The sequence below is a fragment of the Haliotis rubra genome, unplaced genomic scaffold, assembly GCF_003918875.1.
Source record: "Haliotis rubra isolate DU_JTF1 unplaced genomic scaffold, ASM391887v1 Scf209, whole genome shotgun sequence".
Taxonomy (NCBI): Eukaryota; Metazoa; Mollusca; class Gastropoda; order Lepetellida; family Haliotidae; genus Haliotis; species Haliotis rubra.
This window is the reverse complement of record NW_025766103.1, coordinates 1266871-1328764: the sequence shown is the minus strand read 5'-3', so window position 1 is coordinate 1328764 and position 61894 is coordinate 1266871. Positions and strand designations below refer to the sequence as shown.

Below are 61894 nucleotides of genomic sequence, written 5' to 3'. Positions count from 1 at the left end.
GAACAATGGACATAACTTTCCCTAGTGACTTAAGAGTACTTACACATCTTAATATTCAGTCTGAAGCTATTCTGAATGTTTCAACCAAATCAGTAAATTCTCTTTTGTGTCCTTGTATTTTTCTGGCCAATTCATCTTTTGATTATTGGGTTTGTTAACAAATGCTGTTTTGTTTGTCATAGGACATGGAGTGAATACGGTTTTACGCCGTAATGGGCAATTTTCCAGTAATATTACGGTGGTGGACATCAGTAATGGGCCTCACATATTATACCCATGTTGGGAATCGAACCCGGGTCTTCGGCGTGACGAGCTAACGCTTTAACCACAAGGCCACCCAGCCGCCCCCATAGGGCATGGAGTGAGCACGATATTATGCCGAAATGAGCAATATTCCAGTAATATTACGGTGGTTGACATCAGGAATGGGCTTGACACATTGTACCAGCGTGGAGAATCGAACCCGGGGCTTTGCCGTGGCGTGGGAAGGGTTTAACCAACTGAGCTACATCACTGCCCATATAGGGAATTGAGGGTACTTACAAGATGAAATAACTTTAACTGTTTGCTTGTTTTCTCCTCAAAAGGTCAAGCCTGTCCCGCGGGTACTGATGGTAAGGATTATTCTGGATTTTTCACAGAAGTGATTTATGAAACAATGCACCAGGCCCGTGGCATCACATTCACATATAGTGACTGAGCTTAGGTTTAGATGTTAGTCGTAGACACATACGAGTGAGTGAGTGAGTAACGGTTTACGCCGCTTTTAGCAATATTTCAGCAATATCACGGCAGGATACACCAGAAATGGGCGTCGCACAATTTACCCATTTGAGGAATCGAACCCGGGTCTTCAGCGTGACGAGCCGACGCTTTAACCATTAGGCTACCCCACCGGCTCCAGATTAGAAATCAGTGTCATCAGATCCGAGCAAGGAACAGAAACGCAACTCTTGGCGTCAAGCATATGCCTCTGAAATCATGCCTGCCTTTAATGTGACAATACTCAATATATGAGGATCGACATTTGTCATTTATTCCACTCCAGGGGCACTTTCTTTGAGGTTTTGTTACACACTCACTTTACCAGCCACTGAGTATAAGGTCCACTGTATTTGTTGCCATGTTGTAGCTTTAACGGTATCCTTTTGTTGTTACTGTGAGGGCACTTATACAACATGACAAGTCTGTCAAGCTGTTGCCATCGAATCCATAACCTATTGTTTAGATATGCATTAGCTCACAAAATATGCAACCTGTCATTGCCGATGTAAACATATTTTCTCCTTTTTTAAAGATATATATCATATCTACGGTTATAGCTATGTAACCCATAACAATTGATATTAAACAATATACCTAGCATAACACTACTTATGCATTTTATTAGCAAGGTATTGCGGCAAATATGTTAGCATAATGTACTATGTGAAAGGATTGCGATACAAACCGCCACTGCGAAAAGTAAGAGGTCATAATCTGATCTGTCACAATGATGACGACAATATATTCGAAATCAACAGAAACTGAGTTTAACAGTTCCTCTAAATTCATGCACAATAGTAATATCGATATGAGATAATATTTATAACAAATATTTCGTTTCAGTGGTGCATGTTTGTCAAGCTGGATCCAAACAAGGCCCATCAATACATGTGGATGGGTCCACGGCCAGGAACTTCCATGGACAATGCGTGTGTGAGGTGCATGCCGTTGGTGGGCCGGTTGTTGTCAAGTTGTCAGCTCCGGTGGTCCCATCTGCCGAGTGCGGCTCTCTGATATATTCTACAGAGATTGGCTTTACTGCTCATTGTGGTAATGCGGTTCAAACTGTGTCTGGCAGTATTGGGACTGAACAAAACGCTTACCTCACTATTGCAACGGAAACGGATAGCGCAAATCCTGATTATTGTGTGAAAGTGGAGAAAGAATCTAGAGGTAAGTTGCAAATGTTATTTGGTGATATATCATTAATATAACTGTTTACAGTACTGTGCTGATTGGTTGGCACTATTTTACTACATTCTGGTTCTAATTTACAGAGGGACAAGTTAAAGTCGCCTGCACGGAGATCCAGCATGCGGACCGGGCAAACAAAGCAACTAAACCTCCCACTACTACTAGTTCAGGAAGTGACACCACTTCTAGCACCGGAGTGGACACCACTTCCAGCTCCGGAGTGGACACTACTTCCAGTTCAGGAGTAGCCACTACTTCCAGTTCAGGAGCAGCCACCACTTCTAGTTCAAGAGAAGCAACCACTTCTAGTTCAGGAGAAGCCACCACTTCCAGTTCAGGAGCAGCCACCACTTCTAGTTCAAGAGAAGCAACCACTTCTAGTTCAGGAGTAGCCACCACTTCTAGTTCAGGAGAAGCCACCACTTCTAGTTCAGGAGAAGCCACCACTTCGAGTTCAGGAGCAGCCACCACTTTCAGCTCCGGAGTAGCCACTATTTCTAGTTCAGGAGCAGCCACCACTTCTAGTTCAGGAGCAGCCACCACATCCAGCTCCGGAGCAGCCACCACTTCTAGTTCAGGAGTAGCCACCACTTCTAGTTCAGGAGTAGCCACCACTTCTAGTTCAGGAGTAGCCACTACTCCCAGGTCAGGAGCAGCCACCACTGCTAGTTCAGGAGCAGCCACCACTTCTAGTTCAGGGGCAGCCACCACTTCCAGTTCAGGAGAAGCCACCACTTCCAGTTCAGGAGCAGCCACCACTTCTAGTTCAGGTGTAGCCACCACTTCTAGTTCAGGAGCAGCCACCACTTCCAGTTCAGGAGTAGCCACCACTTCTAGTTCAGGAGCAGCTACCACTTCCAGCTCCGGAGAAGCCACTACTTCCAGCTCAGGAGCAGCCACCACTTCCAGTTCAGGAGTAGCCACCACTTCTAGTTCAGGAGTAGCCACCACTTCTAGTTCAGGAGCAGCCACCACTACTAGTTCAGGAGCAGCCACCACTTCTAGTTCAGGGGCAGCCACCACTTCCAGTTCAGGAGAAGCCACCACTTCTAGTTCAGGAGTAGCCACCACTTCTAGCTCAGGAGCAGCCACCACTTCTAGTTCAGGAGCAGCCACCACTTCTAGTTCAGGAGTAGCAACCACTTCTAGTTCAGGAGCAGCAACCACTTCCAGTTCAGGGGCAGCCACCACTTCCAGTTCAGGAGTAGACACCACGTCTAGTTCAGGAGCAGCCACTACTTCCAGTTCAGGGGCAGCCACCACTTCCAGTTCAGGAGCAGCCACCACTTCTAGTTCAGGAGTAGCCACCACTTCTAGTTCAGGAGCCGCCACCACTTCCAGTTCAGGAGTAGCCACCACTTCTAGTTCAGGAGTAGCCACCACTTCTAGTTCAGGAGCAGCCACTACTTCCAGTTCAGGAGAAGCCACCACTTCCAGTTCAGGGGCAGCCACTACTTCTAGTTCAGGATCAGCTACTACTTCCAGTTCAGGAGCAGCCACCACTTCCAGTTCAGGAGTAACCACCACTTCTAGCTCAGGAGTAGCCACTACTCCCAGGTCAGGAGCAGCCACCACTTCCAGTTCAGGGGCAGCCACCACTTCCAGTTCAGGAGCAGCCACCACTTCTAGTTCAGGGGTAGCCACCACTTCTAGTTCAGGAGCCGCCACCACTTCCAGTTCAGGGGCAGCCACCACTTCTAGTTCAGGAGTAGCCACCACTTCTAGTTCAGGAGCAGCCACCACTTCTAGTTCAGGAGTAGCCACTACTCCCAGGTCAGGAGCAGCCACCACTTCTAGTTCAGGAGTAGCCACCACTTCTAGTTCAGGAGTAGCCACTACTCCCAGGTCAGGAGCAGCCACCACTTCTAGTTCAGGAGCAGCCACCACTTCTAGTTCAGGAGAAGCCACCACTTCTAGTTCAGGAGTAGCCACCACTTCTAGTTCAGGAGCAGCCACCACTGCTAGTTCAGGAGCAGCCACCACTTCTAGTTCAGGAGCAGCCACTACTTCCAGTTCAGGAGTAGCCACCACTTCTAGTTCAGGAGTAGCCACCACTTCTAGTTCAGGAGCAGCCACTACTTCCAGTTCAGGAGAAGCCACAACTTCCAGTTCAGGGGCAGCCACCACTTCTAGTTCAGGAGCAGCTACTACTTCCAGTTCAGGGGCAGCCACCACTTCTAGTTCAGGAGGGGAGACAACATCGAGTTCAGGAGCAGCCACCACTTCCAGTTCAGGAGTAGCCACCACTTCTAGTTCAGGAGCAGCCACTACTTCTAGTTCAGGGACAGTCACCACTTCTAGTTCAGGAGGGGAGACAACATCGAGTTCAGGAGGCGACAAGACTTCCAGCTCAGGAGCGGACACTACTTCCAGCTCCGGAGTGAACACTACTTCTAGTTTCACTGCTACACTGGTCTCGATCTTTGTTGCGATAAAAGCGTTTTAATATAATTTGTTCGTGTGTGTATGAGTGTGTGTGTGTGTGAGAGAGAGAGATAGATAGATAGAGAGAGAGAGAGAGTGTGTGTGTGTGTGTGTGTGTGTGTGTGTGTGTGTGTTCAGTTTTAAGTGATATCTATCTTATCATGCTCACGTGATATTAATAAAGTGGACCTAGTAGTTTTATCTGGCAGTCTCACATTCTGAATTATTGTTTTATTCACCTGTAAGCCCTTAAGGGGATGTACGTATACCTTATAAAAGTGTGTGAATTAAAGGGGTTTCGTTATATGTCGTTGAGCGAATGGAACGCGTTATTTTCAGGTTTGTTCATATCAATTAGATCCGTATTTTCAATACTGAAAGTGTTGGCCGGACTGATTAGTACCAGTAAGTGGACGCCCGGGTAACGCAATGTAATAACTGTAACTGGCATGGTATCTTGCCCGCAGGGCCTGTAATTCTCTTGAGGCGTTACTTCCGGTACGAAGCTGGTTCCCGGCTCCCTTTGCACGCGCAAACTTGCGATATGCGAGACAGGGCTCAGCTTACAACCGACACCAGATTTCCGGTGACAAGTGTATATTCAAGAACCAGTTCTGGTTCCAAATTGCGCGACCGCCAAATATGACTGTACTTGACCGGGCCAAGTGTACAACCATTCTTGGCTGTCACAATAGTCGTAATAATTGGCTAATTTGGGGATGGATAGATCGGAAACTTGTTATTCCTGCAAAGACTATCGGTTTCCTACTGTCAACTGACAACGATGAGACCATTCTAAACGGTATGAAACGTTGTTTATCATCGGAAGTACAGTGACACCTGCCAACACGGCACAACCCGGCACACTGTCAAAACCGGCATAAAATTTTGGTCCCGCCATTTTGCAACGACATTATGATCATTAAAACATTGTATAATCCGGCACCTGTGTATTCCGTACTGCGGCAATTTTAACTGTAAATAACACTGTCTAAACCGGCATGGGTATGAGCAGTCCAATCAAGGATCCATAATCCAACACATTAAATAATCCTCTTGGCACAGTAGATAATCAGGAAGTGGTGATTACGCAGTGAATCAACGCTCGTACGATTACCATGGTTATGCTTTATAAACACTAATTTACCTATCTCTGGTCTCATTCTGCAAGAAAACGCTCTTCAATTATAGAGATAAAGAGATTGAGGAGTGTAGAAGGCAGCCATGTTGGAAAATGATCGTCACTGTCGGTCCCGTGGGGTGCCGGTTTAGACAGGTTTCATTGTATTAAGGTCTAGCGAAGTGCCCTATTGGCAAATGTGTGTATTTGTCTCACACATGGTACGGGTTCAGTCTACACAAATGCTACATGGAGGTTTCATTTTACGACCAACTTGAAATTCACATCCATTTTCATCTTAACTTTTCCAGACACCCCAGACCAGGTTCCAATACGGTTATGTATGAGTTTGTGAATTTTGTTTAACACCGCCTTGAGCAGTATTTTACTTCTCCCACGACCAGGCACGTTGATATAGAGTAAAACCCAATAAAACCTTGTAGGTCCTTGGTTTGTTAATTCGTAAACATAAACGACGGAAATCCATTAAAAAATCTTTAATCAAACTCACTTTCCGAACGAGTGAGTAATACGTGTGCTTGAAACACCGCTTTGAATATCATTGCTGCTGTGTCATGTCGTGTAAGAGTGAGTTTAGTTTTACGCCGCTTTTAGCAATATTCCAGCAATACCACGGTGGGGGACACCGTGAATGGGATTCACACATTGTACCCATGTGGGCATTCGAACCATGGTTATCAGCGTGACGAGTGAACGCGTTATCCATTAGGCTACCCCACTGCCTCAAGAGCACCCGTATATTGCTAACTAAACTCAAACAAAATCAAGGTGAATAAAGATGGGAACAACGATCAAAGCTTACTGTAATACTTAAGGGGCGTTACCTTGAACGTCCAAACACCTTTGGTATCTAAGCGTCTTTGAAAATAGCTGTGTTTTGGAAGACAGTCGGAGTAATCTATTTTCCTATTTTTTCCGTTCTATTCCTTTTTTCTCTTTGTTGTTAAAAACCTGTAACATTTAGAGGACCGTGCTCAGGTTACAAAAACACACACAGACATCCACTAATGCATGACTAAATAGTGTTTGTAGTTCTCAATTATTATTATGTTAGAAAAAAACATTCTGCTGACTGATCCTTTGCAAGAAAATTACTAATTAAATACATTAATAATTTAAGGAATTCATAAACACTTGGCTGCTTCGTTCCCTGACGGCTTGTGCTAAGGTATCCCTTTTTTATCAAACTTGGGTTGATTACTATTTTTAAATGTTATTTTTCTCTCGAGTATATATCTATATGAAGCTTCTTTTTTTTAAAAAATAGTAGACTGTGATTTTACATTAGGAATTTGCACATATAAAGAAAAAACTTTGCAATGAGCAATAGAAAGACTAATATCGTTTCAGTAACCACATTTTCCTAAAGCGTAATTTCTTAATAGCTGGTTCCTCATTCAACATTCCACGAAAGAAAGGGGTTTCCCGTTGGACGCGAAGGTTTGTGTCTTTCTTGACATTGTCCCCCTTCCTATTGAGGTTCTCGTGGTGTAGTGGTTAGAGGTCGTAGGTTCGATCCCCGGCCTCGTCATACCAAAATACGTTAAAATATGGTACTTGTTGGTCCCTGGCTAGAGCTCGGCATTTATTGGTACAACAAGGACTGGTCGGTTCGGAGTTAGTATAATGGGTCTGAGTGGGGTATTCATGCTTAACTGCGGCATGTTATCTCAGTGAGCAAGCACTATAAAAGCAGCTAAAGTCTGGGGTAGTACAAGCAGACATGCATACATACGCTGGTACGTCGTCATATGAGCGAAGTATTCTTAAGCACGACGTTAAACCCAATTTCACCTCACCTCACCTCCTACAAGGTTCCAAAATATCCCATGAATGTGATATTTGGTTTGATAGCATCACTGTGGAGCCGGAGAAGCGGCGTTGCAGTCTCTTCCACTCACTCACTGACTGAAAGGTTCTACAAAGCGATATCGATCCATGTATTGATCATTTAGTAGCAATTGTCAGTTAGATTCGTTGCAAATACCACAACCATTCAAGCGAGGTCACATGGTAATGAATGGTATCTATGACCTGATATATGCCATTAGTACCAAAGGCCTTTGGACCACTGTATATGAAAATCTAATTATGGAGTATGTGTAGAAATTATGAAGAATATGTTCAAATTATATTGGCTAGCAACCTGTCTGATGCTGAAACGAACGATAATAGCAAAATTTATTTTAAAAAATACAGTTGGGTAGTTAACCATTTCAAATTTAATACCATTTGCAATGGTGTAACTAAATACATAGAGAGCTACAGATCAAGCACGAAAAGTATATAAATGAATTATTATCAATAACACAGCATCGATTAAAGGGTGGTGTGCAACATTGAAACATTCATATGTTTATTGCCAAGCATGTATTAACTGCTAGTCAATAATGTTTATTGCTTAGAAATGTTTACGAATTTCAAGTACGTGTGATCTCAGCCCATACAATAACAGGTACACTGTCAGCATATGCAAACTTACAGAAGCGGGCCTACGTCAGAGCGTGCTATACCTGAGTTGGTCCAATATATCCACCAGTTGTAGGTAATCTAGAGGATATACATACCAAGATTTGCCATAAATATAACGACTCGTTTGGTCAGGTGTAAAGGTGGTGGATGGACTAACAATTTCATGACAGACAACACAAGAGGGCCGTACTTCATTCTTGTTTTCGGATCAGTAATTCTGGACGGCTGAAGGCAGTTTGATATTTGCGATGGTCCGACATTTATTGTTCATTGGATGGCTTCTGCTGATGTCTCCACGCGTGGTCCATGGTAAGTTAACGTACTCAGTACTTATCGTAGCGTTCAATCTGATCATGTGATTTCTATCTCCATGTAATGATATTACCCGGTGTTGTCTGCTAAATCTTTTACTCAACATGGGACGCATTGCACAAGCCTTAAGTCGCATGGTCCAAATGTTGGTTGGTTGGTTGTTAATCTAGCTATATGGTGGCGGTCTGTAAATAATCGAGTCTGGACAAGAAAATCGAGTGGTCAACAGCATGAGCATCGATCTACGCATTGGGGATACGCTGACATGTGTTAACCAAGTCAGCGAGCCTGACCATCCGATCCTGTCAGTCGTCTCTTACGACAAGCATGGGTTACTGAAGACTAATTTTCTAAGCCGGATCTTCACGTGTATATGTTCCGAAGGATATCGATATATTCAACATGAAAACAAAGTTATTTCATTCTCAATAAAAACAATGAAGAAATATAGCTCAGTAATTAAACTAAGTCTAAATAATAAAAAAAAAAAAAATAATTTTTACCAACCATGGCTGTGATGGTCGGTAAACTTGAATAGCTGTTTTCAACAATTATCACGCACATATTTGCTCTATTTGAATTGCTTTGAACAAAGATAGCAGACATGTTTGCCACATTTTATTCGCTTTGAACAGCCATGACATTACTCCGTATTGTGAACACAAAGAAACAATGACAAAAAATCGCCGTATATTTGAATGAGTGAGTGAGTTTAGTTTTACGCCACACTCAGCAATATTCCATCTATATGGCGGCGGTCTGTAAATAATCTGGACAAGACAATCCGGTGATCAACGGCAAGGTCATCGATCTACGCAATTGGGATTTGATGACGTGTCAACCAAGTCATCGAGCCTGACCACCCGATCCCGTTAGTCTCCTCTTAGGACAAGCATGGGCAACTGAAGATCAATATTCTAACCCGGATCTTCACGGGTACCGTATATTTGAACAAGCATGACAAACATCTTCAGTATATTTGAACAACCATGACACCAATCCTCAGTATATTTGAACAATCCTGAGAATAATCTTCCGATCACTTGAACAACCATGACACCAATCCTTCATATTTGAACACTCGTGACAATAATCTTCCGTACAGTAAATCAACCATGACACAAATCCTCATTATATTTGAACAACATTGACAATAATCTTCCGTACATTTGAACAACCATGACACCAATCCTTCGTATATTTGAACACTCGTGACAATAATCTTCCGTACAGTAAATCAACCATGACACAAATCCTCATTATATGTTAACAGCATTGACATTAATCTTGTGTACATTGAATAATACTAATATGTGTATTTATACCGCGCTGGATTCCATACAAAAATGTATGCTCAAAGCGCTACATATAAAGGTGATTGGCATAAAACATTTGTACATAAAATAGTTGAATCTTTTGAGGATATGTTTGTTAGTCAGTGTAGTATTTTCTAAAGAGAAGTGTTTTTAAGGCACATTTGAAGGAATCAAGGGATGTTTGTCTGAGTTCGAGTGGCAGCTGGTTCCATAGTGTTGGAGCTCCATAACTAAAAGAGCTGAAACCAAAGGCTTTTTTAGTTTACGTCTTGGGATGACCAATATATGTTGATAAGCTGATCGTAAGGCTCTCGATGGAACATGTTTGGTCACCAACTCAATGAGGTAGTCGGGAGCAGTTTCATGATAGCACTGGTGGGCTAGACTCAGGATTTTATACTCCACTCTGGCACTTATGGGCAGCCAGCGTAAGGCTCGTAAAACTGGGGAGATTTGACATTTGAACAACCATGACACCAAGTCACCAATCCTCAGTATATTTGACAATAATCCTCCTCAGTACATTTGAACAACCATGAAACCAATCGTATATTTAAAAACTCGCGACAAATATCTTCTGTATATGTCAACAACTAAGACAAAAGTCCTGCGTACATTTGAACACTCATGGCAAGAATCTTCAGTATATTTTAACCATCATTACATTAATGTGGTTACACTTTTGTAAAGAAACATGTTTTATCTGACATTGTGTTGCCTTCATTATAATGTATTATCACGTCTAATAGTTAATCTGCTGATCGATATATAATGTATTATTTACAAATAATATCTGTTTACCATTCCCAATGAACCATACAGACACGGAAATTACTTTTTGTGATATCGTACGCTCTTTCGACCCCACATGACATGCACTATGTCTATATACAATGGATGTATACCGATTGTTTAGATCGATGCTAATGCTGTTGATAACTGGATTGTCTGGTCCAGACTAGAGTATTTACAGACCGTGGCAATATTGCTGAGTGTGGGATTACATAATAAACAAACAAAACATACAATGATCACATATTTCTCATCGTTTGCTTGTTTTCTCCTCAACAGGACAAGCCTGTCCGGCGGGTACCGAAGGTATGTATTGTTCTGGATTTCCCCAGAAGTGATTGATGGAGGCATTAGTTCCTCGCTATCATAATCTTCTCACAGTGCATCGAGTCGGGTTTAATGCAGCTTTGAATGGCATAACATCTCGCGGTGTATCTTGATCGACTCAAAAGAAAGGGTTAGCGTAAACATGTGCAACATAAACGATATCAGCATCACATTTCAAGTTAAGCTGCATCCAACATATATTATATGCATAATTTTCACAGTGAGATGGCTGCAATATAATCGGTGTCTGGAAGTAATAGCTCATACTCTTTTTCGGCCAGAACGTTGGCGATGACGTTAGCATCACATTTCAGGTTAAGCTGAATACAGTATACATTATATGCATAAATGTCACAGTGAAATGGCTGCAATATTATCGGTGTCTGGGAGTAATACCTCATACTCTTTTCGGTCAGAACATTGGCGATGATGTAACATGATCATATTTTGTTTCAGTGCTACACGTTTGCCAAGCTGGATCCAAACAAGGCCCATCAATACATGTGGATGGGTCCACGGCCAGGGACTTCCATGGACAATGCGTGTGTGAGGTGCATGCCGTTGGTGGGCCGGTTGTTGTCAAGATGTCAGCTCCGGTGGTCCCATCTGCCGAGTGCGGCTCTCTGATATATTCTACAGAGATTGGCTTTACTGCTCATTGTGGTAATACGGTGCAAACTGTGTCTGGCAGTATTGGGACTGAACAAAACGCTTACCTCACTATTGCAACGGAAACGGATAGCGCAAATCCTGATTATTGTGTGAAAGTGGAGAAAGAATCTGGAGGTAAGTTGCAAAAGTTATTTGGTGATATATCATTAATATAACTGTTTACAGTACTGTGCTGATTGGTTGTCGCTATTTGACTACATTCTGGTTCTAATTTACAGAGGGACAAGTTAAAGTCGTCTGTACGGAGATCCAGCAAGCGGACCGGGCAAACAAAGCAACTACACCTCCCACTACTACTAGTTCAGGAAGTGACACCACTTCTAGCACCGGAGTGGACACTACTTCCAGCTCCGGAGTGGACACTACTTCCAGCTCCGGAGTGGACACTACTTCCAGCTCAGGAGCAGCCACCACTACTAGTTCAGGAGCAGCCACCACTACTAGTTCAGGAGCAGCCACCACTACTAGTTCAGGAGCAGCCACCACTACTAGTTCAGGAGCAGCCACCACTACTAGTTCAGAAGCAGCCATCACTACTAGTTCAGGAGCAGCCACCACTTCTAGTTCAGGAGCAGCCACCACTTCTAGTTCAGGAGAATCCACCACTTCCAGTTCAGGAGCAGCCACCACTTCTAGTTCAGGAGGGGAGACAACATCGAGTTCAGGAGACAACACGACTTCTAGTTCAGGAGGCGACACAACATCAAGTTCAGGAGGGGAGACAACATCGAGTTCAGGAGACAACACGACTTCTAATTCAGGAGGAGGCACAACCTCTAGCTCTGGAGAGACCACTTCTAGCTCAGCAGGTGCCACAAATTCTAGTTCAGGGGGAGAGACCACTTCAAGCACAGGAGGGAACACGACTTCTAGTTCAACAAACGTCACAACGTCTAGTTCAGGAGGAAACACCACTTCTGTTCCAGCTGTGAACACTACTTCTGTTCCAGCAGTGAACGGCACAACTGGTTCAGGAGGAAGTGGAAATGGAACCTCATCTAATTCAACAATGAGCGGAAACTGTTCAGATGCCAGCGGATCAAAAGCAAATTGTACGGGAAATACGAGTGAACTGACAAGTCCTGGAAGCTCAAATAGTTTGGGTAAATATTATATAAATGAATTCTTGAATTAGCAAATATATTTTACAGTTATAGAGAATCATGTCAACAAATTGCAAATTTCATAATGTTAATAATAATAGGATATACCCTGTGATCCATATTCCAGAAAGCCCAATCGTTCTTGGAACATTAGGAGGAATCATAGCTCTCCTGGTGATCCTTGGCGCCATTGTTTACTTGAGGTAAGTCGTGACAAAATAATTTCATGTTCAAACAAAATCAAAAACGTTAGTATTTGTATTCGATCGCTAATATAATATGAGAACATTCCGAGTCAAATTAGCTTTAAATACCTTCGACAGTTTGCCTTGACATAACCGAGTACTGTCCAAGGCAACCACCTTTAACATCCGTGTGTAATGAATGCAATGTTCCACTGAGTTTGAGAAGACCATATGATTATTTAGGACGATGATAATCGTAACTAACAGTTAAACGCCGTTCAAAATGCCTGTTTTTTCTGGTGTTCCATTTATGTTAAGATATGTGGTCGTGGTTTCAATGTGACATAACCGCAACGATCGTTGACCGTTCAGTAATAGAATTGTATATTCAGCTTAAAGTATGATAATTTCAATTTTAACATAGCTGACATATATAACATTTCTTTTAGAATTTGATTGTAGGTATTTAGAAAAAGGGGGCATTCCGCACTTGAATATTTAAATATTGCATGCATTAAATTTATTTTATTCATTTTGTACAGCATGTGAAACAATTATGTTTATAACTCAGACTTTTGATCTTTTCCAGGGATAGAGCTCGTGCGAGGAAAATAGCAGAGACAGCGAGGCAAAACCGTATCAGGCACAGCTACGAACGAATGTAGTCATCGGAGTTGGTTTGCTTAATCTTAAAGTGCCATTGTTTCTTAAATATGACATAATTAAAGACAGATGTGTTATTTACATTTTATATAACTCAGCGGTGCTATTGGGTTTGCTATGATATATGTTTTTTTGTAACAAGTATATCGTTATGTGTTCTGCCAAGCACATTTCTCAGATATTGTGACATATACAACTATAAATAAAACGATGTAATAATACATAACTGTAATTACCACTTTAAAGCACTTCTTGCACAAATGAATATGATACTATTATTGCCATTGGGATTTGTTCAGTTCAGCAATTCATGCATGTTTAGTATGATTAATTGTTTCCTTGGACCAGTTTACAAGACGTAGTACTTAATTATACACACAGAGACACAGGTAGCCCCGTCGACTAAGGTGACCTAATTCAATGTGAGGAAATGCGTCAGTTTTCCAGACCAGAACCATGATGGGTTCGAATCACTACTTGCTCCGGCTGTGCTTCTTGCTCTTTTTCAACGCCATATTCGTACTTACGGGCTTCAACAAAGTGCTAAACCTGCATCACTTCTTGCTTTAAACGTACATTAAGCTGACATGCTGTGATATAAATGGAATATTGTTAACTCGCATAGTGAGCCAAATGATAATTGAATTTTCATGTTTGGCACAAACTGGAAAGACCAAGTCAGGAGAAGAAGTTTTGAAATAATCACGGCATTATGCTAAATCTTGTTGTGCCAGTCCCAGCATTAATTAGTAAATGACTGGAACCTTTCAATGGTTGTGTTGCTAAATGTTGTAATCGATACGTGCAAATAAATCTGTCTTCTAATATATTTCTTATTTGTCTGTTAATGGCTGTAGGTATTCATTGGGGAATTTGTATCAATTATGTACAGATGATCACTAGTGTGTGGAACATGGGATACTATGACACTGTTGTGGCACACTGAAGTGGCGTTGATACGAGACAAATTGCGTCACGCTGTTTAGGTGGATGGGCGAGGCAGTTACGTGAATTAATTCCGGAAACGGCCGAGTTACATCATTGTTGTGGGAGATGTATAAGGCCTTCATGTGAGTTATGGTCAAGGTGTGTCAGACACTGTCGTGGCAGATGTATAAGGCCTTCATGTGAGTTATCGTCAAGGTGTGGCAGACACTGTCGTGGCAGATGTATAAGGCCCTCATGTGAGTTATGGTCAAGGGGTGGCAGACACTGTCGTGGCAGATGTATAAGGCCTTGATGTGAGTTATCGGCAAGGTGTGTCAGACACTGTCGTGGCAGATGTATAAGGCCTTCATATGAGTTATCGTCAAGGTGTGGCAGACACTGTCGTGGCAGATGTATAAGGCCTTGATGTGAGTTATGGTCAAGGGGTGGCAGACACTGTCGTGGCAGATGTATAAGGCCTTCATGTGAGTTATCGTCAAGGAGTGGCAGACACTGTCGTGGCAGATGTATAAGGCCTTCATGTGAGTTATCGTCAAGGTGTGGCAGACACTGTCGTGGCAGATGTATAAGGCCTTCATGTGAGTTATCGTCAAGGTGTGGCAGACACTGTCGTGGCAGATGTATAAGGCCTTCATGTGAGTTATCGTCAAGGTGTGGCAGACACTGTCGTGGCAGATGTATAAGGCCTTCATGTGAGTTATCGTCAAGGTGTGGCAGACACTGACGTGGCAGGTGTACAAGGCTATAATGTGAGTTATGGTTAATATGAGTCAGTGAATGAGTGAGTTAATATTTAACGTCACATCGGCAATATCGCAGCCATATCGTAATATGTGTCAGACACTGTTGTGGACGATGTACGAGGTCTTGATGCGAGTCATGGGCAAGGTGTGTCAGACACTGTCGTGGCAGATGTATAAGGCCTTCATGTGAGTTATCGTCAAGGTGTGGCAGACACTGTCGTGGCAGATGTATAAGGCCCTCATGTGAGTTATGGTCAAGGGGTGGCAGACACTGTCGTGGCAGATGTATAAGGCCTTGATGTGAGTTATCGGCAAGGTGTGTCAGACACTGTCGTGGCAGATGTATAAGGCCTTCATATGAGTTATCGTCAAGGTGTGGCAGACACTGTCGTGGCAGATGTATAAGGCCTTGATGTGAGTTATGGTCAAGGGGTGGCAGACACTGTCGTGGCAGATGTATAAGGCCTTCATGTGAGTTATCGTCAAGGAGTGGCAGACACTGTCGTGGCAGATGTATAAGGCCTTCATGTGAGTTATCGTCAAGGTGTGGCAGACACTGTCGTGGCAGATGTATAAGGCCTTCATGTGAGTTATCGTCAAGGTGTGGGACAGACACTGTCGTGGCAGATGTATAAGGCCTTCATGTGAGTTATCGTCAAGGTGTGGCAGACACTGTCGTGGCAGATGTATAAGGCCTTCATGTGAGTTATCGTCAAGGTGTGGCAGACACTGACGTGGCAGGTGTACAAGGCTATAATGTGAGTTATGGTTAATATGAGTCAGTGAATGAGTGAGTTAATATTTAACGTCACATCGGCAATATCGCAGCCATATCGTAATATGTGTCAGACACTGTTGTGGACGATGTACGAGGTCTTGATGCGAGTCATGGGCAAGGTGTGTCAAACTCTGTTGTGGGAGATCTACAAGGCCTTGGTGTGAGTTGTGGTCAAGGTGTGTCAGACACTGTCGCGGGAGATGTACGACACCTAATAGAGAGTCATGGTCGAGGGGTGTGTCTGGCACTAGTGTGGCAGATGTACGACACCCCATAGAGAGTCATGGTCAGGGTGTGTCTGACACTAGTGTGGCAGATGTACGACACTTCATAGAGAGTCATGGTCAGGGTGTGTCAGACACTTGTGACAGATGTACGACACCTTGAAGTTAGTCATTGTCAAGGTGTGTCAGACACTGTTGTGGCAGATGTACGAGGCATTGATGTGAGTCCTGGTCAAGATATGTGTCAAGATGTCGGTAGACACTTTTTTGGCAGACAGAAGAGGCAGTTGTGCGAGCCAAGCAAGAGATGTGCCAGGGAATACTGTGGGAGCTAGAGGATACACTGATATGCCCAGACCTCTTATGGGTTATGGAGAAGGCGCTCACGGGAGACTCATGGGGTTTTGTCGAAGTCGAAATGTGCCAGTTATCACTTTTTAAAGCACTATATCACACAATACTTCTCTTAAAAAATAATGCATTTCTCTCAATAATATTATCAGCCCTCGGGGAAGCTACCATACAATTTATGACCTGCTAAATACGTATTTAGATTACAATATGAAACTAAAAAGTTCGAATGAATTCATGCAACCTTGCATTGGATCGACTTTCGCGCCCTCTACCGGCCGGACATTATTTCAAGCGAACCCGACAAAGTGATGTCCCTTGGAGCCTCCAATATCCTTCGCATAACGTTTGATTGAAACAAGTTCGGCAAACACTGTCAACAGCGCGTGCGACAGTTTTCGATGTACGGAGCAATTGTTTACATTCTATACTCCCCATCAAAAGTTTAGACTCACTAGTGTAAATGAAGCCACTTACTGAAGTCAACTCTTCTAAACTAGATTTTGCAATATTCTCCATACTGTTTAAAGGTAACGTTGAAAAGATTATTGTCATCGGTTAAAAAAATGACGAAACTGAGTGAAACTTGGAGAATTTTAACAAAATGTTACACCACAACATAGCTGTTCACATTCACAATATTTGCACATGCTTTTTTAGCAATTTAATGCATGATCCTCGTGCAATTCATCTGCATAAAGTTTGCAGTTGGTTCCCCAAAGTGAGTGGAGAAATTTATCTTCGATGTAACCACACATATATGCATAACATATAGTGAGTGTTTTAAGTGAGTCTAAACTTTTGATGGGTAGTATATATATATATGGCAAGGGTTCTCTTTTTGGAAGCTGTTCTCCTCGAAGTTTCAAATACTGATTCAGGCAAAGCGTAAGAGATGAATCTTCTATTGCATCTATAGGAAGTTAAAGTGAGTGCATAAGCCCCAAAATATATAATATAGGCCAAAATATTGTCGAAAACGTGTGACATTGTGCCTTTAACATAGGTTTGAAATGTAAAGTTACATTCTCAGATTTGACTGATTGAAAGTGAGTTTATTTGTGTTATTGTTCTCGACAAAAAAGTTGATTTATGTTAAATATCAACGTTTACCCCCCAATTTCATAGATGACACACACGACGTTCCATTTCTTCAACACGTCGTCCATGGACAAATACATTGTCAGTCTTACAAAGTATACAAAATAACACCAAAAATAATACAATGAAAGATTACATAAGAAAACTATATTAAATTTCGGACTCCGATAATGAAAAAGTGAAGCAGCTTTAAAACACATTCAGCATCATGAATACGTCATTGAAGAATATTCGGGAGTGAAATAGTTTCAGTGGCATTGCTCTACTTAAGCTATTCATATTCATGAACAGATCAAAGATCATGGAATAATGTCACAGCTGCCCCAAGGATAAGTAATCGACTGGAAACAATCCACCGTATATACATGTTCAGCTGTCCGACCCGAGTGTACTCTCAGCTATAGCATGGTTGATTTACTCTGAGATGCCCTGGCATCACAGTCCTTTGTCACGGAACTGAGCGCCTGAGACCAAGCTGCCATTAAACAAAAATAAACTAATAACTGAAAACGTGGTAAAAGTGCACATTTTTATTGCTATCAACTATTTGAACCAATGGACGACAAATTCATATGAGATCAACAACCCAGTTTACCCTGACAATGATCAATAATTAATTACACCAGAGTAGTAAATATTCACGCTGATCAGGAAGCAACTGACTGTGTAGCCTTAAAAATAGGGTAACAAAACACTTATGGTCTATTCCGAAGATTTGCCTCCTGGAAAATAAAAGTGACAAAAAACGCTTATATAGCAAACTTGTGTTGTCTACTAAAGACTCGGCCTTTGACTAGACAGGGAAATTCTCAACTACCGAACAATACAAGGTATTCATACCCGCACACATTAAGAAAGGTACTGGACCAACAAAGGAACTCGACTCCCAAAAGTTGGTTGGTTGGTTTCTTGTTTAACAAGTGCGGTGTAAAACTAAACTCTCTCACTCACTCAAATTATGCATACAAAGACACTGGGCATCGACGCCCGCCTGACTGAAGCAAGATTGACAATTAAGGGAGGGGGAAATGCCACACACCGTTCTGTCGAACCCGAAGTGACCTTAATAAATGGTTCGAGCTATTCGATGTTCGTCAGACGCGAACTTGCATCGGATTGTTAACCCGTCTGGAGATGTCATGCGTCAGACGTGGAATCACGGCATGCTTGTAGAAAAGCTGATTTTTGTGAGAGAAAGTTGTTTTAAGCAACATAATGAGGATAATGTGGATCATACGCAGGAGTGAGAGTGAGTGAGTGAGTGAGTTTACCTTTACGCCGCACTCAGCAATATTCCAGCTATATGGCGGGGGTCTGTAAATAATCGAGTCTGGACAAGACAATCCAGTGTTCAACAGCATGAGCATCCATCTACGCAATTGGGATATGATGACGTGTCAACCAAGTCAGCGAGCCTGACCACCCGATCATAACAGAGTTTCACTGGTGTAGGGGTCCAACCCATGTCTCCTTCCTCCTTCTCCTTCCTTGGGTGTAAATTTCCGCACACCCTTAAATAATTTAATAGCTCTGTTCTGAAGAGTCGTCACGTACGTAGAATTTGAGCTCCCCTAAATCGTTGCTCCTTTGTCAACAGTAGACCAGACCATAGTGTCAAAGAGTTTCTTGTACGTGCTTTAGTGCATACCGCCCAAGGACTTGAATTTTTATATTAATAAACCCAGTGCTCGACCTGCTGAACTTGCTACAGCCTTGGCCATTCGTGTATAGTCCCAGGTGTTCTGTTATCAGTAACCCTAAATAACAGTAACTGTCCGCTAGTTCCATGGACGTTGTGCCACAGTGGAAAGTACCAAGTCGTTCTTGGTACATGCACGGGTCTACAATGCAGCACTTTGGATTTATCCGGGTTTACAGTCATGAGGTCATCCGTACACCAGTTATGTAAAATGTCTAAAAACACGTTTAGCTCCGCTTCATCTTCAGCTTCATCGTCATTAATTAACACTACCCAGCACATGTCTTCTCGTTGTTTCCATTGTAGAACCGGATCCTAAAACACTAACTCATTTCTTGCAAAAGATGCCCCACGTTAAATGACCAATGAATGTGTGAAGCTGAATATACTCACTAAACTACATTCCTGTGCATTATACCATAAATTGCTGAATGAACAAAACAATGTACATTATTTCTCATTTATAATTCATTTTGTCCCATAAATTCTGTCCCATATATTTGAAACAAAACATAAAGTATACAAACAATTCGTAGACCCAGGCTACAATAAAATATTAAAATCTCTCTAGATCGCTGATCTACAATGACAGTGCATACAAACATGTCTCAATCACCGAAAGAAGCCTTGTCACACTTGCCGACCAAGCAACATTTTGACGTCACACGGCATTGTTGCGCCAGTGATTTTTGTTTGTGTTTGTAGCAAATTTACACACATTGCGTCTTAGGTATTGAGACGTGTTTGCAAAGTTCGTGGCGCTGAATCCTTAAGGTTGGTAAATGCAGATTAACAGAGGTAATTCATTTTCATAAGGTGATCGGACGGTCATACTGGACATTAGTTTTCTTAGAAAGCGAAAGCTTCTGGCCTCTTAACAATACATACTACTCGCTGTGACATAGCAAATATTAAAACTGTGGTACACGTTCAAGCATTCTGTCAGCAAGTCAGTTGCATCTGAAATACATAATATGGTAAAGGGGCGATGGGGTAGCCTAATGGTTAAAGCGTCCGCTCGTCAGGCGGGATACCCGGGTTCGATTCCCAACATGGGTACAATGTGTGAAGCCCATTTCTGGTGTCCCCCGCCGTGATATTGCGGGAATATTGCTAAAAGCGGCATACAACAATACTCACTCAATATGGTATTTTAAGTCATGTCAGTTTATTGTGAAAAACCTTTCTAAAAATGCTGTCTATCATGATTCATTCATTCATTTCCTTCTGTTCGTTCCTTCATTTGTTTGGTAGCGTTGCTAATCTTTCATTGAGATCGATGTCGCACTTGCAAGCGTAAACAGACAGTGAGCAGGCAGGACGTCCCCGCTACAGACAAAGGTAGGTAACTCTAGGTCTCTTCACTGAGAGAAGTACAGAGTCTTGGGGACATGGTGCTTAACCTAACTTATACCTACACACGTTATGGTTCTCCCAAACTCCACTCAGTAGTACAAAAAACTTATATGGTATGTTTTGTGCGGTGCACTCCTGTTTATCCTCCACTAAATCATCACCATCATCATCATCATCATCATCATCATCATCATCGGATTACATAAAATTGTAACACTGTCGTGTGTGCGATATACAAAGAGGATCACGTAGTTTCAGCACACAACGTATACAAATGCCCACACGTATTACCATGGCTCGTCAGTTCACACATTATATAAATACTCAGACTATGTTCGTGGCTCGTGAGTTCATACATAAAACAAATGTTCACAAGTATTATCATGTCTCGTCAGCACAAACAATATACAATTATGCCACCCAAATTCTATAGATATTCAGGTATAACATGAATACCATCCAGGTATAACATGAATACCATCCAGGTTACAGAGATAAACTGATAATATATGGTGAAGCTGAGCAACATCACAGTTAAAATAGCTACATGATAGTGATCGGTGTTCGCTTTGAACACCCTTATCAAAACATCCCAAAGCAGTATTTAACATTTTCTATATACATTGAAATGCAATTGTACAGATGAGCAAGATCCAGGTTAAAATAGCCAAAATATAGTGATCGGGGTGAATACACTCCAAAGGAGTTTGCAACATTTTGTTATGTACATTTCAAAAGTTGTGGAAGATGATCAAGATCCATTTTAAAATAGCCACATAATAGTGATCGGGGTTCGCCTTGAACACCCTTATCACAAGCCAAAGGAGCATATCAAGGAAGGAATTGGTGAAGACGAGCATAATGAAAAGCAAATGTCAGCAGCATGATAAAGTGATCGGGCTTCGCCTTGAACACCCTTATCCCCAGTCCAGAGGAGTATTGCACATGTGATATATATACATTTTCAATGATTTGGTGAAGGCGATAATGATCCAGGCGAATCGTCAGCAAGATGATAAAGTGATCGGGATTCGCCTTGAACACCATTATCACCAGTCCAGAGGAGTATTGCACATGTGATATATTTACATTTTCAATGATTTGGTGAAGGCGATAATGATCCAAGTGAATCGTCAGCAAGATTATAAAGTGATCGGGGCTCGCCTTGAACACCCTTATCACAACAGTCCAGAGAGGTTCCACATATTAACAAACACAGTTGACATTATGAAGGGTATATATGAGGCGTAATTCTTCAGTGATCGGGGTTCGCTTTGAACACCCTTATCACAATGGACTAATTTGAAATATAACATGGCACCAGGAAAAGTGTCATTTGCTAAATATAAGTTTACATTCAATAACTACATCCAAAAATCCCAACCCCCCTTATCCCATAAATATAGCAGTAAAGTAAGGATTGTGGGCAGAACACATCCCTATATATGTATGGAGTGGTCACAGCTTTCCATTGTTGGTGTCATTTGGAGCTGTGAAGTCTTAATGAGGGGAACACTTCATTTCAGGATATCTGTAGCTCATCCTGGGGTTCTACACCGACAAGTAACTGCCGTGGGTCTCTGTAGCACTCCTCGATTTACATCCAGGTGAAGCCGCCTCAACCACTGCTGTGACAGTAGCTCACCTGAATGTAAACCATTATACAGAAGGTGCCACATGATCTTCTGTCGACCACGTGGCCCAGTTACATGCCGACTTGCCCTTCTATTACGACGTGCGCCTCTGGTTTTAAGCAAGTCAGCATTAAACTGCAATGTATTTTTATTGAATTGCGTGTTAAGCAATGTGATTCCCTCATTGATTGCATTTACCTGTTTTACCACCTCCCGATCATGATCTTCATAGCTACCTGGCACGGAACATCCCTTGTACCTATTGTACTCCATGACAGAATAGTATGGACAACCGATAAATTTAATGTGGCAGTCATGGTTGAAGGCATATCTACACATGTCCTTGAAAGTACTTATCACTTCCTCTGGAACTGAGTGCCTGGAGTACGTATGCCAATCATTTTGGTCTGTCCAATATTTTTGGTTATATCGCATGTGCCACTCCATACATATATAGTGGCATATTTGCCATGCTTGTGTATGAGCCGTGGCAGCTCCAACAAAAAATAGGTCTTTCTTTGAATTCCTTTGGGTTTGACGACATCTCTGTAGAAGATGATCTGTGATGACAGATAGGCAACTTGTTGTTTTTCAGTTTTCCCAATGAGAGCATTATCCACATCCTCTGGTGTACTACAGTGGCCTCCTTGAGTGGCGACCGACTGTGTGGCTTCCTAGCGCTTGACTGCATTGCGATGTTCTCGTTCTGTCTCAACTTGTTTCTTCTTCTGAAGTCGTTCCAACCTCTGCTTGTGAAGGTTCTGGCGACGTTGCTGCCAGATAACTTTAAAATCCTTCATTTGCAGGCGGGCTTGTTCCAGCTTGAGGTGGCGATCTTCAGGAGACAGAGATTGCAACCAAGCATATGGCTTGTTGTACGCCCAGAGGATGTTGGCTTCCAGGTGAGGAGTGCTCGCATTGGGTTTAAAACGACGGAGCTGTTTGAGAAAAGCAAACTGACTTTCTCCAATACTGTTTGATTTTGGTACAGATGATGACTCAGATCTGAGTTGAGTACTATCATCTGCATGACATCCTGATGGCAGTTGATTACCAACAAGACGAGTAAAATCAATTAGGCAATAAGTTGTGATGAGGCCAAGACATTCCAAGGTGAGATCAATGTAGGGATGGTTTGCCACAGATGCCAACAGGAAGGACTGATCTTGTTGTTTAAAAGATGGCCACATGATGAAATCCTGTTGCAGTATAAGTGACGGATTTGCTGAGAGTTGTAGAAGATAATTTTGCATTTGAACAAATATGGATTGAGATCCAGGATATGCTTTGCGGTGTTTTGATTTACAATTAAACTGTAAAATGGGTGAGAGATGTAGAGATGAAAAAGAGCAAGAACAAGAACTTCAGAGAGGAGGGTGTCATTGGATAGATATTATTTGACAGCTTTAATGAGTTTATTTTCATGTGTGATGCTGGCCAGGAACTGCTTGAGGTGATGATTGTAATGTATTGTTGCTGCAACATTTTGGAAGATGATGTTGAAACGACTTGTGTGAATTGTTTGAAATGGATATGTTGGTTGATGAATTTCATGAATGCGCTGAAATCAGCAGAGAGTCCAGCAGCAGGATGGCCTTGAGTATTAACAAGGCTGGAAACAGACCTTATGACATCCTCGGCACGGCTAAATTCAAGTTTCTTGTCACTGGTGGAAGATCTCTTGAGGGTGTTCAAATTGCCATTATGGGTTATGATATTTTCATATTGTGAAATAGCCAGAGATGTTGAATTAGCCAGACCTAATAGCACATGTAGGTGACAAAATCATTGGTTGACATTTATTGTTTGAACTTTTTCAGTTTCATTCAGCTTGCTCCAAATGTCTTCTGATTTGGACAATACACTGTGTCGTATTGTTTCCAAATATCTCGAAGATCTTATTAACAATATGTTGGTCCGTCATGATATTTTTTTTAAATTGACCAACATATTGTCATATAATTGTTGTGAATCTTCATTCTTTGAGGAAAGAAGTTTGGCAAAATCCTCCAGAACTGTACACAGCTGGTTAATTTGTGTTGTTGTGTCACCACATACAGTTTCTACCATGCACATAGACATGCTGGGCAGGGAAGTAATAGACACTTGGTGCCTATAGAACTGACGCTGGTGGTCAGTCGTGCCATCAACATGGAGACAACTGTTTGGATGCTCCAGCAACACATCAGCAACATGCATTTTTCCAACAAGGTTTGCTTCTTGAAGAATATTGCAAATTGTTGCATGACAAGGGAGTTTAGGAGCTTTTATATTGGCCAGGCCTTCAAGAATTGTTTTAATTGTATCAGCCATGTGATGTGAGTTGATAGCATTTGCTCCATGGTGCATGATAACTGCTCTTAAATTATCACTATAGATGCCTTCATTGATGAAATTCAGACTGTAGGTCTCCCTGAGGGCACTGTCCACTTCATTAATAAGCTGGGTGATTGCTTTTTGTTGTTGTTTCATTTTTATTTCAAAAATGTGGTTGGTTTCTTGTGCCGAATGGACTTGATGGCGAAGACTGGATATTGTTCCATTTTTAAAAGCACAACTGTGTTCAATTTTTTGTACGTTCTTCTTCAGATAATCAATTTCCTCCTGTTCGTTTTTTGGACAGAATTGGTACTCTCTTTCTCAGTTATTAGAGCTTTTTTAAAGATGTTTTTTTCAGAAATAACAGTTTGTAACTGCAGGAGCAGCTGATGTATTTTGTCTTCCTTCCTTTTCAGTAGTCTTTGTACGTTTTGGCGATTAAATGATTTCAGTTGGCTTTCTTTATTAGATAGCCTTGTGTTCAAAGTTTGGATTTTGTCCTGGCAAGACAGATATTTGTTGTTAATTTGGTTGAGCTTATCATTGAGACTTGTAATTGTTGAAGATTGTTTAACATTTTCTTCAGGGATTTCAGTGACCGATGATGAAATAGTATCCAAGTCAAGTTGAAGTTGAAGTAATTGTTGTTGTAATTGATGATTTTCAGTTGTCAGTCGTTCATTATTTTGTTGAAGCTGACTTTCAGATGTAGAATGAAGGGTTTTTAATTGAGAAGGCACAGCCGACGGTGCAAAGGGTGCATTTTTGAATTGATTCAATGTCCTGTTGATGAGTTCTGATTTTTTGTGTTTTGATTTTATGTACATTGTTGAGATGATACAAGCAAAGTTGTGGTGTAATTTCATTTCCCTCAGGCAGAAAAAGATGTATATATTTATGTACAGTGTCATATGTGAGGGATCTTTTGGATGCATGCTAGCGCAGTTCCATGGCCATTTCATTTGTTAATGTTATAACAATCCTATACAATAGTGCAAGTAAATTAAGTTGTAAATGTCTCCGTATGCAACTGTTAATTGTATTGTAAATTAAAAGGGGAATTCCAGAAAAAGTATTATTAGGTGACATTTTAACGGGACAACTTATTTAGCACTTTTAAGGCGTGAAAGAAAATGTTGAAAAAAGCCTTAATACGAACCAAATAATTCCAAATCATGTCAGTTCACAGCATAGAAGGCTAACTTAATTTGAAGTAATATATTTCCTACAGTGAATATAAACTTTAGGAACTGAAGTAAAAAAAATGTCCTATCCCGACAATGACATAACCGTACATTGTAAAGACATATATTATTGCTTGAAAAAAATCATTTACGTAACTACTACATGTAAAATGCACTACAATGCATTACTTACAGGGTATCTGCTGATTGTTGATTAACAGTTGAACATTCTCTTCTGTCCACATGCTGAGCGTGTATTCTTCTCGTGCTACCCGTGGTGACACGCCATTTGTATACCCAAGCAAAGTACCGGGTTCATCATTCCCGGTTGTTTTTATTGCTTATAATTCATTAAAGCCGTTATTATTTACACATTTTAAAAATTGACTGTTGCATTCAATATTCTGTATTTATTACACCGGATTTTATCATGTGCCTTTATTGTCCAGAAAGTAAGTCGCAAGTTGTTTGTTTTTTATATGTAACAGTGTCAACTTCAAGGCAATAAAATTACATAAATACGCACGTGAACCTACCGGATCATAAAGTTACAGTTTCAACAATGATATATTTTTTTCCTTTTGTTTCATCCAAAAGATTAATTTTACATGGTAAGAATATTTCCGCATGCAATCACAAGTAGAGCCGGCGTGAAAAATCGTTCAGCACAAACGGCAGCCATTCCACCCCAGTCGGGTAAGGATATGTTGCGGGAGCTGTGCATTTGGATGTTACTGACATGCATCAGGACATTTGGGTGTGCGGATTTCGTTATGTATCTGTTAAGTATTATTTTTACCGACTTCACGGATAAAACTTTTCCATCACCAACCTGCATCTTCCTTTATACCTGGTCTACCTTCTTACCCACAGTCCACATTAAATTCTAATACTTTCGCTTCCGGTGGTGAGTATATACTGATTTCGTTACAACGTCATATATATGTACTCACATGTTTTGCAGATTCTGATGGGATACGATTCTGGCGCCTCTGTGTCCTGCGCTTTACCGACTTGGGGCGGTGGGGTAGCCTAGTGGCTAAAGCGTTCGCTCGTCACGCCGATGAGCCGGGTTCGTTTTTCCACATAGGTACAATGTGTGAAGCCCATTTCCGGTGTCCCCCGCCGTGATATTGCTGGAATATTGCTGATAGCGGCGTAAAACCATACTCACTCACTCACTCAATTTACCGACTGCGCTACAGCGACTGATGACGTCTTGGAGTTGAATTGTAATACTTGTGCTTGATTGTCATGATTGGTGGGCGTGTCTATGGTTGAAAAGTTGGTGCGTGTCCTTCATGAACCGTGTTGCTGGTACATTTCATGCTTCATACATTTGTGCACGCTTTTTACGAGAATAAAGGTTTATAAATTTGAAAGAGAGTGTTTTGTTTGTCAGTACCATTAGCAATGTCTAAAAGAAGGCTGGATTTCTCTGACGATTCGGATTCCATGAAGTTAAAGTGACGGTTCCCGACCACAGTTCCTCCTCGCCTTCACCCCTGGATTACCTTTTTGATTGCCAATCGGACAGTGACTTACAGGACACCATTGAGAGTGTTAATGAAAGTGCATCATTATTCCCTCATCTCGATGCTAACGGTAATTTAGTTCATCCTGACAGTCCCACCCCCACTCCTGGACCCAGTAGCAAAAAAACTGTGGGATTGAACTTTTTCACTCTTTCCACTAAGAATTCTACTGAGCAATCAGCCCGAAAATTCTGTCAGGATAATAAACTACTACCAAATAAGAGTACCTGCAGAAATTGCAAGGGAGAAATCACTAACATACAAAGTTGGAAGTCGAAAAAACACCGCTTCACCCAGTTTAGATTCCAATGCAACAAGAAGAAGTGTAAACAATCCAATAAAAACACTATTCCCCTGCGAAAAAACACATGGTTTGAAGGAAGCAATATTTCTTTGCGAAAATCACTCCTTCTCATTTATTGCTTCGCGCAAAAATTGTCCTACGAACATACTGCCAAAGAGACCTCAATTCCCCACGAGGTAGAGGAATGTAGCGAAATACATTCAACCGAAACCATTTGTGATTATTCGTGAGGTTTGTGTGGAGGACATACAACTTGGTGGATATACACGAATAGGGGGGCCGGGGACAACTGTGGAGATAGATGAAGCCAAATTTGGTAAATGTTTATACCATCGGGTCCGTGTAGTAGACTGCACCTGGGTATTTGGAGGAATCTGCTGAGAAAGCCGCCAATTTTCCTTGTACCCGTTAAGAAACGGGACGCATCTACTCTCCTACCCATCATATAAGACAATGCTCTTCCCGGTACCACAATCATTTCCGATGAGTGAGCCGCTTACAGAGGGATACCAGATTTAGAATTCGAACATTTGACTGTAAACCATTCATCAAATTTTGTGGGTAAATATCTATGAATATTATTATAATTGCCCTTATCATTTAATTATTTGCATTTATTCAATTATTGATGTTAAAAAATATAACATAGTTTCCATATATGTTGTAACATATGTGATTGTGTATTTATTACAGATCCAAGCACTAAGGCGTGCACTAACTTAATTGAAAACAGGTGATGGTGCTTGAAGCGCCAACTCACCAGCACGCACTCTACTAGACGGAACTTCGGCCTGCACCTGTCGGAGTACATTTGGCGCACCTGTGTCGTTTAGGACAATACACCTTTCGAGCATCTCTTAAATTCGATTGCCCGACTATACCCTTTGTTGGTTAGTACCACTTATTTTACTCCGATTCATCAGAAGTTCATTTTTTAATAAGTATTATTAGTTTTCAAACTATTAGCAGTTTTAGTTATGACGTCACATCCGCCATTTTCATTTTAATGGCTGACGACATGCACTGGGTGGATAAGGCGAGTTTGTATCCAGGTACTTAAAAGAGTGTATGCACCGTGTCCTTTAAAAACAACTTTTATGGCTTCTAGACCATTGATAACATCATGGACATATATTTGTTTTGCGCATAATGAATATTTAGGGGATACGGGCGGAAGTCTTACCATTTATAAAGCAAAACACAACAAAATCACTGTGCTTGATTAAGCTTCAACTAAAACGTTTAATCATTACAAAATAAAAATGTAATAATATTTGGTACAAATGAAACAAGGTTATTTAAGAAGATTTCTGAGTGTTACGAAGTTTTTAGAATGCATGTCAAAATTATCGCTGCTGTCTGCTGGTGGAGAGACAATGATGCATAGGCCCTTCCAGAGGGGGGGTGCAGGGGTGCGCACACACCCCCACCCCCCCTTATGTGGTGAAAGTTTGTTAAATGAACATTGAAACTCGGGTGAAAATGAAGTGTGCACCCCTCCTTTTCTCAATAGTGTGTGCACACACACACACACACACACACCCACACACCCCCACACCCCCTTCTCAAAAAGCTGTATCCGTCCCAGATGATGTCGCCAGTATTCAAAGCTTCTGCACGAGAAACATGTCCCGCTGGAAGACCTCCTCCGAAAGAGCTGATTGACTCTAAGCACAGATTCAGCAGAAATGGCAGTAGCTGAAGCTGCACGACCACTTCGTGGCCTACTATAGGTACTCCCCGTGTAACGCGCATTTCTCGCCTTGAATTTCCGGACAGCTTTATTTTCAGCCCTCAAAATCCCCTTGTCGTCGTCGTCTGAGTCAGCCGCGAGATCTCGGGAAACATATTTTTTTACAGTTTCCCATCCACCGTCAGAAGTGTCCTTGTCAATGTATTACGCTGCTGGATACGTTGTACATCTGTATCGACGAGCTTGGTGGCGTAATCAAACTTCTTGTATGCAAGGGCAAACTTGATCTGCTCCAAACTATCCAAAGTCTCAGAACTGAAAGTATGTTGGACCTTATTACCTTCATTTTTGCCACACCATATCCTTAGCAGCCTTTATCTTTGTGAGTTCGTTAGACGTCTTTACAAATTTGCAACGAAACGATTCCAATCTATTCTCTACAGATTTAGCAATTTCTGCTTTAGATTGGTCTAACTTTAACTAAATCTCGTCTCACTTGTCAGAAATAGGTTTGTTCTGATCCATGTTACAAATATACAGCTTAATACTTGACTCGAGCGCACCACAACTGAGAATGTCGTTTGGCATTTCAGCAGACCTATCCCACCTCGAGATACATGGGGGAAATGTTCTTAGAATTCGCGCCTTCCCTTATATACTCATAACGACGCCCTCTAGCGGGAAGAAAATAATTACATTTAAATTTGTTCCTCAAGAAGAAAATAATTACATTTAAATTTGTTCCTCAAGCGAAACAGATTATATATTTATTCGTGTGTGCAGTGCATAATCATGCATATGCATCCATGTCCAAAAACATCATATAGTCATTTGTGTAGTTAGTGGATGTGTGAGTTAGGTTTAACACCGTTTAGGATGATATGCCTTATATCACGACGAGTTAGCAGAATACCGAGATGGCCCAAAATAATTGTTATGTATTATGACATGATATGACTACTAGTAGTTATTTATAGCTTACAAGGGACGGTGGGGTAGCCTAGTGGTTAAAGCGTTGGCTCGTCACGCCGAAGACCCGGATTCGAATCCCCACATGGGTACAATGAGTGAAGCCCATTTCTGGTGTCGCCGCCGTCATATTGCTGGAATATTGCTAAAAGCGGCGTAAAACCAAACTCAGTCAGTTAGTATAGCTTACAAGCAGGGACTATTTTCTGTAGCCGCATAACACGCAAAGGGTACCAATATTTTGTTTTCTTCCTGTACCATGTGCTGCCCAGTTGGTCGTGAAATTTAAATGTTGACTGATACCTTGAAGATGTCGTCTATCTCTCAAACTCAACATTCATAAAACATGACAACGTGTACGATGCAGACAATTCTCAGAACCCACACACTTGATCCGGAGTTCATGACACTGTTCCTGGCAAAGTACAACGACTTTGGCATTCTTGGAACGCTGTTACCTCGGACTAAAAACATGTTGCGTGTAATATTGTTGTTTATAAATAATTGTATATCATGATATTTCTCCCACACCAAGCACCCTTCCGAAATTTAACTGAAAGAGATGCATATGGAAGTAAATAGTTGAATATACTGAGTATTATAATTGCAACGTTAAATTTTATTGGTAGATCAATCTCATAGGCATGCAACAGACGCTCGCGAATACAACAATACCTTAATGTTGCATCGTGTTTCAATGGGCAAATGTTACCCTCAATCGATAGTGGATGTTAACAGTAAAGATCAGCTTGTGGATAGGACAGTATCAGTGCACGGTTAGGTTACCAACGGCCACGGGTTTACTTCGGTACCGGCAGGTATGAAACAAAGTTATACCATGGTATAAGCATCGTTTTTAAATGCGTGGATGATGCATCTAGACGAAGAATTCTCTTGGACTATCATGCTGAAGGAAAATGGTACTTATCGAGACAATATGGAACCTGGGACTATACTGGATACTGTGGATCATGATGCCACACCTCACTCAAGGTAAGGCGACGTCTTTCATAAAGTGGATCTGCACCAGGATCCGGTATAGCGTATTTATTGTTAAATATCAGGCAATTGGCAGAAATTAATCAACGTTTTTCTGTGCAAGGCAATTACCCATGTACAACAATCTGCACACAACAAGAGATCATTCTTCCATCTGAATTGATGGCTGGATTTCAAGATTTGAAACCATTCACATAATTATATTCAAAGGTATAACGTTTAGGTTCTGGGCTTGTCCTCTTCTGCATTTTGGTCCTTTATCTGAATTCGTTTGACTCGAGCTACATGTTTATAAGCACTTCATTTGTCTTGACATCCGATGCAACATGTTAGGGTTATTTCAGATGAAACAAGTTTACTGTAACCAAGGCAGCTTTGAGTGCACGTTTATTTTTCCTATAATTAGTTTCTGGATCAGAGTAACATTTATCATCTTGTATGTTAATACATTAGCAACATTATTGCAATAATAAAATTGTATTTTCACAAATGAATAACATGTTCTTTATCTTACTTTTACAAGGCGTCACCTGCCCAGTGAATGCAAATGGTATGTATTTATGCTTGCATATTTGAAAGAAATGTGTCATTTCTCAACATACAGGTCAACATTATTAACTGGCTTTTTAGACAATGTATAAATTAGGCTTCATTTGCCAACTCAGTCTTCAGTAATACAACACAACGTATTTTGAACACATAAATTGATAAATTTCATAAGTAATATGTTTCACAAAAATGTACAAATTAAAAATTCACGTGAGGTAGATTACTCAAAACTCTGTACATAATACTTTCTTTCTACGCAATACATAGGGATTAAGACATAGTACATTGGTACGCAATGTATCAGGCTGGGTACGCTAAACTTCGAGCCAAATATTCTGCACAAAGAGCCTGATACAAAATACATCACACCGTGTACACAATACACCAGGCTGAGCACATCAAACATCGGGGTAAATGCAAAATACATGATACAATACATGCGGCTGAGACGGTAGAAATCGGGCTAAATACACGGTACATTTTGTTCACTGTACAGGCTGGATACTGAGTACATCGGTTTGGGAACAGAATCTGTTTGACTGGGAAAAGATTGGTTAGGATACACAATGCAGCAGGAGGATTGGTGTGGAACAGATAATACATAGTGTTGGGAAGTGGTTACACACCAGATCTGATCTGGTACCCAGTACAGAGGGAATTTTATACAGAAAATCAGTACTTTGGATACGAAATACACTGCACTGTGTAGTAAATGTACAGGTTATCGGATAGGGTACGCAATGCAGATGGACTGGTACACACTAGATACAAAATTGGGTAGGATACATTATACAGACGGTTTTGTATTCAAGAGATACATCGAGGGATAAAACGTACATCTGACTGAAAAACCCCTGGTTCAAATTACTCATGTTATACACCATGGAAGATATGAAATATTTCTACCTTTGAATTAAAGATTCATTGAGATTGAACAACCATTTTAAGTATTACATATCGAGAAGAAAACTATCCATTCTAACTGTATCATACAAACCATAATTCGTAGGTAATGTAACGTTCAGCTCCTTTAATCATTGATATCTGTTGTCTCATTGTAGTTGTGACTATGTGCCAGTCTGACGTCAAACAGGCGCCCTCGTTGTACTTGGACGGGATGCACTCGGACGGGTTTACCGGCTCCTGTACGTGTCGGCTCCAGGCGGTAGATGGACCTATAAACTTCACAATTTCAGCCGAGGCTGTTCCTACAAACTGTCAGGCTTTGTTGTATTCTTCATCAATTGGGTTCGTCCTCAAGTGTGATGGACCATCGCCTGCACCCGCTTTTGGATCCCTGCAGCCTGGACTTGGTGCGTTTGTCACTCTTGTCAGACAGGTCAAGGACGAAGCAGTTGGATTATGTGTCCATCTACAGCAGTCTGGGGGAGGTATGTATAGGCGGCATTATGTCATAGTCAGACGATAATTTTTGTGGTGGATTTCTAGCCTAGAATGATAGAATCCCAGTCACATTAGTTTGGTGTTTTGCCTAGGTGGACCGCTGTCAAAGGGAGTTAATGTGTAATTATGAGATAACACGGTGTTTAGTCAAAGCCCACATGCTGGTTGGACACAAAAGTAGGAATGGGATACGTCAGATATGTGTATACGTTGGATATTATAACAGGAACAATAGCAGTACTGTATGCACCTCATATTGCCTACATCAGGGTATTACACTAATGTATTGTAGGTACAACAGCAGTACTGCGCGACCCCACATATTGCCTACATCTGCATATTACACTACTGTATTGTAGGTACAACAGCATCACTGCACGACCCCACATATTGCCTACATCTGCATATTACACTACTGTATTGTAGGTACAACAGTATCACTGCACGACCCCCACACATACTGTATTACACTGTAGGTACAACAGTATCACTGCACGACCCCACATATTGCCTACATCTGCTATATTATTACACTACTGTATTGTAGGTACAACAGTATCACTGCACGACCCCACATATTGCCTACATCTGCATATTACACTACTGTATTGTAGGTACAACAGCATCACTGCACGAGTCCCCACATATTGCCTACATCTGCATATTACACTACTGTATTGTAGGCACAACAGCATCACTGCACGACCCCACATATTGCCTACATCTGCATATTACACTACTGTATTGTAGGCACAACAGCATCACTGCACGACCCCACATATTGCCTACATCTGCATATTACACTACTGTATTGTAGGCACAACAGCATCACTGCACGACCCCACATATTGTCTACATCTGCATATTACACTACTGTATTGTAGGCACAACAGCATCACTGCACGACCCCACATATTGCCTACATCTGCATATTACACTACTGTGTTGTAGGCACAACAGCATCACTGCACGACCCCACATATTGTCTACATCTGCATATTACACTACTGTGTTGTAGGCACAACAGCAGTACTGACCCCACGACATCCCACATATGTGCATCACTACATCTACATCTGCATATTACACTACTGTATTGTAGGCACAACGGCATCACTGCACGACCCCACATATTGTCTACATCTGCATATTACACTACTGTATTGTATTGTAGGCATTGTCTACACAGCACTACACTGCACGACTGCCCCACATATTGTCTACATCTGCATATTACACTACTGTATTGTAGGCACAACAGCATCACTGCACGACCCCACATATTGCCTACATCTGCATATTACACTACTGTATTGTAGGCACAACAGCATCACTGCACGACCCCACACATTGCCTACATCAGTGTATGACACTACTGTACTGTAGGCACAACAGCAGTACTGTATGTAATCACATGTTGCATATATCTGGGTATGGCACTACTATAGACACAAGAGCAATACTGTATGTGCCTAGATATTGCCTACATGAAGGTGTGACACTACTAAGCTGTAAACACAACAGCAATACGGTATGTGCCTACATATTGCATACATCTATGTATGAGACTACTATGAACACAACAGCAATACGGATTGTGCCTACATATTGCATACATCTATGTGTGAGACTACTATAGACTCGACAGCAATACGATATGTGCCTACATATTGCATACTTCTATGTATGAAACTACTATAGACACAACAGCAATACGGGTTGTGCCTACATATTGCGTACAGCTATGTATGAGACTACTATAGACACAGCAGCAATACGTTATGTGCCTACATATTGCATACATCTATGTATGAGACTACTATAGACACAACAGCAATACGTTATGTGCCTACATATTGCTACATCTATGTATTAGACTACTATAGACAGAACATCTGGATGTGACACCACTAACTGTAGATACAACACCAGTACTGTATGTACCCACATAATGCCTACATCTAGATGTGACTCCACTCACTGTAGACACAACACCAGTATTGTATGTACCCACATAATGCCTACATCTGGATGTGACACCACTAACTGTAGACACAACACCAGTACTGTATGTACCCACATAATGCCTACATCTGGATGTGACACCACAAACTGTAGACACAACACCAGTACTGTATGTACCCACATAATGCCTACATCTGGATGTGAACACCACTAACTGTAGACACAACTGCAGTACTGTATGTACCCACATAATGCCTACATCTGGATGTGACACCACTAACTGTAGACACAACACCAGTACTGTATGTACCCACATAATGCCTACATCTGGATGTGACACACTGCCATCACTAACTGTAGACACAACACCAGTACTGTATGTACCCACATATTGCCTACATCTGGATGTGACACCACTAACTGTGTAGACACAACACCAGTACTGTATGTACCCACATAATGCCTACATCTGGATATGACACCACTAACTGTAGACACAACACCAGTACTGTATGTACCCACATATTGCCTACATCTGGATGTGACACCACTAACTGTAGACACAACACCAGTACTGTATGTACCCACATATTGCCTACATCTGGATGTGACACCACTAACTGTAGACACAACACCAGTACTGTATGTACCCACATAATGCCTACATCTGGATGACACCACTCACTGTAGACACAACACCAGTGTATGTACCCACATAATGCCTACATCTGATATGACACCACTAACTGTAGACACAACACCAGTACTGTATGTACCCACATAATGCCTACATCTGGATATGACACCACTTACTGTAGACACGACACCAGTATGGTATGTTCCCACATAATGCCTACATCTGGATATGACCCCACTCACTGTAGACACAACACCAGTACTGTATGTACCCACATAATGCCTACATCTGGATATGACACCACTAACTGTAGACACAACACCAGTGTGGTATGTTCCCACATAATGCCTACATCTGGATATGACACCACTTACTGTAGACACAACACCAGTGTGGTATGTACCCACATATTGCCTACATCTGGATGTGACACCACTCACTGTAGACACAACACCAGTACTGTATGTATCCACATAATGCCTACATCTGGACATGACACCACTTACTGTAGACACAACACCAGTGTGGTATGTACCCACATATTGCATACATCTGGATGTGACACCACTCACTGTAGACACAACACCAGTACTGTATGTACCCACATAATGCCTACATCTGGATATGACACCACTAACTGTAGACACAACACCAGTATTGTATGTATCCACATAATGCCTACATCTTGATGTGAACACCACTAACTGTAGACACAACACCAGTACTGTATGTACCCACATAATGCCTACATCTGGATGTGACACCACTAACTGTAGACACAACACCAGTACTGTATGTATCCACATAATGCCTACATCTTGATGTGACACCACTAACTGTAGACACAACACCAGTACTGTATGTACCCACATAATGCCTACATCTGGATGTGACACCACTAACTGTAGACACAACACCAGTACTGTATGTACCCACATAATGCCTACATCTGGATGTGACACCACTAACTGTAGACACAACACCAGTACTGTATGTACCCACATAATGCCTACATCTGGATGTGACACCACTAACTGTAGACACAACACCAGTACTGTATGTACCCACATAATCCCTACATCTGGATGTGACACCACAAACTGTAGACACAACACCAGTACTGTATGTACCCAAATAATGCCTACATCTGGATGTGACACCACTAACTGTAGACCCAACACCAGTACTGTATGTACCCACATATTGCCTACATCGGGATGTGAACACCACTAACTGTAGACACAACTGCAGTACTGTATGTACCCACAAAATGCCTACATCTGGATGTGACACCACACACTGTAGACACAACACCAGTATTGTATGTACCCACATAATGCCTACATCTGGATATGACACCTCTAACTGTAGACACAACACCAGTACTGTATGTACCCACATATTGCCTACATCGGGATGTGACACCTCTAACTGTAGACACAACACCAGTACTGTATGTACCCACATAATGCCTACATCTGGATGTGACACCACTAACTGTAGACACAACACCAGTACTGTATGTACCCACATATTGCCTACATCTGGATGTGACACCACTAACTGTAGACACAACACCAGTACTGTATGTACCCACATATTGCCTACATCTGGATGTGACACCTTTAACTGTAGACACAACACCAGTACTGTATGTACCCACATAATGCCTACATCTGGATGTGACACCACTAACTGTAGACACAACACCAGTACTGTATGTACCCACATAATGCCTACATCTTGATGTGAACACCACTAACTGTAGACACAACACCAGTACTGTATGTACCCACATAATGCCTACATCTGGATGTGACACCACTAACTGTAGACACAACACCAGTACTGTATGTACCCACATAATGCCTACATCTGGATGTGACACCACTAACTGTAGACACAACACCAGTACTGTATGTACCCACATATTGCCTACATCTGGATGTGACACCACTAACTGTAGACACAACACCAGTACTGTATGTACCCACATAATGCCTACATCTGGATGTGACACCACACTGTAGACACAACACCAGTACTGTATGTACCCACATAATGCCTACATCTGGATGTGACACCACTAACTGTAGACACAACACCAGTACTGTATGTACCCACATATTGCCTACATCTGGATGTGACACCACTAACTGTAGACACAACACCAGTACTGTATGTACCCACATATTGCCTACATCTGGATGTGACACCACTAACTGTAGACACAACACCAGTACTGTATGTACCCACATATTGCCTACATCTGGATGTGACACCACTAACTGTAGACACAACACCAGTACTGTATGTACCCAGATAATGCCTACATCTGGATGTGACACCACTAACTGTAGACACAACACCAGTACTGTATGTACCCACATAATGCCTACATCTGGATGTGACACCACTAACTGTAGACACAACACCAGTACTGTATGTACCCACATAATGCCTACATCTGGATGTGACACCACTAACTGTAGACACAACACCAGTACTGTATGTTCCCACATAATGCCTACATCTGGATATGACACCACTCACTGTAGACACAACACCAGTACTGTATGTACCCACATAATGCCTACATCTGGATATGACACCACTAACTGTAGACACAACACCAGTACTGTATGTACCCACATAATGCCTACATCTGGATGTGACACCACTAACTGTAGACACAACACCAGTACTGTATGTACCCCATATTGCCTACATCTGGATGTGACACCACTAACTGTAGACACAACACCAGTACTGTATGTACCCACATAATGCCTACATCTGGATGTGACACCACTAACTGTAGACACAACACCAGTACTGTATGTACCCACATAATGCCTACATCTGGATATGACACCACTCACTGTAGACACAACACCAGTACTGTATGTACCCACATAATGCCTACATCTGGATATGACACCACTAACTGTAGACTGTAGAACACCAGTACTGTATGTACCCACATAATGCCTACATCTGGATGTGACACCACTAACTGTAGACACAACACCAGTACTGTATGTACCCACATAATGCCTACATCTGGATGTGACACCACTCACTGTAGACACAACACCAGTACTGTATGTACCCACATAATGCCTACATCTGGATATGACACCACTAACTGTAGACACAACACCAGTACTGTATGTACCCACATATTGCCTACATCTGGATGTGACACCACTCACTGTAGACACAACACCAGTACTGTATGTACCCACATAATGCCTACATCTGGATATGACACCACTAACTGTAGACACAACACCAGTACTGTATGTACCCACATATTGCCTACATCTGGATGTGACACCACTAACTGTAGACACAACACCAGTACTGTATGTACCCACATATTGCCTACATCTGGATGTGACACCACTAACTGTAGACACAACACCAGTACTGTATGTACCCACATAATGCCTACATCTGGATGTGACACCACTAACTGTAGACACAACACCAGTACTGTATGTACCCACATAATGCCTACATCTGGATGTGACACCACTAACTGTAGACACAACACCAGTACTGTATGTACCCACATAATGCCTACATCTGGATGTGACACCACTAACTGTAGACACAACACCAGTACTGTATGTTCCCACATAATGCCTACATCTGGATGTGACACCACTAACTGTAGACACAACACCAGTACTGTATGTACCCACATATTGCCTACATCTGGATGTGACACCACTCACTGTAGACACAACACCAGTAATGTATGTACCCACATAATGCCTACATCTGGATGTGACACCACTAACTGTAGACACAACACCAGTACTGTATGTACCCACATAATGCCTACATCTGGATGTGACACCACTAACTGTAGACACAACACCAGTACTGTATGTACCCACATATTGCCTACATCTGGATGTGAACACCACTAACTGTAGACACAACACCAGTACTGTATGTACCCACATATTGCCTACATCTGGATGTGACACCACTAACTGTAGACACAACACCAGTACTGTATGTACCCACATAATGCCTACATCTGGATGTGACACCACTCACTGTAGACACAACATCAGTACTGTATGTACCCACATAATGCCTACATCTGGATGTGACACCACTAACTGTAGACACAACACCAGTACTGTATGTACCCACATATTGCCTACATCTGGATGTGACACCACTAACTGTAGACACAACACCAGTACTGTATGTACCCACATATTGCCTACATCTGGATGTGACACCACTAACTGTAGACACAACACCAGTACTGTATGTACCCACATATTGCCTACATCTGGATGTGACACCACTAACTGTAGACACAACACCAGTACTGTATGTACCCACATATTGCCTACATCTGGATGTGACACCACTAACTGTAGACACAACACCAGTACTGTATGTACCCACATAATGCCTACATCTGGATGTGACACCACTCACTGTAGACACAACACCAGTACTGGTATGTTCCCACATAATGCCTACATCTGGATGTGACACCACTCACTGTAGACACAACACCAGTACTGTATGTACCCACATATTGCCTACATCTGGATGTGACACCACTAACTGTAGACACAACACCAGTACTGTATGTACCCACATATTGCCTACATCTGGATGTGACACCACTAACTGTAGACACAACACCAGTACTGTATGTACCCACATATTGCCTACATCTGGATGTGACACCACTCACTGTAGACACAACACCAGTACTGTATGTTCCCACATAATGCCTACATCTGGATGTGACACCACTAACTGTAGACACAACACCAGTACTGTATGTACCCACATAATGCCTACATCTGGATGTGACACCACTCACTGTAGACACAACACCAGTACTGTATGTACCCACATAATGCCTACATCTGGATATGACACCACTCACTGTAGACACAACACCAGTACTGTATGTACCCACATAATACCTACATCTGGATGTGACACCTCTAACTGTAGACACAACACCAGTACTGTATGTACCCACATATTGCCTACATCTGGATGTGACACCACTAACTGTAGACACAACACCAGTACTGTATGTACCCACATATTGCCTACATCTGGATGTGACACCACTAACTGTAGACACAACACCAGTACTGTATGTACCCACATATTGCCTACATCTGGATGTGACACCACTAACTGTAGACACAACACCAGTACTGTATGTACCCACATAATGCCTACATCTGGATGTGACACCACTAACTGTAGACACAACACCAGTACTGTATGACACAACACCCACATAATGCCTACATCTGGATGTGACACCACTAACTGTAGACACAACACCAGTACTGTATGTACCCACACATTGCCTACATCTGGATGTGACACCACTAACTGTAGACACAACACCAGTACTGTATGTACCCACATATTGCCTACATCTGGATGTGACACCACTAACTGTAGACACAACACCAGTACTGTATGTACCCACATATTGCCTACATCTGGATGTGACACCACTCACTGTAGACACAACACCAGTACTGTACATGTATGTACCCACATATTGCCTACATCTGGATGTGACACCACTAACTGTAGACACAACACCAGTACTGTATGTACCCACATATTGCCTACATCTGGATGTGACACCACTAACTGTAGACACAACACCAGTACTGTATGTACCCACATATTGCCTACATCTGGATGTGACACCACTAACTGTAGACACCAACACAACACCAGTACTGTATGTACCCACATATTGCCTACATCTGGATGTGACACCACTAACTGTAGACACAACACCAGTACTGTATGTACCCACATATTGCCTACATCTGGATGTGACACCACTAACTGTAGACACAACACCAGTACTGTATGTACCCACATAATGCCTACATCTGGATATGACACCACTAACTGTAGACACAACACCAGTACTGTATGTACCCACATAATGCCTACATCTGGATGTGACACCACTAACTGTAGACACAACACCAGTACTGTATGTACCCACATATTGCCTACATCTGGATGTGACACCACTAACTGTAGACACAACACCAGTACCACTGTATGTACCCACATAATGCCTACATCTGGATGTGACACCACTAACTGTAGACACAACACCAGTACTGTATGTACCCACATATTGCCTACATCTGGATGTGACACCACTAACTGTAGACACAACACCAGTACTGTATGTACCCACATAATTGCCTACATCTGGATGTGACACCACTCACTGTAGACACAACACCAGTACTGTATGTACCCACATATTGCCTACATCTGGATATGACACCACTCACTGTAGACACAACACCAGTACTGTATGTACCCACATATTGCCTACATCTGGATGTGACACCACTAACTGTAGACACAACACCAGTACTGTATGTACCCACATATTGCCTACATCTGGATGTGACACCACTAACTGTAGACACAACACCAGTATTGTATGTACCCACATATTGCCTACATCTGGATGTGACACCACTAACTGTAGACACAACACCAGTACTGTACCCACATAATGCCTACATCTGGATGTGACACCACTAACTGTAGACACAACACCAGTACTGTATGTACCCACATAATGCCTACATCTGGATGTGACACCACTCACTGTAGACACAACACCAGTACTGTATGTACCCACATAATGCCTACATCTGGATGTGACACCACTAACTGTAGACACAACACCAGTACTGTATGTACCCACATATTGCCTACATCTGGATGTGACACCACTAACTGTAGACACAACACCAGTACTGTATGTACCCACATATTGCCTACATCTGGATGTGACACCACTAACTGTAGACACAACACCAGTACTGTATGTACCCACATATTGCCTACATCTGGATGTGACACCACTAACTGTAGACACAACACCAGTACTGTATGTACCCACATATTGCCTACATCTGGATGTGACACCACTAACTGTAGACACAACACCAGTACTGTATGTACCCACATATTGCCTACATCTGGATGTGACACCACTCACTGTAGACACAACACCAGTACTGTATGTACCCACATATTGCCTACATCTGGATGTGACACCACTAACTGTAGACACAACACCAGTACTGTATGTACCCACATAATGCCTACATCTGGATGTGACACCACTAACTGTAGACACAACACCAGTACTGTATGTACCCACATATTGCCTACATCTGGATGTGACACCACTAACTGTAGACACAACACCAGTACTGTATGTACCCACATATTGCCTACATCTGGATGTGACACCACTAACTGTAGACACAACACCAGTACTGTATGTACCCACATATTGCCTACATCTGGATGTGACACCACTAACTGTAGACACAACACCAGTACTGTATGTACCCACATAATGCCTACATCTGGATGATGACACCACTAACTGTAGACACAACACCAGTACTGTATGTACCCACATATTGCCTACATCTGGATGTGACACCACTAACTGTAGACACAACACCAGTACTGTATGTACCCACATATTGCCTACATCTGGATGTGACACCACTAACTGTAGACACAACACCAGTACTGTATGTACCCACATATTGCCTACATCTGGATGTGACACCACTAACTGTAGACACAACACCAGTACTGTATGTACCCACATATTGCCTACATCTGGATGTGACACCACTAACTGTAGACACAACACCAGTACTGTATGTACCCACATATTGCCTACATCTGGATGTGACACCACTAACTGTAGACACAACACCAGTACTGTATGTACCCACATATTGCCTACATCTGGATGTGACACCACTAACTGTAGACACAACACCAGTACTGTATGCACCCACATATTGCCTACATCTGGATGTGACACCACTAACTGTAGACACAACACCAGTACTGTATATGTACCCACATATTGCCTACATCTGGATGTGACACCACTAACTGTAGACACAACACCAGTACTGTATGTACCCACATATTGCCTACATCTGGATGTGACACCACTAACTGTAGACACAACACCAGTACTGTATGTACCCACATATTGCCTACATCTGGATGTGTGACACCACTAACTGTAGACACAACACCAGTACTGTATGTACCCACATATATTGCCTACATCTGGATGTGACACCACTAACTGTAGACACAACACATCTGTAATGTATGTACCCACATATTGCCTACATCTGGATGTGACACCACTAACTGTAGACACAACACCAGTACTGTATGTACCCACATATTGCCTACATCTGGATGTGACACCACTAACTGTAGACACAACACCAGTACTGTATGTACCCACATATTGCCTACATCTGGATGTGACACCACTAACTGTAGACACAACACCAGTACTGTATGTACCCACATATTGCCTACATCTGGATGTGACACCACTAACTGTAGACACAACACCAGTACTGTATGTACCCACATATTGCCTACATCTGGATGTGACACCACTAACTGTAGACACAACACCAGTACTGTATGTACCCACATATTGCCTACATCTGGATGTGACACCACTCACTGTAGACACAACACCAGTACTGTATGTTCCCACATATTGCCTACATCTGGATGTGACACCACTAACTGTAGACACAACACCAGTACTGTATGTACCCACATATTGCCTACATCTGGATGTGACACCACTAACTGTAGACACAACACCAGTACTGTATGTACCCACATATTGCCTACATCTGGATGTGACACCACTAACTGTAGACACAACACCAGTACTGTATGTACCCACATAATGCCTACATCTGATGTGACACCACTAACTGTAGACACAACACCAGTACTGTATGTACCCACACAATGCCTACATCTGGATGTGACACCACTAACTGTAGACACAACACCAGTACTGTATGTACCCACATATTGCCTACATCTGGATGTGACACCACTAACTGTAGACACAACACCAGTACTGTATGTACCCACATATTGCCTACATCTGGATGTGACACCACTAACTGTAGACACAACACCAGTACTGTATGTACCCACATATTGCCTACATCTGGATGTGACACCACTAACTGTAGACACAACACCAGTACTGTATGTACCCACATATTGCCTACATCTGGATGTGACACCACTCACTGTAGACACAACACCAGTACTGTATGTACCCACATATTGCCTACATCTGGATGTGACACCACTAACTGTAGACACAACACCAGTACTGTATGTACCCACATATTGCCTACATCTGGATGTGACACCACTAACTGTAGACACAACACCAGTACTGTATGTACCCACATAATGCCTACATCTGGATGTGACACCACTAACTGTAGACACAACACCAGTACTGTATGTACCCACATATTGCCTACATCTGGATGTGACACCACTAACTGTAGACACAACACCAGTACTGTATGTACCCACATATTGCCTACATCTGGATGTGACACCACTAACTGTAGACACAACACCAGTACTGTATGTACCCACATATTGCCTACATCTGGATGTGACACCACTAACTGTAGACACAACACCAGTACTGTATGTACCCACATATTGCCTACATCTGGATGTGACACCACTCAACTGTAGACACAACACCAGTACTGTATGTACCCACATATTGCCTACATCTGGATGTGACACCACTAACTGTAGACACAACACCAGTACTGTATGTACCCCACAATGCCTACATCTGGATGTGACACCACTAACTGTAGACACAACACCAGTACTGTATGTTCCCACACATATTGCCTACATCTGGATGTGACACCACTAACTGTAGACACAACACCAGTACTGTATGTACCCACATATTGCCTACATCTGGATGTGACACCACTAACTGTAGACACAACACCAGTACTGTATGTACCCACATATTGCCTACATCTGGATGTGACACCACTAACTGTAGACACAACACCAGTACTGTATGTACCCACATAATGCCTACATCTGGATGTGACACCACTAACTGTAGACACAACACCAGTACTGTATGTACCCACACAATGCCTACATCTGGATGTGACACCACTAACTGTAGACACAACACCAGTACTGTATGTACCCACATATTGCCTACATCTGGATGTGACACCACTAACTGTAGACACAACACCAGTACTGTATGTACCCACATATTGCCTACATCTGGATGTGACACCACTAACTGTAGACACAACACCAGTACTGTATGTACCCACATATTGCCTACATCTGGATGTGACACCACTCACTGTAGACACAACACCAGTACTGTATGTACCCACATATTGCCTACATCTGGATGTGACACCACTAACTGTAGACACAACACCAGTACTGTATGTACCCACATATTGCCTACATCTGGATGTGACACCACTAACTGTAGAGACACAACACCAGTACTGTATGTACCCACATATTGCCTACATCTGGATGTGACACCACTAACTGTAGACACAACACCAGTACTGTATGTACCCACATATTGCCTACATCTGGATGTGACACCACTAACTGTAGACACAACACCAGTACTGTATGTACCCACATATTGCCTACATCTGGATGTGACACCTAACTGTAGACACAACACCAGTACTGTATGTACCCACAGACATCTGGATGTGACACCAACACCAGTACACAACACCAGTACTGTATGTACCCACATATTGCCTACATCTGGATGACACCACTAACTGTAGACAACAACACCAGTATTGACCACATACATGCCTACATCTGGATGTGACACCACTAACTGTAGACACAACACCAGTACTGTATGTACCCACATATTGCCTACATCTGGATGTGACACCACTAACTGTAGACACAACACCAGTACTGTATGTACCCACATATTGCCTACATCTGGATGTGACACCACTAACTGTAGACACAACACCAGTACTGTATGTACCCACATATTGCCTACATCTGGATGTGACACCACTAACTGTAGACACAACACCAGTACTGTATGTACCCACATATTGCCTACATCTGGATGTGACACCACTAACTGTAGACACAACACCAGTACTGTATGTACCCACATATTGCCTACATCTGGATGTGACACCACTCACTGTAGACACAACACCAGTAATGTATGTACCCATATAATGCCTACATCTGGATGTGACACCACTAACTGTAGACACAACACCAGTACTGTATGTACCCACATAATGCCTACATCTGGATGTGACACCACTAACTGTAGACACAACACCAGTACTGTATGTACCCACATAATGCCTACATCTGGATGTGACACCACTAACTGTAGACACAACACCAGTACTGTATGTACCCACATATTGCCTACATCTGGATGTGACACCACTAACTGTAGACACAACACCAGTACTGTATGTACCCACATATTGCCTACATCTGGATGTGACACCACTAACTGTAGACACAACACCAGTACTGTATGTACCCACATAATGCCTACATCTGGATGTGACACCACTCACTGTAGACACAACACCAGTACTGTATGTTCCCACATATTGCCTACATCTGGATGTGACACCACTAACTGTAGACACAACACCAGTACTGTATGTACCCACATATTGCCTACATCTGGATGTGACACCACTAACTGTAGACACAACACCAGTACTGTATGTACCCACATATTGCCTACATCTGGATGTGACACCACTAACTGTAGACACAACACCAGTACTGTATGTACCCACATATTGCCTACATCTGGATGTGACACCACTAACTGTAGACACAACACCAGTACTGTATGTACCCACATATTGCCTACATCTGGATGTGACACCACTAACTGTAGACACAACACCAGTACTGTATGTACCCACATAATGCCTACATCTGGATGTGACACCACTAACTGTAGACACAACACCAGTACTGTATGTACCCACATAATGCCTACATCTGGATGTGACACCACTCAGTACTGTAGACACAACACCATCTGGATGTACTGTATGTAGACACAACCCACATATTGCCTACATCTGGATGTGACACCACTAACTGTAGACACAACACCAGTACTGTATGTACCCACATAATGCCTACATCTGGATGTGACACCACTAACTGTAGACACAACACCAGTACTGTATGTACCCACATATTGCCTACATCTGGATGTGACACCACTAACTGTAGACACAACACCAGTACTGTATGTACCCACATATTGCCTACATCTGGATGTGACACCACTAACTGTAGACACAACACCAGTACTGTATGTACCCACATATTGCCTACATCTGGATGTGACACCACTAACTGTAGACACACAACACCAGTACTGTATGTACCCACATAATGCCTACATCTGGATGTGACACCACTAACTGTAGACACAACACCAGTACTGTATGTACCCACATAATGCCTACATCTGGATGTGACACCACTAACTGTAGACACAACACCAGTACTGTATGTACCCACATATTGCCTACATCTGGATGTGACACCACTAACTGTAGACACAACACCAGTACTGTATGTACCCACATAATGCCTACATCTGGATGTGACACCACTAACTGTAGACACAACACCAGTACTGTATGTACCCACATATTGCCTACATCTGGATGTGACACCACTAACTGTAGACACAACACCAGTACTGTATGTACCCACATATTGCCTACATCTGGATGTGACACCACTAACTGTAGACACAACACCAGTACTGTATGTACCCACACAATGCCTACATCTGGATGTGACACCACTAACTGTAGACACAACACCAGTACTGTATGTACCCACATATTGCCTACATCTGGATATGACACCACTAACTGTAGACACAACACCAGTACTGTATGTACCCACATATTGCCTACATCTGGATGTGACACCACTAACTGTAGACACAACACCAGTACTGTATGTACCCACATATTGCCTACATCTGGATGTGACACCACTAACTGTAGACACAACACCAGTACTGTATGTACCCACATATTGCCTACATCTGGATGTGACACCACTAACTGTAGACACAACACCAGTACTGTATGTACCCACATATTGCCTACATCTGGATGTGACACCACTAACTGTAGACACAACACCAGTACTGTATGTACCCACATAATGCCTACATCTGGATGTGACACCACTAACTGTAGACACAACACCAGTACTGTATGTACCCACATAATGCCTACATCTGGATGTGACACCACTAACTGTAGACACAACACCAGTACTGTATGTACCCACATAATGCCTACATCTGGATGTGACACCACTAACTGTAGACACAACACCAGTACTGTATGTACCCACATATTGCCTACATCTGGATGTGACACCACTAACTGTAGACACAACACCAGTACTGTATGTACCCACATAATGCCTACATCTGGATGTGACACCACTCACTGTAGACACAACACCAGTACTGTATGTACCCACATAATGCCTACATCTGGATGTGACACCACTAACTGTAGACACAACACCAGTACTGTATGCACCCACATAATGCCTACATCTGGATGTGACACCACTCTAACTGTAGACACAACACCAGTACTGTATGTACCCACATATTGCCTACATCTGGATGTGACACCACTAACTGTAGACACAACACCAGTACTGTATGTACCCACATAATGCCTACATCTGGATGTGACACCACTAACTGTAGACACAACACCAGTACTGTATGTACCCACATATTGCCTACATCTGGATGTGACACCACTAACTGTAGACACAACACCAGTACTGTATGTACCCACATATTGCCTACATCTGGATGTGACACCACTAACTGTAGACACAACACCAGTACTGTATGTACCCACATATTGCCTACATCTGGATGTGACACCACTAACTGTAGACACAACACCAGTACTGTATGTACCCACATATTGCCTACATCTGGATGTGACACCACTAACTGTAGACACAACACCAGTACTGTATGTACCCACATAATGCCTACATCTGGATGTGACACCACTCACTGTAGACACAACACCAGTACTGTATGTACCCACATAATGCCTACATCTGGATGTGACACCACTAACTGTAGACACAACACCAGTACTGTATGTACCCACATATTGCCTACATCTGGATGTGACACCACTAACTGTAGACACAACACCAGTACTGTATGTACCCACATATTGCCTACATCTGGATGTGACACCACTAACTGTAGACACAACACCAGTACTGTATGTACCCACATATTGCCTACATCTGGATGTGACACCACTAACTGTAGACACAACACCAGTACTGTATGTACCCACATAATGCCTACATCTGGATGTGACACCACTAACTGTAGACACAACACCAGTACTGTATGTACCCACATAATGCCTACATCTGGATGTGACACCACTAACTGTAGACACAACACCAGTACTGTATGTACCCACATAATGCCTACATCTGGATATGACACCACTCACTGTAGACACAACACCAGTACTGTATGTACCCACATAATGCCTACATCTGGATGTGACACCACTCACTGTAGACACAACACCAGTACTGTATGTACCCACATAATGCCTACATCTGGATATGACACCACTAACTGTAGACACAACACCAGTACTGTATGTACCCACATAATGCCTACATCTGGATATGACACCACTAACTGTAGACACAACACCAGTACTGTATGTACCCACATAATGCCTACATCTGGATGTGACACCACTAACTGTAGACACAACACCAGTACTGTATGTACCCACATAATGCCTACATCTGGATATGACACCACTCACTGTAGACACAACACCAGTACTGTATGTACCCACATAATGCCTACATCTGGATATGACACCACTCACTGTAGACACGACACCAGTGTGGTATGTTCCCACATAATGCCTACATCTGGATGTGACACCACTAACTGTAGACACAACACCAGTACTGTATGTACCCACATATTGCCTACATCTGGATGTGACACCACTAACTGTAGACACAACACCAGTACTGTATGTACCCACATAATGCCTACATCTGGATGTGACACCACTAACTGTAGACACAACACCAGTACTGTATGTACCCACATATTGCCTACATCTGGATGTGACACCACTAACTGTAGACACAACACCAGTACTGTATGTACCCACATATTGCCTACATCTGGATGTGACACCACTCACTGTAGACACAACACCAGTACTGTATGTACCCACATAATGCCTACATCTGGATGTGACACCACTAACTGTAGACACAACACCAGTACTGTATGTACCCACATATTGCCTACATCTGGATGTGACACCACTAACTGTAGACACAACACCAGTACTGTATGTACCCACATATTGCCTACATCTGGATGTGACACCACTAACTGTAGACACAACACCAGTACTGTATGTACCCACATAATGCCTACATCTGGATGTGACACCACTAACTGTAGACACAACACCAGTACTGTATGTACCCACATAATGCCTACATCTGGATGTGACACCACTAACTGTAGACACAACACCAGTACTGTATGTACCCACATAATGCCTACATCTGGATGTGACACCACTAACTGTAGACACAACACCAGTACTGTATGTACCCACATAATGCCTACATCTGGATGTGACACCACTCACTGTAGACACAACACCAGTATTGTATGTTCCCACATAATGCCTACATCTGGATGTGACACCACTAACTGTAGACACAACACCAGTACTGTATGTACCCACATAATGCCTACATCTGGATATGACACCACTAACTGTAGACACAACACCAGTACTGTATGTACCCACATAATGCCTACATCTGGATGTGACACCACTAACTGTAGACACAACACCAGTACTGTATGTACCCACATAATGCCTACATCTGGATGTGACACCACTAACTGTAGACACAACACCAGTACTGTATGTACCCACATAATGCCTACATCTGGATGTGACACCACTAACTGTAGACACAACACACCAGTACTGTATGTACCCACATAATGCCTACATCTGGATGTGACACCACTCACTGTAGACACAACACCAGTATTGTATGTTCCCACATAATGCCTACATCTGGATGTGACACCACTAACTGTAGACACAACACCAGTACTGTATGTACCCACATAATGCCTACATCTGGATGTGACACCACTAACTGTAGACACAACACCAGTATTGTATGTACCCACATAATGCCTACATCTGGATGTGACACCACTCACTGTAGACACAACACCAGTACTGTATGTACCCACATAATGCCTACATCTGGATATGACACCACTCACTGTAGACACGACACCAGTGTGGTATGTTCCCACATAATGCCTACATCTGGATATGACACCACTAACTGTAGACACAACACCAGTACTGTATGTACCCACATATTGCCTACATCTGGATGTGACACCACTAACTGTAGACACAACACCAGTACTGTATGTACCCACATAATGCCTACATCTGGATGTGACACCACTAACTGTAGACACAACACCAGTACTGTATGTACCCACATATTGCCTACATCTGGATGTGACACCACTAACTGTAGACACAACACCAGTACTGTATGTACCCACATAATGCCTACATCTGGATATGACACCACTAACTGTAGACACAACACCAGTACTGTATGTACCCACATAATGCCTACATCTGGATGTGACACCACTAACTGTAGACACAACACCAGTACTGTATGTACCCACATATTGCCTACATCTGGATGTGACACCACTAACTGTAGACACAACACCAGTACTGTATGTACCCACATAATGCCTACATCTGGATATGACACCACTAACTGTAGACACAACACCAGTATTGTATGTACCCACATAATGCCTACATCTGGATGTGACACCACTCACTGTAGACACAACACCAGTACTGTATGTACCCACATAATGCCTACATCTGGATATGACACCACTAACTGTAGACACAACACCAGTACTGTATGTACCCACATAATGCCTACATCTGGATGTGACACCACTAACTGTAGACACAACACCAGTACTGTATGTACCCACATATTGCCTACATCTGGATATGACACCACTCACTGTAGACACAACACCAGTACTGTATGTACCCACATATTGCCTACATCTGGATGTGACACCACTCACTGTAGACACAACACCAGTACTGTATGTACCCACATATTGCCTACATCTGGATGTGACACCACTAACTGTAGACACAACACCAGTACTGTATGTACCCACATATTGCCTACATCTGGATATGACACCACTCACTGTAGACACAACACCAGTACTGTATGTACCCACATAATGCCTACATCTGGATGTGACACCACTCACTGTAGACACAACACCAGTATTGTATGTTCCCACATAATGCCTACATCTGGATGTGACACCACTAACTGTAGACACAACACCAGTACTGTATGTACCCACATAATGCCTACATCTGGATGTGACACCACTAACTGTAGACACAACACCAGTACTGTATGTTCCCACATAATGCCTACATCTGGATGTGACACCACTAACTGTAGACACAACACCAGTACTGTATGTACCCACATATTGCCTACATCTGGATGTGACACCACTAACTGTAGACACAACACCAGTACTGTATGTACCCACATATTGCCTACATCTGGATGTGACACCACTAACTGTAGACACAACACCAGTACTGTATGTACCCACATAATGCCTACATCTGGATGTGACACCACTAACTGTAGACACAACACCAGTACTGTATGTACCCACATAATGCCTACATCTGGATGTGACACCACTAACTGTAGACACAACACCAGTACTGTATGTACCCACACAATGCCTACATCTAGATATGACACCACTAACTGTAGACACAACACCAGTACTGTATGTACCCATATATTGCCTACATTTATGTATGACACTACTGCAACAGTTTTCTGAACTACCACCTACGTTTGAGTTTGAAATTAGAATATACACAGCTGCAATGTGTACGTCGTGTTCGTACGTCGTGTGTGTACGTATTTGTCCTACATTCAGACTGGACTCCGCGATAAACAGGGACATTTGCATATACGTATAGCCAACATGGAGGTTGGACAATATGATAGACACATTACTAACAAGTGTGACATATAAAATCCATAACGGAATGGACACTAAGACACAGCAGTTGGTAGGTGGATTATGCATTGACGGCATGTTCTACAACGTTACCCATAGCCATCAGGCAGGCTGGACACTATGACATACTCAAAGGTTGTCGGGTACATGCAGTATTCACGACACATGTAGGTTGATTACAGAGAAACACATATGCCGATGTGTCAACAAGATTTATCTACCTGGGAGACAGTAAAACCTGTGGTTATGACAGTGACAAATCAGTCTGATGATAGTACAACCAACAACACAGTCGACAGTGGATACATGTGACTTTGTAGCGGTCAGTGGGATGTACGTTTCTAATGAAGTCAAACAAGGCAATGTTGCAAATAGAATGGAGAGATAGGCCGGCTCTTAGTGTAAGAATGCAAAAATATTATATCCAAACTGCAGGTTGGTGGAACGGGTTTTATTGATACCATGATACCCACAACAGGTGTCGCCCTTAAGTTGTGTTCAAGTTGCTATGCACTATTTACAACAGGTCAACAAGTGGTTTGGGTTGATGTCTGACTGACTGACTGAGTTTTAGTTTTACGCCGCTTTTAGCAATATTCCAGCAATATCACGGCGGGGGACACCAGGAATGGGCTTAACACATTGTGCCCATGTGGGGAATCGAACCCGGGTCTTTGGCGTGACGAGCCAACGCTTTAACCACTAGGCTACCCCACCGCCCCTGGGTTGATGTCACTACATCCACAACATGGGTGCAGGAATTGGATTGATATACATATCAATACATATCGGTTGGCAGGTCCAAAGAGAGGCTTGACATGAGAGTGTGTTCACAGGTCCTCGTGAGGTTTTGATATATAGGAAATGTGTTGACAGGTCCTCTGAGGTTTTATAGACCAAGACTAATATGTTGACAGGTCCCCGTGAGGTTTAATATAAGACGTTTGTTGACATGTCCTCTTGAGGTCTGATATAGGAAATGTGTTGACAGGTCCTCGTGAGGTTTTTATACACTCAGTATGTTGACAGGTCCTCATGAGGTTTGATATAAGAAGTTTGTTGACAGGTCCTCGTGAAGTTTTATAGAACAAGTGTGTTGACAGGTCCTCGTCAGTATGATATAAGAGGTGTGTTGACAGGTCCTCGTGAGGTTTGATATAAGAAGTGTGTTGACAGGTCCTCATGAGGTTTGATATAAGAGTTGTATTTACAGGTCCTCGTGAGGCTTGATATGTGTGTTGACAGGTCCCCGTGAGGTTTTATAGAACACGTATGTTGACAAGTCATCGTGAGGTTTAATAGAACATGTATGCTGACAGGTCCTCGTGGTGGCCTTCTTGATATTCAGAACATGTAGGTTAGGCAGGATTTTTATAGTTAGGTAATATCGATTTCTCCAGAACAGGTGGGAGTAGGTCTACTCTTGGTTTGATGGTATTTACATGAAAGAAGTGAGATGGGCGAAGCGCGTAACATATTGAAGTATTATATTGCATTGTTTCTAAACAGTTCGGGACTAGGCCAGCAAAGTAGTGATTGATTTTAAGAGCATCGATCTGTCTAATGGGAGCACAATACCACACAATGAGCTATGTCACAGCTGCAAGAAATATCTCCTCTGATGTCAATACCTCCATGAGCTATTAATGCTTACCGCCCGTTTGGTGAGGCGGATCCACATGACTACAGCGTCGATTCTGTATGGTAGCCCAGTCTGGATAATATTCATAATAATAACTGCACTCTGTTTCCGGTTTATGTTTTCACACATTGAAGATGTACAACCATGTTTGTCTTGATAATCACTGACTGACTGACTGAGTTTGGTTTTACGCCGCTTTTAGCAATATTCCAGCGACATCATGACGGGGGACACCAGAAATGGGCTTCACACATTGTACCAATGTGGGGATTCGAACCCGGGTCTTTGGCGTGACGAGCCAACGCTTTTTTAACCACTAGGCTACCCCACCGCCCCTGATAATCACTACATTAGTGTGTCTTGGAAAATGGTTTGGGTTTGGTTTGCTACTGGATGAAATGCCAATTTATTTCCAAAACGAACAAGTAGAGTTCTATGGATATACAACATCTCTATTATTAATCTGAGCGACGTTTCGGTGCACCTACTAACGCTACTAACAAGTGACAATTGTGTTAGTATCTGCACCGAAACGTTGTATATCCATAGAACTCACACCAACTTCTAAATTCCACTCAAAGAAGTGATTCCCAAAACGTTGTTCTGCTCCTATAAGCATCGGAATGCATGCACTTCTAATCTGTGAGGTGAGGTGAAATTTGGTTTACCGTCGTACTTGAGAATATTTCGCTCATATGACGACGTGCATGCGTGTGTATGTGTATGTGCGGCTGCTTGTACTAGCCCAGACTTAAACTGGTTTTATAGTGCTAGCCCACTGAGATACCATGCCGCAGTGAAGCATGAATAGCCCACTCAGACACATTATACTGACTCCGAGCCGACCAGTCCTTGTTGTACCCATTAATGCCGAGCGCCAGGCAGGGACCAACAAGTACCATATTTTAACGTATTTTGGTATGACGCGGTCAGGGATCGAACCCGCGACCTCCCGCTCTCCGGGCGGACGTTCTAACCACTTCACCACGGAAGCGGTTCTAATCTGTAATTTATTGAAAATTATTAAACATGATCTTCCGGTCCTTCGATTTCTGTTGCCATCATCGCTGTTCAGGGATCCATCAATATATGCGATGGCTATTTCCCCTTTTCACAGAAAGGATTATCTTTCTGTGGATAGACAAGACTGGGTATTCTTCTGTACTGACGTTTAATGTCTCCTCACGCAAAACAAATTTCAGGGAGGTGAAGTAGCCCAGTAGTTCAAGCGTTGATGAAGACCATGGATCGATTCGCCCACATGGGTACAATGTGTGAAACCCATTCATGACCTAAAATTAGACTCAGTCACTAAAGCATGTTCCGTTTGGAAAGTAGAACAGTGGATACATTGATATCTAATTTTTATTCTATACTTCCCATAAAAAAACCTCACTTAAAATACTAACATGTATATACATGTATATATATGGTGACATCAAAGATGTCTCCACTAACTTGGGGGAACCAACTGCAAACCTAGTGCAGACGAATTGTACGAGGATCATGCATCAAATTGCTAAACAGAATGTGCAAATATCGTGCATGTGGACAACTGTGTTTTGGTATAAAGTTTTGTTTAGAATTCGCCCATTTTTACTGATTTTTCTTATTTATTGAACTCATGACAATAATCTTTTCAACATTATTAATTTGTTTTACTATACATCAGTTCATGTGTAAACAGTACCTTTAAACAGTATGGAATCTTCTGTAAAATCTAGTTGAGAACAGTTGCCTGAAGTAAGTGGCTACATTACACTAATGATGGGAAGTATATACGTTCATGTCTTTCAGATGGACAAATGAAACTGACATGTCTGGCCCAAGACATAAATGACATTTTGGACAAGGTCACAACTACTACCACTGTTCCTCCGCCGAAAGACCCGCCGACAACGTCTCGGCCACCGACTAGTGCACCTGCTACTACATCTAAAACTTCTTCTTCGGTGTCGACAAGTACTGATTCACCACCCACTTCTTCGTCAGTGCCGAATAGTACCGACTCACCGACAACATCTTCATCTGTGGTGGTCACTACTGCCAAACCCACTACGGCTTCACCTGTGTTGACGAGTACTGAAAAACCCACCACATCTTCTTCGATGCCGAATAGTACGGAAACACCCACCACGTCTTCATCCGTGTCAAACAGTACTGAAAACCCCACCACGTCTTCATATGTGTCCAATAGTACTGACAAACCAACCGCATCTTCTGTTCCTCCCACTACTAACACATCTGTAACAAATGCATCAATATCAACGAGTACTAACAAACCACCAGGCAACACATCCACATCGATCAGCTCCCCTCCTACAAATTCATCTGTTTTACCCAACACCGAAACACCTGTTTTGCCGCCTACCAACACATCATCAACCACTTCATCAGTTTCGGCAAACACAGACAATGCCACGACCCTGTCAGCTGATGGGACCAGCTTAAAAAACACCCAACACAACAGGCGTGGTAACGGTCACAAATGCATCATCTATTCCAGGCCAGGCTGCTCCATCCACAGGTGGCAACACCACCGAGACTCCTCTCGTCTCGTCCACAGTCACTGTCAACGTCACAAATACACAAGCCAGTTCCTTCCTCGACTCATATCTAGGTAAACTGTGTTTTACTTGCTATCTTCATACGTATAGAGCCCGCCTCCGTGGTGTTGTGGTTAGAGTGTCCGCCCGGCGAACGAAAGGTCGCGGCTTCGATCCCCGACCGCGTCATACCAAAAGACGTTAAAATATGGTACTTGTTGGTCCATGCATTTCAATTTTGTTTGTAGAGACAAAATGTCATCCAGGAACGCCAACCAAGGCACACCTGAAGCGTGACAGCTGACGGACAGGCAGAGCAACGTTCGTGAAAATAAAGATACATGCTGCAGCGGAGTTAAACAACACGTGAAATCACTAACAGATAAAATACCGCCTTGACTATAAATTATTGTCGTGAACACAAGGAGTGTGTTTCTAAGTACTTAGGAGACAAAACACCATCAGGATTGTTGACTTTGACACACAGACCATATTTGAAATTATACTGTTCACACTTTGCTAAGGATCAAATCATGGATTCAACAGAAAACTATGATATGGTGTCAAATTTGGTTTAAATATCTAAGCTTATTGTAAGCATGGATCCTAGGTTTCAGTTTGTCATTTCGTCTTGTGGATCCCGTACCTGCTATTGACAGGTGTAGTGTACTTGTCAATGACTGTACCATGATTTGCAAAATGGTTGATTGTTGCCATGAATACAATGTCTATGGTTACTCATGTGTCAAGTGCATAAGGTTAGATTGGAGTGACTGTTTTCCTACAGAGGGGTTACCATATCATTATTTATCCAATTTCAAATGGATACAATTTCAAATTATAAATCTACGTTTAAGTAAAGTTGTGATTTTTTGTGATCCTTAGCAAAGTATGAGTAGTATAATTGACATTAGATGAAATAATGTAAGAGATGTTATCTTCAACAGATAATGGATCGCCTCCGTGGTGTAGTGGTTAGAGCGTCCGCCTGGAGAGCGGAAGGTCGCGGGTTCGATCCCCGACCGCGTCATACCAAAAGAAGTTAAGATATGGTACTTATTGGTCCCTGCCTGGCGCTCGGCATTAATAGGTACAACAAGGACTGTTCGGCTCGGAGTCAGTATAATGTGTCTGAGTGGGCTATTCATGCTTCACTGCGGCATGGTATCTCAGTGGGCTAGCACTATAAAACCAGCTTCAGTCTGGGCTAGTACAAACAGCCGCACATACACACGCATGCATGTCGTCATATGAGCGAAATATGCTTAAGCACGACGTTAAACCAAATTTCACCTCACCTCAACAGATAATGTGTGGGCAGTTAGTGGCTAGATGAAATACCAAAAGCGCCACTGACTTGTAAACACAGAATATTTGTAGAATTGAATAAATGAAGTACCATTGGTATCGTGGACATCACACAAGGGACATGTGGACATGAATTCACTGACAACAAGAACAACACGACCATTGCCTTGGACACAAACAATACGTGTGCCATAAATGAATACCATAGTACTGTCTATGAGATGACCCCCTTGTGCCTGTAGACAGCACGTGCATTTCATGCCAGGTGAGTCGACGGTCCGTCGTCATACCTGGCTGAGCAACCTAATTGCCATCTAAAGTCTGATCTATTGTTTTCAGCAGCTATTCGTATTTTTTCTACGTTTTGCCCGATTTTACGAGTAAACATGCTTTTCTGGATATCGTATTACGCATCCCACTAAACGCCCAGTTAGGCCGAAGTGGGTTATTTCGACATATGCTATTTGCAATTGTGTAAATTTTAGGGATACAGAGTTACAGCCTAAAAACAGTTTTTTTTCTATTTCCAACAGTACTTTAGTATACAAGCATCATCAGGGTCATCTATTTGACGTGACAAGATTTGACATAGCTTTGGCGTGGACATATTCGGGATATGAAATACAACCAAAGATATTTCACAAAGACTAGAGGCATTAGAACACCAGGCTAGATGACGTGAACATACGAAGTATTTTGTATTTAGACAATGCACAGCAAAGACAGTTAGTGTGAGTACACAAACTGCGCGGAATTAAAAAAATATTCAAAAAGGACAATTAATAAAGTATACCCAAAATATTATCTAATTTAGACAATACACCACGAAGACAGTTGACGTGACGATACACCAGTAAGACAGTTCGTGAAGATCCACCCGGAAGACAGTTGATGTGTACAGCGATTATATCCGTGAGTTTGGACAATACACAAAAACTATTGACGAGTACACACGAAATATGTGTGGAATAACGATCAATTTACTGAACTACGTCATAAGGTCTTCTAACAATTTAATGTTCGTTTAATTAACACACCGGGGTGAACGTTTGCCTCTCTTTTTACGACAGAGGTTTAATATTTATAGGAACAAACATTACTGCTGACTTCTCCACATCGATACAATAAGACATTACCACCATATCTGGCGACAGGTTAATTTCCGAAACATATTTCGTGTTTCTAATGTCACATGCATAACACGTTACTCCATGTATGCATACCTGAATGGATTACTTTATGATGTATCAATAGGTTTTTAGAAGCTGACATCAAGTCTTGCACGATAAATACTTACCTGTGCCTCACATAAGTTAACCTTCAGAGCACGACATCGACCCTCCGATCTATATTCATAATGGTTAACGCAAATCGAAGTTCAAATGTGCATGTACAACCTCATCGCCGGAGTTGTATATTGCACGTAACGTCCAACCTGTTGTTTGGTTGGTTGTAAAGGGTTGGTTGGTTTATTTAACGCCGCACTCACTAATATTCAAGCTATATGGCGACGGTCTGTAAGTAATCGAGCCTGGATCAGCATGAGCATCGATCTACGTGATTGGGATACGACGACATGTCTAAACCAAGTCAGCGAGCCTGACCACCCGCTCCTATTAGTCGTCTCTGACAACAAGCATGGGTTACTGAAGCCTGTTACGTAAAGGACAGCGCAAATAAAAGGAATAGTTTCAGCAGTATGACCATACAACACTGTCGGCTATATGACAGTTTCAAGACATCCTTATGACGTATTTCTATGAAATGCTGATGTGCTCTAAGTACTTAATTTATAGCAGTCGAACGTACAATTGTCTCGAAGTAAAAAGTTTGTCCCGGTGTGTCCATCCTTATGTCATATTTTTGCGTTGTGTCTAACCTCGGATAAGTCGAAGTATGTATATCAATCTCTTCAACTTCGACACAGCGGTGTTTTACTTTGTATGCTATTTGTGGACATTGAAATAAAATTTCTTGTGATATTTACTTTGGTCATTGCTAACACCCACAATTGCAATATTCATTGAGTGTTTGTTGTTTTACGCCGCACTCGGCAACATTCCAGCTATATATGGTGGCGGTCTGTAAATAATCGAGTCTGGATCAGGCATTCCAGTGATCAACAGCATGAACACCAATATACACAATTGGGATACGATGACATGTGTGAACCAGCGAGCCTGTCCACCCGTTTCGGTTAGTCGGCTGTTATGACCAATTCTAACCCGGATCTTCATGGGTTCAAATTGAAATATACCCTGGTGAACATGTAATGGAGAAGGTTCCGCCTCCACGATAAACAGCCAGGACACGTGCAATCAAATCCAAACACTTTATTGTCGAAGCCAAGGCGACACACAGACAGACCGAAGAACCGAACATAAAACTGGGAAAGCGAGTTTATGTTT

General features: G+C 42.3%; 3 protein-coding genes across 3 annotated transcripts; 2 read left to right on the top strand and 1 right to left on the bottom strand.

Annotated features, from left to right (window-relative positions):
- Positions 1 to 2264: 2264 nt before the first annotated feature.
- On the bottom strand, positions 2265 to 5284 carry LOC124276396 (retinitis pigmentosa 1-like 1 protein). The gene is made up of 3 exons (XM_046712038.1): positions 5216 to 5284; positions 2404 to 4380; positions 2265 to 2312 (listed from the first exon to the last, which is right to left on the bottom strand). Exons 1-3 carry the CDS (start codon positions 5282 to 5284, stop codon positions 2265 to 2267), a joined length of 2094 nt encoding a protein of 697 aa, XP_046567994.1.
- A 5377-nt stretch (positions 5285 to 10661) lies between these two features.
- Positions 10662 to 14193, top strand: LOC124276411 (mucin-21-like). The gene is made up of 5 exons (XM_046712052.1): positions 10662 to 10722; positions 11200 to 11529; positions 11634 to 12518; positions 12646 to 12721; positions 13293 to 14193. The coding sequence occupies exons 2-5, from the start codon at positions 11328 to 11330 to the stop codon at positions 13366 to 13368; spliced, it is 1239 nt and encodes a 412-aa protein (XP_046568008.1). The 5' UTR covers positions 10662 to 10722; positions 11200 to 11327; the 3' UTR covers positions 13369 to 14193.
- Positions 14194 to 30919: 16726 nt separating this feature from the next.
- LOC124276395 (mucin-5AC-like) lies at positions 30920 to 58256 on the top strand. The gene is made up of 4 exons (XM_046712036.1): positions 30920 to 31197; positions 31727 to 31753; positions 32814 to 33143; positions 57430 to 58256. Exons 1-4 carry the CDS (start codon positions 31122 to 31124, stop codon positions 58254 to 58256), a joined length of 1260 nt encoding a protein of 419 aa, XP_046567992.1. The 5' UTR covers positions 30920 to 31121.
- Positions 58257 to 61894: the final 3638 nt, after the last annotated feature.

What these genes read in the sequence shown, in the direction of transcription:
- LOC124276396 (XM_046712038.1), bottom strand. Translation starts at nt 5,284, where the DNA reads ATGGCGGGACCAAAATTTTATGCCGGTTTTGACAGTGTGCCGGGTTGT. An exon ending in CCGTGTTGGCAGGTGTCACT is followed by an intron (nt 4,381 to 5,215) that starts GTACTTCCGATG and finishes ATCGCAACAAAG; the next exon opens with ATCGAGACCAGTGTAGCAGT. An exon ending in CTGCTCCTGAACTCGAAGTG is followed by an intron (nt 2,313 to 2,403) that starts GTGGCTTCTCCT and finishes CTCTTGAACTAG; the next exon opens with AAGTGGTGGCTGCTCCTGAA.
- LOC124276411 (XM_046712052.1), top strand. Translation starts at nt 11,328, where the DNA reads ATGTCAGCTCCGGTGGTCCCATCTGCCGAGTGCGGCTCTCTGATATAT. An exon ending in TGGAAGCTCAAATAGTTTGG is followed by an intron (nt 12,519 to 12,645) that starts GTAAATATTATA and finishes TCCATATTCCAG; the next exon opens with AAAGCCCAATCGTTCTTGGA. An exon ending in GGCGCCATTGTTTACTTGAG is followed by an intron (nt 12,722 to 13,292) that starts GTAAGTCGTGAC and finishes GATCTTTTCCAG; the next exon opens with GGATAGAGCTCGTGCGAGGA.
- LOC124276395 (XM_046712036.1), top strand. Translation starts at nt 31,122, where the DNA reads ATGGTACTTATCGAGACAATATGGAACCTGGGACTATACTGGATACTG. An exon ending in GATGCCACACCTCACTCAAG is followed by an intron (nt 31,198 to 31,726) that starts GTAAGGCGACGT and finishes TACTTTTACAAG; the next exon opens with GCGTCACCTGCCCAGTGAAT. An exon ending in TCTACAGCAGTCTGGGGGAG is followed by an intron (nt 33,144 to 57,429) that starts GTATGTATAGGC and finishes CATGTCTTTCAG; the next exon opens with ATGGACAAATGAAACTGACA.